Source organism: Pongo abelii, chromosome 14, assembly GCF_028885655.2.
Source record: "Pongo abelii isolate AG06213 chromosome 14, NHGRI_mPonAbe1-v2.0_pri, whole genome shotgun sequence".
In the NCBI taxonomy this organism is placed as follows: domain Eukaryota; kingdom Metazoa; phylum Chordata; class Mammalia; order Primates; family Hominidae; genus Pongo; species Pongo abelii.
The window spans coordinates 94221794-94293882 of record NC_071999.2 but is presented as its reverse complement, the minus strand read 5'-3'; positions in this window follow the sequence as shown (position 1 = coordinate 94293882).

Genomic DNA, 72089 nt, shown 5'->3' with positions numbered 1-72089 from the left:
ATGTTCCATGTGTGAGGAGAAAAATATGAATTCGGCAGCTTTTGGAAAAAATGTTTTATAAATGTCCATTAGGTTCATTTGGTTTATAGTACAGATGAAGTCTGATGTCTATTTGTTGATTTGCTATCTAGGTAATATGTCAAATGCAAGCGGATTTAAAAGTCTCAAACTCTGTTGTATTGGAGTCTATCTCTCTCTTTATCTCCAATATTTGTTTTATATATTTATATGACTTAGCACTGACTGCACATATATTTAAAAGTTTTATATCCTCTTGCCAAATTCAGCCCTTTAGGATTATATAAGGATGTTCTTTGCCCCTTTTCACAGTTTTTGTCCTAAAATCTATTTTTTTCTGATAAAAATATATCTACTCTTGCTTTTTTTTTGTTTGCATTTGCATGTAACATATTTTTCTATCCCTTCATTTTCAGTTTACGCATGTCTCTATGGGTTAAAGGATTTTCCCGTATGGAGAATATAGTTGGGTCTTTTTTTTATTAATTCACACATTCTATGTATTTTGATTGGAGTATATTTTTCATTTCCATGCAATGTTATTTTTGATAGGTAAGGACTTACTGCTGTGATTTTGTTGTTTTCTTATTGCTTTATTGGTACTCTCTTCTTCCCCCTCCCCCCTTTTTTTTGGTCTTTTTTGTGTAAATGTGATTTTACCTGGCTATATGTTTTAACTTCTGGCTTTATTTTTTGGTATTTATTATGGGATTTTGCTTTGTGTTTACCATGATGCTTAAAACAACATCTTGTAACCAATTATTTTAAACTGCTAACAACTTAAATCTAATCATAAAGAAAAAAAAAACAAAAAAAGCAAGCAAAAAGAACATTTAAAAAAACCTCTTCACTTTAACTCCATCCCTCTCCTTTTTTGCTTTTTCTGCTCACTATTTATCTTTTTCAAATTGTTGTAGTTACTCCTCTGCATAGGCTTATCTTTTAGTCTTTATACTAAAGATATGAGTGGTTTACCCACCGCAATTATGATGCTAGGGTATTCTGTCTTTGTCCATATACTTACTTTTACCAGTGAGTTTTATTTATTCATATAATTTCTTATTACTCTTTAACATCCTTGTCTTTCATACTGAAGAACTCCTTTTAGCATTTCTTTGTAAGACAGTTCTGATGGTGATAAATTCTCTCACTTTTTGTTTGTCTGGTATAGTCTTTATTTCTCATTCATGTTTGAAGGATAATTTTGCTGGACATAATATTTTAGGTTGAAACGGTGTGTGTGTGTGTGTGTGTGTGTGTGTGTACCTTAAATATGTCATCCCACTCCCTCCTTGCAAGTAAAGTTCCTGCTAAGTCTGCTGCCAGACGTATTAAAGCTTCTGTATATGCTGTTTGCCTCTTTTCTTTTGCTGCTTTTGAGGATCTTCTTTTATCTTTGACCTTTGAGAATTTATTATATACGCCGAGATAGTCTTATTTGGGTTGAATCATTCTGATGTTCTCTAACCTTCTTGTACCTGTCTATTCACATCTTTATTTTTGTAAAGTTCTATGTTATTATTTATTTGAATACATTTTCTACCCCAATCTTTCTCTCTCTCTCTCGCCATCCTTCTTAATCCCAGTAACTCTTAGATTTGTTGTATATATACATATACAATGGACTGCCTTCTGGTTCAGAGTGAGTCTAGGAACATAGTCCAGGAGCAAAATCCTGGAATCACAGGGTTTAGGAATCTTCTTGATGCTTTATTTTACTGTGCCTGAGCTGGTACCCAAGTTGCAAAACAAAGTCTTCTGTACTCTTCTCTCCCCTAAGTGGGAAATGTCATTCCCTGAGCTATTCTGCCAGAAGTTGGGGGGAAGGTGGTGCAAACATTCCCATGGCCACTGCAGTTGGTGTCACACTGGGTTACATCCAAAGTCCACTGCCTCTGAGACCAGGGCAACTGCATGGTTTGCCCAAGAATTGCAGTCCTGTGGCTCAACTGCCACACAAATTAATTCAGGCTCGCATCATTTAAGTCAGCCAATAGTGAAGCTGGCCAGGGTTTAGTTTCCTTCCACTGGAGCAGAGGATTCTCCTCTAGTCCAGGGCTGGTCTATATGCCCCCTCCAGAGGCACCAGCTGTATTATTATTCCACTGTGACAGGGAGGCACTGAGTTCCAGTGCAAAGTTCCACACTCACTTTGCTCTCCTTCCCCTAGGCACACAGCTTCTCACTCCATGCTTATACTAGCTGGAAGAGAGGTAGTGTAGGCAATGTAAGACTGTCTTTTCCACCCTCTTCAATGACTCTCTACTGGATATTATGTGAAAAGTAGGTTCTATGATCACTGACCTGAATTTTTTGTCCTTATGAAGGTGCTTTCTTGTGTAGATAGTTTTTAGTTCAATTTGATGCTCCTACAGGGAGAGGAATGCTAGAAGGTTCTACTAGGCCATCTGGTTCTGCCTCTTTCTCCCAAATCTGAATATTTTTAAGGCAAATATTTTTATTTTATGCCTTTTTAAAAAATTTTATTTGTCTTCTTGGGTATTCTTGGCCCTTTGCTCTTTCTTATATGTTAGTATGAGCTTGTCAAGTTTCTTGCAGCCTCTTTTAGAATTTTGATTACATCTTTTTTAAAAATATATTTTATTATAAATTGGCAATTTATAATTGCATAAATTTATAGGGTACAAAGTAATATTATAATTTCAGTACAATGAACAATAATCAAATCAGCTAGTTCACATATCCATTACCTCAAATATGTAACAATGTTGTAGTGAGAAGAGTTAACATTTACTCTCTTAGCAATTTTGAAATATATAGTACTCTATTATTAACTACTTTCACCATACTGTGAAATAGAACTCAAAAAAAGAAAAAAAAACACATCTTCCTCTTAATTGAAACTGTGTACCCTTTGACCATCATCTCCCCATTTCCTCGACCTTTCAGTGTATGTAATCACCATTCTATTTCCTTAGAAGTATGTAAGCTATTTTATTCTAAACACTCTTTGCCCTCTGATGATAGCACACTTTTATTTTATCCACAAGAAGAAGCTAAAAGAGTGAGACCAAAAAAAACACATGGAGTTCCATAATCCTTTGTGTCATCAAAATATACAGGAATTTCACAGGCTAATTAATTTGCTCTCAAAGTCTTCTCTATCCTACTGACATTTATGTTTTGTTTTACTTTTCCCTTTATGCACTCCTTCTATCATAAAAAATAATAAATCTATTCTCTCTACTTGCTAAAAGAAACTAATTTTTAACAGTAAAACTATGTCAATTTTAAAAATTATTTTAATTATAATATTGCCTGAACATTCGTTTACAAAAGGGATTTTTTTCTGAACTGAGTGTAAGTATGATTGAGTAGACATAATGTAATCAATCTTGGTACACTTATATTATCGTGGCTGGATGGAAAACTTCTAAGAGTGGAGGTGATAGGTCAAGAATATGCCAATTTTAAATTCTGGTACATATTATCAAATAGTCCTGTCTAATGACTGTATAAGTACAAACCTCTATCAAAAATTTACAAGGGTGACTAATTTGTTATGCCCTTATAATCATTGTGTATTTCAGTTATTTAAATTACTATATAGTTCATATAATGACTGTTTTCTGCTTTTTATTATTTAGTATTTTAATAATTATTTAATTATCCATTGTTTCAGAGCCATATAATTAACTATATTTCAATGTCAAAACATAATATATTTATATATTAATACTTAGGAAGAGTCACAGTGAGTCTGTGAATGAAAAAGGAAGTTGAAAGCAGTGTGTATAATAAAATGCCAATTTGTAAAATATGTTAAAGTTTGTGTGTAAGTATATCTGGATGTTTATAAGTGCACTAATATGCACACATATAAAGATCTATATATATACTGAAAACTTTGAGAGGTACCACTGGTATTAATAACAATGGTAATTTTAAGAAGAATACTTAGACTTTTTAAAATTTATTGTAATAATATTCTCTAATAGTCACTGGCTTCTCAAGATGAAGCTAAGACAGAATCTATGACTCTTTCCTTCTTATGATGTTACAAGTAGTTACTATGATTGCTAACCTTTATATGAAGGTGATGTCTTGTGTAGATGGTTGTTCAATTTGGTGTTCTTAAAGGGGAATGATTGCTAAAAGGTTCAACTCAGCCATCTGGCTGAGTCTGTCTCCAAAATCTCAATATTTTAAAGGCAAATATTCATACCTGTGAAATCTGAGCTTGCTCACTGAAAATACAATATGACTTAGTACCTACTGATAGGAAAGCATTGATGCGTTTTCATTAGACCTTAATTCATCACCGGGATAAATCTAGACAATGTAAACAAAATCTGTTTTAATAGCTGTTGAGCTCTGTTAATCTATAATGTAAAAATATATGAATATAATATTATCTATGTAACCTATTACATTTATTCATTAACTTGGATGCCAAAATTTTTTAATTTAAAATTTCAAAGATTATATTTCTAATTAATATATATTAATTTATGCTACATAGTTCAGTTATTTATCTTGGAGATAAAATAAAATTACATTCCACACTTGTAAAATTCACATTCCATATATCAACATTAATATGCTGGGCATGAAGAAATATGAGAGACTTTGTTCACTGCAATAACTACTTACTCCTGACACTGCACTCATGTACATGTATACATTCATATATATCTCAAGAAATGTGTTAAATCCAGTGTTTACATAACTGATGGCAATATAAGTATTTACTTAATGATACTGATGAAAACAGTAAATTGAGGACAGGCTTTCTGAAAAACAAGTCAATGTTCTTGTTCTGAAAAACAAGAAAATGTTTTATGCAAATATGTTAACTCATGAATAAGTTGATTACAGCAGCATTACTCTTTTTACATTTGCATGTATTATTAACTTATTTTAAAGCTAACAGGCCAGTCCTATAATTTAATATACTATAAATTGGATGTTTATTTAAATTGTTTAAGTTTGTTTAAGTGGCACTTTTATTTCTTTTTTAAGATGGATTTACAGAAGAGTTGGATTTATGATGAATATTCTTAACCTCTGGATATTAATATTCAGGTTTATCCTGAACAATTGAACGGAACAACTGAACTTTTCACTAAGTGGTTAAAAATAACTGAGTTAATAGAAGTATTTTTAGTTGCCATTTTCGTGCTTATTTGATTTTTCTCTTAAAATAAATAAGCTCAAATTCACCTTTATTTAATCTTTGCACCTAATAGTTATTCTCTTCTATCAGACTTTTTTGACAAATACTGGATATCTTTTTAGTCATAATAAGATCTGATGAAAAGAGATCAGAACAATGACACTTTTAACAAGTGCACTTCTGATTTCTTTTCTCACTTAATGAAAGATATCAGTTTCGTGATTTACTGTCACTCGAATTTTGCCACATATGAATACAACTATTATATTTTTAAATTATTTTTAAGTTTGTAAAAAGGCATTTATGGCTTTAGCATCAGACACATCCTGATATTTGATGATATAACTAGAAAGTGACTTACATAGAATTATAAAGATATTTTGGTATCTTTGCTGGAAATTTTAATGGCCCTTCCATTATCACGAATGTAAGATAGGTAACATCAAGTAAATATTAGTAAGTCTTATTAGCATTGATGGTATTTATGCATGAGAATTAAAGAAAAAGACTAGACTTCCTTAATTTTGAACATTAAAATAATGTGAGTATTTAAAATGAGAATAAATATTTCCAAGAAATGTCTAAAATTAAAGCATGGAATATTAGGGCTTCAGGTAATTTTCCCTTAATTTACGTTGTAGCATGATGCATTTTTCTTATTCTAAATTTCTGACCACTACCATATAAATCATTTATTCTGCTAACAATGGAATGTGCCAAATGCTTCCTATTTAAGACACCAATGCTATAGAACACAAGTTGGCTTAATGCCTACTTGTTTTTCAAGATCTAGTGCTAACATTATTGCTTTCCTGAAGCTTTTCCAAAATCCATCATTTCCAGACAAAATTAGTTATTAGCAAAACCTGAGGTGTTAAACATGATATTCACAACTTTAAATTAATATAAAATAAAATACTATGGATATAGTTCAGAAGCTAAGAAATTATTATATGAAAACATTTCTGTATGTGTAAAGTTGAAGTGTGTATCACATGAGGTGCCTTGATTAATATGTTGGTAAGACTTTTAAGAAATTTGTATTGCTTTTTATTTAAAATAAAATTATCACTGTATTTAAAATAAAATAAAATTCTTCAGCATTAGTAGCCATTAGACATCTTTTAGCTCAAGAGTCAGACTCTCATTCAGTACAGGGTAGAATTGGTAAATGATACTCTCAGAAAAATACTAGATTTAGATGTTAGACATTAGAATTAGAGAAAGGACTGTTACAGTACTATGGTGAAAAAATGTAACAGGAGAAAAAAAGAAAATCATTTCTCCCTTTAGAATATAAAATTTTAGGATGTAATCCCTTTTTTGGGTAAGAAAAACACAACTTAGTCATATGTTTTCCTATGGGAAGAGACAAGCTCTCACAAAGACATAGAAAATTTTCTCCGCCAAAATAAAAAAAAAAGGAATATCTTGCCAATTTTTTCTTTTTCTTTTTTCTTCTTAAGCCTTTTTATAACAGAAAAATTGATTAGAAGTATTTAAATATTTTATTTGGATGACATTATTTTTTAGTTTCCTACTTGATACAAGATTTATTCAAAGATTGATTTGTAATAATATACTAATTATCTCAATTTTAAAATAAATATTCTTATGTAATCTACACAACAGTTTTCTTGTCAAAATTTCTCTTTGTCAAAAATTCTCATATAGTGTTCAGGCGTTTTGTTACTATGCAACATATTAATTTAAATTAGCTTTTTTATTTGCCTTTGCTTTTCCAACATTTGCTGGTTGCCCTTCCAAAACAATGTCTTTTTGGCAGCTCTCTCAGGAAAGGTTTGATTAACTTATGAATGGGCATCATGCCACGTAAACAGATGAGGTAGAGTATAAACAGAATATATCTGTCAATGTAGCCATTGTGCTGGTATAATCCATGATTTCATTCTAAGTAACTGTATTAATATTCATATTAAGCCATAGTCACCTAGAGCATAAACTCTTTAATGATGAACAGAGACTTTTAGAAGCTGCTAAAAAATTTTTATGCCAGTAGGATAATGTGCTATGTATTAAGGCAGCTTAATAAATTATACAAGCTAAAAAAATTTGCGCTCTACCAGTCCATTGGTAGAGTGGTGATGACAGCCTAAAGGCAGTCTAAATTCCCATGCATTGTTTTATCTCTTCTTTAATCAAGTATTAAGGTCTGCTAATGTTCAAGCAGTGTGATTCACACTTATAAAAATATGTTATCTCATTTGTGAGGCACAAAATTCAATTGAGAAAATATTCCTATTTTTAGCAGATGAGGAACACAGGCAGAGAGATTCTTCTGCCTCTTTCTCTCTTGGTCATTGCAACGATTTTTCTATCTTTTTCATTGTAAGTAAGAGTTTATCTTAGCTCTGTGTAAATCTGAAAATCAGCTGCTAATGTAGAGTTTGGATTTCTTTTTTACCTTTTTTTGTTTGTTTGAGACGGAGTGTTGCTCTGTCGCCCGGGCTGGAGCGCAGCGGCGCGGTCTCCGCTCACTGCAACCTCCGCCTCCCGCCTTCATGCCATTCTCCTGCCTCAGCCTCCGGAGTGGCTGGGACTACAGGCGCCCGCCACCATGCCCGGCTAATTTTTTTTGTATTTTTAGTAGAGACGGGGTTTCACTGAGTTAGACAGGATGGTCTCAATCTCCTGATATTGTGATCCACCCGCCTCGGCCTCCCAAGGATTTATTTAAGAATCTAAATATGTGAATGAGTGTAGATAAACCATCTTTGGGTGCTGCTGAAATTGCAAGATAAAATTCCCCACAACTAAGACTGTGGTTTCATTGAAAGTTGAGCAAAATGTCCTAAGTAAAAACAAATACTTTCGGTAGGAACATGTTCATCTCTGAGACAGATGATAAGCTATAAGTACTCAGGATGGTCAATAAGTAGATGTTTAGGTTTCTATTTCTCATTCAGGGCAGAATCCTTGGGCAATTTTTATTTGACACCCAGATTATGTAAATCAAGACCAGAGTAAGACAACTCTCCCCTTTCCCTTCCCAGTTACTGAAAGTGAATAAAATTATTGGAAACAAATTTCAATGTGCAAACCTTTACTCTCACAATATTCTGCAGACGTTTCTCTTCATGCTCATTATTGAATCCCATACATTAAAAAAAAAAAAAAAAAAAAAATAGGCCGAGCGCGGTGGCTCAAGTTTGTAATCCCAGCACTTTGGGAGGCTGAGGCGGGAGGCGGATCACCTGAGGTCAGGAGTTCAAGACCAGCCTGACCATCATGGAGAAACCCCATGTCTACTAAAAATACAAAACAAATTAGCCAGGCGTGGTAGCGCATGCCTGTAATCCCAGCTACTCGGGATGTTGAGGCAGGCGAATCGTTTGAACCTGGGAGGCTGAAGTTGCGGTGAGCTGAGATCATGCCATTGCACTCCAGCCTGGGCAACTCCGTCTCAAAAAAAATAAAATAAAATAAAATAGTACTAAACCAATGTCTGACTTCCTCTTTTTTAAATGCCATGTTTAATGGACACAAAAATAGAGAAAAAAAGTCAATGAAATAAAAGGAGATGGAATTTAAACCTACCCCATTCTACGTAAAGAATAGTTCCTGAGATGGAAAAAACTCAGAAAGGTGAGATACTAGAGTTATAAAGTGAGAAATTAAAAGTACTCCAAAACATTAAAGCATCAATCTATTTTTAGACTAAATACAAGGAAGTCTATAGTGCCCTATCCCCACCAAGTGCTTAATAAGAGGTGCAAGTCTGGACAGAATAAGGAGTAGTATTTACATGAGAAGTAAAGCCACAAAGCAATGTGCAGGTGGGACAGAAAATATGGTGAGTGCACCCTGAATGCTAGCTGTATGAAGTGGCAAACAAAAATTTGTTTCCAGGTAGTGGTACTTGTACTACTCTGTTTGTTCTCTCTCCAGCTTCCTTCCTTCCTTCCTTCCCTCATTCATTCCTTCCTTCCTTCCTGCCTCCTTCCCTTTTTTCCCTTCCTTCCCTCATTCCTTCCTTCCTCCTTCCTTTTTCCCCTTCCTTCCTTTCCTTCCTTCTTTCATTCTTTCCTTCCTTTTTCCCCTTCCTTCCTGCTTTCCTTCCTTCTTTCATTCTTTCCTTCCTTTTCCCCTTCCTTTCTTCCCTCCTTCCCTGCCTCCCTCCTTCCCTTTTTCCCTTCCTTCCTTCATTCCTTCCTCCCTTCCTTTTTCCCTCATTCCTTCCTTCCTCCCTTTTTCCCCTTCCTTCCTTCTTTCCTTCCTTCCTCCCTTCCTTCCTCCCTGCCTCCCTCCCTCCCCGCCTCCCTCCCTCCTCTTCCTTCCTTCCTCCATCCCTCCCTCCCTTTTCCCTCATTCCTTCCTTCCTCCCTTTTTCCCCTTCCTTCCTTCCTCCCTTCCTCCCTTCCTCCCTCCCTGCCTCCCTCCCTCCCCTTCCTTCCTCCCTCCATCCCTCCCTCCCTTTTCCCTCATTTCCTTGTTTCCTTCCTTCCTTCCCTCATTCCTTCCTTCTTTCCTTCCTTCCTCCCTCCCTTTTTTCCCTTCCTTCCTTTCCTTCCTTCCTCCCTCCCTCCCTTTTTGCCTCATTCCTTCCTTCTTTCCTTCCTCCCTCCCTTTTTCCCCTTCCTTTTCTTTCTTTCCTTCCTCCCTCCCTCTCTCCCTCCTTCCTTCATTTCTTCCTTCCTTCCTTTTCTTCCTTTCAATAATAATAGCTAATTAATCTTCAATTTTCTCCCCCATTCGGTGTCTTCCAGTTACTATAAAATCTAGATCCTCTCAAAAGGTGAGGATTCCTAAATCTTAGTTGAGGAAAAACAAAATAATTTCTTCATTGAGATTAAAAGGGATTAGTTGTTGATGCTAGAATAGGTATTAATGACTTAAATCCTAATTTTGCCTTACTCGTCTCTATAAAAAGCCAAAAACGTATTTAACATAAACTGATTTGAGTTACATATAAATTGTGTGTAAATGACATTTGAATAAGGATGTATTAGGTGGCAGCAACTTGAGTTCTCTAAAGAAAAATATTGAGAAGTCTTCATTATCTTGTAATTAAAATCATTTTAATATAAAATATAAAAATAAAACCTAATTTGGTACTTGACATATTATCATTGGCCAGTATTTGCTGAACGCCATTACAGTACAGCTGTGAGCATCCCACTATAGAAGCTATTATTTCACCTTAAGTCATATTTCATCCAGACCTTAAGTTTATACTCTAACTGCTAAACAGATGTTTATTGCTTCACAAATATCAGAAAATAGTTTGTTCTCAAATAAGCTGATTAGTAATTAACAAAATAAATTTGTGAGTATTCCACTCTTGCTTGGGTAATATATTTTAGATAATTTGGCTAACCAACATTTTGGTACTTCAGCAAATGTAACATCAGTTAATGAACTTGGCTATAAGGACTTTATACGTAACAAATGAACAACTTATTAATAGAAGAATGATTTTCTGGGGAAGAAAGGAGGAGTTTATCTTCATGGTAATATAAATTAATTACATATTTTAAACAACAAATCAATATAGTGCACAGTATCAGAAAATATGTTGTTACACTATGTGTTCTTATCCTGCCATATGCCAGAAAACCTAAATATAAGGAAGATGTCATATATTTAAATTATGTTCTAACATTATAATGATCTAATACACAATTTTTCAGTTGTGCTTTCTTTCAATGCTGCTTTTATATTTTCATCGAGTGATAGTAAAATAGATATCTTCTGTGTTTCTTACAGCACTTTAGGCTACTTCAGAGAAATCAATGTAGAACAAAGAAAAATGACGTTTTCTTTTCAGAGAACATTTAATTATAGTTAAGCTCTATTTTATTTTATAATATGCTAATGGATAATAAGTATGTTTTTGCACTTAAACTTGAGTTGAAAAACTCTGGCCTTATGTAAATCTGAAATGAAATATGTGGCTAGCATCTTCATAGAAAAGCTTGTCTAAGCATCTATGCTTATATCTATATATATTCATCTATCTCTCTGTCATTCTATCTATACATATTTTTGTGTAAACATATATATACAAAATAGATACGTGCATACTTATATAATTTAGGTATTGATCTGTGTCTATGTTGATACAGCTATAAGAATACCTATATATATGTGTAGCTATGTTTTCTATATATAGATAGCTAACATTACGTATGAGACAGTGGTAGAGTGTTGATATTCAACTTTTCATCTATCATTATTTAAATGTTGAATCTGGACTTACCTTTGGCTTTTCACATCGACAACCTGGAGTAATTATGTGTTCCAGTTACTGAGAGGTGACAACGTGCTAGCAGCCCTCACTCACTCTCAGCGCCTCCTCGGCCTCGGAGCCCCTCAGCCCGCCACTGCACTGTCCGAGCCCCTCTCTGGGCTGGTAGAGGCGGAGCCGGCTCCCTCTGCTTGTAGGGAGGTGTGGAGGGAGAGGCGCAGGCGGGAACCGGGACTGGGTTGTGCGGGGCGGCACGGCTCGCGGGCCAGCGCGAGTTCCAGGTGGGCGCAGGCTCAGCGGGCCCGCACTCAGAGCGGCCGGCCCGCAGTGAGGGGCTTGGCACCCCGGCCAGCAGCAGTGGAGGATGCGCTGGGTCCCCGAGCGCTGCCAGACCGCCCGCGCCAGGCTTGAATTCTCACCGGGCCTCAGCCGCCTCCCGACGAGGCAGGGCTCGGGACCTGCAGCCCGCTATGCCGGAACCGCCCGCGCCCCAGCGTCCCCCCGACCCCTCCGCCACCCCCTCCACCGCGCCCCCCGACCCCGCCCCGCGCCCCCCGACCCCGCCCCGCGCCCCCCGACCCCGCCCCGCGCCCCCCGCCCCCGCCCCGCGCCCCCCGCCCCCGCCCCGCGCCCCCCCCCCCCGCCCCGCGCCCCCCGCCCCCCGCCCCCCGCCCCCCACCCCCCGCCCCCGCCCCGCGCCCCCCGCGCCCCCTAACCATGGGCTCCAGCGGAGCCGGAGCCTTCCCCACACACGCACTGCCGCCTGCTCCACAGCGCCAGATCCCATGGACTGCCCAACGGCTGAGGAGTGCCGGCCTGCGGGATCTACTAGGCAAAGCCAGCTGGGCTCCTGAGTCTGGTGGAGACTTGGAGAACTTTTATATCTAGCTTGAGGATTGTATATGCACCAATCAGCACTCTATGTCTAGCTCGGGGTTTGTGGATGCACCCATCAGCACTGTGTATCTAGCTAATCTGGTGGGGACTTGGAGAACTTTTATGTCTAGCTAAAGGATTGTAAATGCACCAATCAGCACTCAGTGTCTAGCTCGGGGCTTGTAAAGGCACCATTCAGCACCCTGTCAAAATGGGCCAATCAGCTCTCTGTAAAATGGACCAATCAGCAGAATGTGGGTGGGTTCAGATAAGGGAATTACAGTGGGCTGCTGGAGCCAGCAGCGGCAACCTGCTCCTGTCCCTTTCCACGCTGTGGAAGCTTTGTTCTTTCACTCTTTGCAATAAATCTTGCTGCTTGCTGCTCACTCTTTGGGTCTGTGCTGCCTTTAAGAGCTGTTAACACTCACCATGAAGGTCTGCAGCTTCACTCCTGAAGCCCGCGAACCCACCAGCGGAAAGAAACTCCAGACACATCCGAACTTCAGAAGGAACAAACTCCGGACATATCATCTTTAAGAACTGTAACACTCCCTGGGAGGGTCCGCGTCTTCATTCTTGAAGTCAGTGAGACCAAGAACCCACCAATTCCAGACACATTACCATAAATATATGCAACTTGTTTGCATTAGGTTTCCTGTCACTTGGTCCCAACAATGCACTAAAGAACTTTCCATCAACTCCCATGTGACTAATTTAACACTACTTATACCTCAACAGTAAATCCAACCATTACCATTCTTCAATTGTATTGTAAAATCCTATTTTTGACTCCACTAATTATACTTAGTACCTCATTATTTCACTTTGTTCATTTCCTTCCTTGTTTAGATTCATTCCTATGCAGTTATTGCAAAAGTACATTTTGAAATACATTAAATTTCCCTGTGTTGATGTACTTCTAGAATACTTCTAAAATATATTTGAACAGGTTCGTTTGAGTAATAAACATACTCCAAATTGTCAGCGTAGTACTAGATGTCAGCAAACTATGGTGTGTAGATCTGGTTCATGGTCTGTTTTAGTAAATAAGTGTTTATTGAACACAGTCATGTTTATTTGTTTGTGTTGTCTCTTTTCGTTACAATGGCACAGATAAGTACTTGTGATGGAGACCTTATAGCCCACAAAGCTTAAATTATTTACTGTCTTGCCTTTTTTTAGTATAAAGAAGTGCCTATCATTTATCTATCACAATTAAAATTTATTTTCTGTTGGCAGAAATATCTGGAATAGATATGTTTTGCTGGGAATTTGTCTGTCACGTGGTTATTCAGGGAACTTGTTTGATGGTCTCTCTGCCTTCTGCAACATGTGACCTCCAAGATTGTCCTGACATATTTATCCCAGTCAGATGAAAGAAGACCACAGAGGAATGGATGGGAATATTTCATGCGTCAGAACTGAACTTACCTAAGATAAATTTCACTCACAGTTTTTGGCTGGAAATCAACTATCGGTCTTGTTCAGATACAAGGGAGAATGAAATAAGTAGCCCAGTTTTGTACTCCAGGAAAGAATACAGATTTTACTGAACAACCTGCAGTATTTGCCACAAGCTGTCTGTTAGAATGTTAATCTTGAAACACCTCAACAATGTGATTCTTCTAGGCCTCTCACCGAACAGTCTAACAATGCTGTAGAAATTCACAAAACAAGGTTAATTTTTGTCACAATACAGAGAGGCATCAGATTCAAGTGGGATTTTCAACTTGTTCTAAAAATCATGTTAGAATTCTCTAGTGAACTCTCATACTTCCAAGCAACAATTTCAAACTTTCTTTACTTTATCCAACTTTCACTTCTCTTTCAGCACTACTATCCGCTCTGTCTTAAAACATAACCTTATCACTGGCTTCAAGAGGAAGTATAATCCATCAGATGGTCAGTCTTGAAAACTTTCGTACCAGTGATATCAACTTACTTGCATCTGCAGCCAACCTTCACTTTTTCTCCCCTCTTATAAAACAGGAGTTCTTTCACCTAAGGACAAAACTTTTACTTCTACTGGAGATCCTTTATTTCTTACTAATTAAGAATATTACATAGCTTAGCCAGGCACGGTGGCTCACGGCTGTGATCCCAGCACTTTGGGATGCCGAGGCGGGCCAATCACGAGGTCAGGAGATTGAGACCATCTTGGCCAACATGGTGAAACCCCGTCTCTACTAAAAAAAAGTACAAAAAATTAGCTGGGCATGGTGGTGGGCACCTGTAGTCCCAGCTACTCGGGAGGCTGAGGCAGGAGAATGGCGTGAACCAGGGAGGTGGAGCTTGCAGTGAGTCGAGATTGCACCACTGCACTCCAGCCTGGGCGACAGAGTGAGACTCTGTCTCAAAAAAAAAAAAAAAAAAAAAGAATATTACATAGCTTATTGTCCACGTGACAATAATTCCTCTGATAATAAGCTATGTAACTGATATTTATTTAAAATATAATTCTCAAGTTATAATCCTTTGGATAGTCTATTTCATCTTAAATGAAACAAAATAAATGAAATTATCCAGTCATTACCTTATATAATCATCTTTACATGGCCTTTAATTTATGGCATTCTTTAAAACTAAAACTTAACTCACTGATCTGTGCTTACATGATCTTAGACAAAATAATATAGAGATGGTCTTTGTATCATCTCCTCTCCCTATTCTCTGCTCCAGATTCATGTATCCTACTGTACAAAAGTACATTAATTGCCATCCTGCTTATTCTCCCCATAGTTTTTCCTCTAATGTTACATAGCTCAAGAAATGTTACGAACATCCATTTGATTGAATGGGAATCAGCAAACCCAGGGCCCATCTTCTCATCTTTCTCTATGCACTATCTTCATAATACATCCTTTAAACACATATTAATTTCAAAATATACAGTCTCAAAACACCTCAAATTTCTTACAAGTGTTTTTCTTTTATCTACTTCAAACTATTGTCATTTACTAGAAATGATAGCAGGTAACATCCATCAGATCCATCAGTAAGCCACCCTTTCCATTTCTATTCTCCACAATGTAGGCAGTACAACATTATTCGCTGGCAAGACAATTAATTCCCCACATGCAAATATTACTATTCCCCCCTTTCACATTCCACAAAATGTTTAAGATAAAGTTGTTACCAATTCTATTATTGTTGGAAAATGTTTATACCCTGAATAATCAAGCTATTTCCTACCTGAAACTCACCCCTTGTAAGCCCCCTACATTTTAGCCTCTTGAATCTGCTTTTCTCCATGGCCACCTTTGTCCATTCTGTTTTTTCCTTCTGTTATTACCTACCATACCACTCTGAAGAGTTAAAATCTGCTTAGCTACCAGAACTCAGCTCTAATATTACTTCCTCAAGGAAAGTTACAATTATACTAGATTTTTGTTTTGTTTTTGGTATTTCCCCCTCCATGTGTGCCTGAGCAGCTGCTCTGCTGAGTGTCCACACAGCTCTGTATGTCAAACCCAAGGTGGTGTGGGCTCACAAGGGACTCTCTGAGGTTGCAAAGATCCATGAGAGAAGCGTGGTTCCCAGGAGTTGTATCTTCACTAACCACTTCTCTTGGCTTTACATACTCCAGCTCTGGGATTTCCTTCAAGGTGAGAGGTCTGTGAATATCCCTAGGAAGGGGGATGAATCCAGGCGTCTGAGCAGCATCGATCTTGGGGCCTCACTTTGATGGCACCTTACAAATGGTACCATTTACTTTTCTTGTATAGCACTTAATAGAGGTGTCATTTGGTTTACTGTGACCATTATTTATGTGCTCATTCAATTAATGTGTATATAAATTAGTACATTGTGAACTCCAGAGGGGCAGGACCTTGATCTGATTTTGCTCTCCCCTTTATTTTTTGTGCTTAGGAGAATTCTTGAAACTGAGTGGCAAATAAAAAAGTGTTTACTTAAAAAGCATTTCACAAATAATCTGATGAATAAAATCAAAGCAACTAGACTGTTTAATAAACTCATGACATTATCTAGTCCAGGTTAACAAGTTTTCAACTCTCAACTGTAACTTCTCATCAAATATCAAGGTGTTTTTCACTTGTGCACTTTTAATAATATAGTATCTAAGAAGGCAGTGCATTCTATGATTGAGCTTCTGTAATTTATTGGATCAAGCTTTGCTGTGCTGAATTAATCTTCTAAACTGTCACTCCAACCATATTGGGCCTTGTGTGAGCAGTAGTGTCTGCTTTATTGACCACACCGTATGTTTTTATATGCAAACACAATATATTATTTTCTGTGTGTGTTTATTTTTACTATGATAAAAAATTAATTTTTTTTATTTCTCATAATGCTTATCTTTATCTTTCTCATAATACTGTAGGGCAGAATTTTTAACAATAAAATATGGATATTTATTTCATTAAAACTGATACTGAGATAATTGTAGATTCACATGCACATATAAGGAATAATAGAGACAGAGCCCATGTGAAATTTTCGTGGCTCCTGCTCGACAATGTTTTACAAAACTATAGTATAGTTTCACAATGAAAATAGTGATTTTAATCAAACCTACTGATTGTACTCCTATATCCTCAGATTTACCTTCATTCAATTGTGTTTGTGTATATGTTTTATTAACATAATATAACATAACTGTATTTCTACACAATTTTATCAGATATGCAGATTCTCGTATCCCTCACCACATTCAAGTTACCGAAGGGTTCCAACACGACTATAACTTCTATTGTTCTATGATAGAACAACTATGCCCATCACATCTGAAACTTCAAAACTTACCGCTAGCAACCACAAATCTGCTCTCCATTTCTACAATTTTGTCATTTCAAAAATGTTATATAAATTAAACAGTATATATAAACTTTTTGGAATGGCTTTTTACACTCAAATTACATGGAGCTATGTTGTAATTATGAATCATTCGTTCTGTTTTATAGCTGAGTATTCCATGTTATATAAATATATACCTGAATTTAACCAGACATTCATTAAAATATATTTAGGCTATTTCCAGTTTGGGGATATTATGAATGTTGCTGTTATGGGCATTCATATGCAAGGTATCGTGTGAAGGTATGTTTTTAGTGTTATGGGGTAAATGGCAAAAAGTCAATTGCTGGGTTGTATGGTAATTGCACAGATTTACCATTAAAAAAAAATGTATCCCTAAACTTTCATCACTTGTCATAATAAGGTGATTTCTGAATAGCAGAATTACTTGAACATACGATTATTAATATATTTGAGTAGTTCATATGCAAATTTATTTTAGACACCCATCCCCAGCTAAGAGACGTGGTTAGTGAAGGTGCAACTCCTGGGAACCACGCTTCTCTCATGGATCTTTACAACTCTCAGAGAGTCCCTTGTGAGCCCACACCACCTTGGGTTTGACATACAGAGCTGTGTGGAGACTCAGCAGAGCGGCTGCTCAGGCACACATAGAGAGACCCAGGAGCTTCACATAATCCAGCTCTGGGATTCCCTTCAAAGCGAGAGGTCTGTGTATATCCCTAGGAAGGGGGATGAATCCAGGCAGCTGAGCAGCATCGGTCTGGGGGCCTCACTTTGATGGCACCTTACAAGATAAGATACCCTGGCTGGGAATTCCAGCCAGCCACCAGCAGCAGGGTGAAGCCTGCTTGAGACTGGATGGAGACCCCTGTCCCCCACCCCGCAATCTGTGCAGCTGTGTGTGGGAGCTGCCAGCCGGCTCTCTCTTGCTTTGAGGGTCAGCAGCTTAACTATTTCTCTCTCTGGTAACGAGTGCACCTGTACAGTGTTGGCAGGGCAATTACACTTTTTACAGACAATAGTGGTGTAGAGCCACGTGATGACTTTCCCATTTTATGGCTAGATAGCTGTTTATATATTATATATGGAATTGTGCGCCTGTGCTCCAAACTCACTGAGTCATGCAGGATGTTTACCTCAGCCTCTCCTTCCTGGCTGCAGTGCAGCCACATTCCTCACAAGATGCGAGCGAGGTTACAGAGAAAAAAGGAATGTTTTTATACTCTTGGTGGAAGTGGAAATTAGTTAAACCATTGAGGAAGACCGTGTGGTGATTCCTTAAAGATCTAGAGACAGAAATACCATTTGACCCAGCAATCCCATTACTGGGTATATACCCAAAGGAATATAAATCATTCTTTTACAAAGACACGTGCATGCATATGTTCATTGTGGCACTATTCACAATAGCAAAGACATGGAATCAACCCAAATGCCCAGCAATGATAGGCTGGATAAAGAAAATGTGGCGTATACACACCATGGAATACTATGCAGCCATAAAAAGGAATGAGATTCTGTCATTTTCAGTGATATGGATGGAGCTGGAAGTCATCATCCTTTGCAAACTAATGCAGGAACAGAAAACAAAATATCACATGTTCTCACTTATAAGTGGGAGCTAAGTGATGAGAACATATGGACACATGGGTGGGCACAGCACACACTGAGGCCTGTTCAGAACAGGAGGTGGGAGGATAGAGAGGATCAGGAAGAAGAGCTAATGGATACCTGGGTGATGGGATGATCTAAGCAGCAAACCACCATGGCACATGTTTACCTATGTAACAAACCTGCATATCCTGCACATGTACCCCTGAACTTAAAAGTTGGAAATTTTAAAAAAAATTACTTTACATACTCTTTCCACGCTTACTGAGATAACAGAAAAGTCAACTGAAAAGAAAAAAAAAAAAACATTTCTTGCTGTCAACAGTTTTACTAATAGTTCAAATGATGTGAGCAATCTCAGGCTACTGGTTAACAAACTCTGTGATGTCTGAGACCAGCTTTTTATGTCTTTTTTTCCCACATTAGGACAGGCTCTTATTCAGATTAGTATGCAAGTTTCTAAGATATACTTCAGGGTACCACCTGTGCAACGCAGTGATTTTAGCTGTGCGATATATATTTTTTTTTTTTGAGATGGAGTCTTCGCTCTTTCGCCCAGGCTGGAGTGCAGTGGCACAATATTTTATTTTATACTCTGACCACTACAAACTGCCACTGACATTTTCTGGCTTCCTATATTGCATAAATTTGAGGTTTGTTTATAAGCCATTTAGATGGACAAGATATAGTCTGTTAAAAATATTTCATAGATAAAGCTCAGTTAGATTTCCACTAGTATATATGACCAGGAGGTCAGATTAGCACCTTTAAAAGCGAATTTGACCACATCATTATTTTAATTTAATTCATGAACATTTCTAGGGTAAATGGGGAGGGAACTTGATTTTATTCAAGCTATTTATCCTTTCTTTTCCATCCATATTCTTAGTTTGGAAGGTCCTAAATGTATTTTTATGACATATTTGGAATATATGTGTCTGTATCTATCTCTATATGTGCCTTATGTACTTTTCATGGTTTACTGAAAAAAAAATAAAAATGACCTCCTATCCATAACATCATTGTCCAGTGGTATTTTTTCCTAGTAGATTCTACCGCAGCTTCTTCTGAGAGGAAAATACTGATAACTCTCATCATAAAGGTGTTGTCAACCTTTACTCCCATCTCTAAAACTCATTTGCAATCTTGTGCTAAACCTGATTTCAACAACACTCTTATATTGATGTTTTTGTGTGTGTGTGTGTGTGTGGTCATGTTTTGCAATATCCGTGGTAGGAATCTTACATCATGAGCTATTAGAACATTTCTGAGGAACCTCATTCTATAGGACATTTTTTATTTAGTATTCAATATGAACTTTATCAAACCTGAATATTTCAGTGAGTGTCATAAAACTGGCAAACATAAATTAATTTTAAAATAAATGAGCATACATTTGAAAAAAAATGCTGTAGTCAATGCCTCTAATATTGAACAAAATGAAACAAACAAGAAGCAAAATTTTTAAAAGGACACAAAAGAAAAAATATAAATAGGCTTTGTGCCTTTAAATACTCAGATTCATGTGTCAACTTGAATCCCATATTAAGTCAAATGCATTTCTTTATATGAGAGTTATATAACAAATATTGTCATGATGGTGACACAGTATATTAGTTTAGAAGAAAAAGAGAAGTTTTGGAAGATAGGCTTGCTCAACTTTAAGAACTGTATAAATATTTTTCAATTGCATTGCCTAAGAAAGCTTTCTACATTCTAAAATCATTCATTTAAATAAATGTATTATTAAGAGAAATATTCACTTCATTTAAATGATATTTAAATGCTAACTTTGACAGCATCAGCAAAGTAAAAGAGAAAGGAAACATTAAAAGACCAAAGAGAGGGAAAGAGCAGCCAGCCATGTTAAATTCATAACATACACCAAACATTAAAAATATGACTGTCAAATAAACATGGAGATATTTTGTACATTTTTTATATATTATTTATACTTAGTTTTGCTTTAGGAATCATAAAGACAAAATTGAAAGTCACATTTCACTTTTGAGTGTATTTTGTATTTATATAGTAAAATGTACTTTTCTTTGTTTTGATTTAAAAATAAAAAGAGATCCACACTTCTCGTAACTTTACTATATATTTTTTTCATAAGCCAGAAGGTCATTATCCCTAGCTGGGAAAGAACAAATCACATTTAAGCCCTCGAACTTGACTTTTTGTGAAAATAAGGAACAAATAAGAAGAAAATTCTCTTATTCTCAGACCCCCTAAAGAGGCAATTTCCCCAGAATCCCTGTTGTGAAAGGTTGGGTGGGGGCAGCTATAGAAACTAGACACTTCAAGATATAAGCAAAAAAATGTATATGTGAGTAGATTATCTTTAATATCAGTACCACACCTGATTCTGTATGTTTCTATGGTAGTCTTTTACAATAATGTAGCTAATAATGGAAAATGCAAATATCCAAATATTACATAACTATATCCCATCGTGAACTTAGATTACGCTACCCAGTCCCTCCATCATCCTGTAACACATGGATTAATTTACTAATCCTACAATTTCTCTTTATTCTCCCTTCTCCAGAACTCATTGAAAACTTGAGAAAACTTGCTTTTAAATGACTTATGGACATTTGATACGATTCTAACTCATGCTTTCAAATATGCCTTTTAGTTTTTTTGTCTGTTTGTTTTTGTTTTGTTTAGCTTAAATCAATCTCCCTTTTCCACCTCTTTTTAAAGACAATAAGCCTTGGATAATTTATGTAGTTATTACCATATTCATTCAAGCTCAAATTTGACAACTCAGCTTTCAGCTTCTGGAAAACACAAACACATTTTGTTCATCTTGGTATGCTCACAGTATAGTACAGTACATTTCCCACATAAACGCAGAGGTGTTTTAACCATCCACATGCTGAACACGTGATTGCATAACTGAACTGCAAATTATCCAGGTAGAAAGATTTGTCCAAGTAGGTTTATAGTGCCAATTTTTTATCTCTGCAACTTCAAGTTTTCTCACTTAAGAGGAAGGCTCTTCTGAAAAATATTGAATAGAGGGTTTCTAAAGTATTATCATAAAATGTTAAATATTCCCAGTATTAAATATTTTTTTCATTGAGTACTGCAACCATCTCCAGAAAGATGGAAACAAAAAAAAACCAAATTGATATGGTTTGGCTGTGTCCCCACCCAAATCTCATCTTAAATTGTAGCTCCCATAATTCCCATGTGTCATGGGAGGGACCTGGTGGGAGATAATTGAATCATGAAGGCGGTTTCCCTCATACTGTTCTCATGGTAGTGAATAAATCTCATAAGATCTGATGGTTTTATAAGAGGTTTCTGCTTTCACTTCTTGCTCATTCTCTCTTGCTGCCACCATGTAAGAAGTGCCTTTCGCCTCCTGCCATTTATTCCATAGGGAATAAAATATTTAGCCAGGCACGGTGGCTCACAACCATAATTCCAGCACTTTGGGAGGCCAAGGCGGGTGGATCACCTAAGGTCAGGAGTTCGAGACCAGCCTGACCAATATGGTGAAGTCCCCTCTTCACCGCAGATATATTTAGCAATATCAAACTGCTAGGATCAGAGATTTTCCTCTGACTAGGGCTGGTTTAAATGCTCCCTCTGTGGGCAGTCATCAATCGAGTTTGATCTCGTTTTCCTTTTTGCTCTAACAGGACAGCATTGAGTTCAATGCCTCACAATTGTTGTGTTCTCCCTCCCTCATTGTCCATAGATGGTCTCTGGACTGCACCACACTGGAAGTCCCAAGGGCAGGAGAGGATGGGGATGTCAGAAATTCAGGACTGTTTTTTCTGTTTTTTTAGTACTTCTTTCAGCAATATGAAGTTAAAACCAGGTACCATGAGTTCTCACCTGATTTTTGGTTCTTATGAAGATTGAATGTGTGTGTGTGTGTGTGTGTTTAGATAGTTCTTAAATTGGTGTCCTTGTAGAAGGGAGGATCAGTGGAACTTTCTACTCTGCCATCTTGCTGTTCCTCCTCTCTCCTTATTATGTCTAAATTTGGGGGTAATTTTTGTATGTTTGTTTTATATTTAGCTGTACACCAAGCTCTTTTAAATGAAACATGTATCATATTAACTTTTTACTGTTAACAAGATTAAAATCTGTGCCTATGGTCTCATTATGAACATGCATAGCAGCTCTGTTTACCTGAATTGTTTGAATTCGCAAAACAGAGAGCTGATGATTTCATATATTCTAGGTCATTTGAAAATTTCAGCTGTGCTTGCTATAGAGCTTTCCAATAAACCCTGCCATCACCTAGGGCTTTTCCAAAAGCTGAGTGGTCATGGATTTGGAGACCCAGTTGCTATATCTCTTATCCATAGAATTAATTTGTCTTTCCCACAGCAATGATTCTGTCTCCCTCATCTTATTTACAACTGAAAAGCCATCAAATACAAGCCTTTAAGTAATACAGAGATTCTATGCCTTCAATGGCATTTTGGAATTTTCCTACCCAGTTAATACTTGTTCTCATAGCAGACATCCGCTATTCAAATTGTTCACTTTCTTATAACATAGCTTTTAATGCTAAAATTAATTTTTTATCTGCAAAAATTTTCCTTCTTTTGTTTTTTGTTTTTCTTGATAAACTCCCTCCCTTACATTGTTGTTTGTTTGTTTTCCTAAAAAGATAATATGGTTCTCTGTAAGCCTCAATTTATTTTTTTCAATTCTAACCTCTCAAATTGTCAGAGGTTATACAGTCTGCTTAAGCCATTTTTTTAAAAGACACATGCATTATGTGCTAATAAATTAATTCATCTATTGTAGTAAATGAAATACAGATGCTATCTTCCATAAACTCAGAGGATAAAAGATCATACTAAGAAAATATTTATTTCCTACAGATGTGTGAACATCATGACTTTTAACTTCTACTACAGTTACCCTTCAAGATAATATGGTAAAATTGAGACCAGCCCAACTGCCCCGTAGAAATGATGTTTATGTTTCCTTTCAAATACACATAAATTGATCATCCCAGTCTTAAAACTTGTGAGTTAGAATTGTCTTATCTGAGTTCCTTTCTCAGGAAACCAAACATCATGCCTTCCAGATACTATAAATGAAATAAAACTTAACTAGATCACCCTGTCTGGACAATGAGACTCCAGACCCCTCATCTGTCATAATTGCCTAAATGACCACCTGGTTCCTGTTGACCAACTCTTCTTTCTTACCTCTCCCTAATTCCTATTTTCTCACACATGGTTATATTTCTTCCCTCCTATGTAAGCCCTTCATTTTAGTCCATCAGGGAGATGGATTTAAGGCTAATTTCCCACACCTCAGCTGCAACATTTGATTAAAGCCTTCTTCTCTGGCAATACACATTGCCTCAGTGATTGGCTTTCTGTGCAGCAAACAACAGTACCTAACCCCTGGTATTTCAGTAACAAAATCTAAAGTTTATCTTTTAATGAGTTTAAAATATTGTTAGAGAAACATGGGAAAGCAGTTTGTCTTTCTAATCCCTACTTTGAATATATTTCAAGGGATTTAAGAAAAACATCAACCACAGACATTTTTCAAAACTTTATGGGTGACTTTTCTACAATTAAACACATTTATTGACTTATGAAATACTACTATTGCCTGTCCTTTCTCCTATACATTTTAAAGCATTTATATGATCTAGTTTTCAGAGACAAATAGCAAGCATATTAATAATGTTGCCAGTGTTTGAAAATCTAGGTAATGAACATGACTAAACAGAGCCAAGATTTTTTTTTAATTCAGAGCTTTTTGTTGGAATATATAATGTTTAAACATTTTTTTTTTTTTGCTCTACCAGTCTTTGTGCTGTGGATGGGACAAGTTTCTTATCTGTTTTTACTTATGAGTAATCTTATTTTATGTAAAAATAACTTCATTTTATAAACTTAAACTTTTTTTCTGTTAAAATAAAACAAAACATTTGATGTAGAATTGAGTAATTTACTAATCAATGTATTTATTAATACATGTTTGTGTGCATTCTTATACACGGTTTATCCTATGTATAATTTACCTTGCAGGTACATGTTTTTGTTTTTGTTGGTATTCACATGGTTTACTACAAGCACAACCCCCAAAACGCTCATCTCAAAGTATGTATGGCTAGCCATATAGGGTTGCTATATCATATACAAAGCAGCTCTTCATTTTCACAAAATGTTTAGTGTACTTTTGTAACTTGGGGAGAATATGAATAAAGTTATACAAATATCATTTCAAATATACTATTATTATTATTGAATTGTTTCTAATCTAAATTTTAACCTCAAATGCATTGGCTTTGAGAAATCTAATTAGCAATAAAATATTATTAGCATCATTACCCTGGAGTGATATTGGATTTCTGAAGCCTGTGTAACATCACCAGGGTCTCGGCTTTTAGTAATATATTTTTAAGCAAATTCTTCAAAGCAATGACATTTGGAAGACGTGCTACAAAATTACAAATGATTGCACAAGTAGTTGGAATCTTTTCTCATTTTTATAGGTGATTTTGTGTTTATCATCAAATAAAAACAGGAAGTCAACACATTCAAAGCATCAGAGTAAGTCTCAAACCATTACTATAGGAACTTACCCAGCTACTGGGTTTACTTCTTATGGCTTGAATACAGATTGCCCTGTCCTGTTCATTCAAACAAAACAGTCATATTGTAATGTTAAAATTTAAGCATGCTGAACATCATCATCAGTGTTTCTCCCCAGTCTTTGTCAATATTCATTCTTTCTATTTTCCTTGGGGACACAATATTTATTGCTGTCCTCTGGATAACATAAGGTCCCCTCTACAGATGCTCCTGGCATCCAGCCAGGAGCTCTCTCTTTGGTTTAGCACTCGAAGTTCAAATAGGAACATCATTTCAATTTTAAAATACAGAAAGTTAACCTGATTAACAATATATGTGTATGTGTGAGTGTAAACATACATAAATACATATATATATATATAAATGACTCATTGCATTCTTGAGATAATGGCCTTCTGATCATTGTTTACATTGTTTTTTCCAGCTTTATTGAAGTATAAATGAAAAATAAAAATTGTATGTATTCTGTTATGATATATGCATACATTATGAAATGTTTACTGCGATCAACTTAATTGGCATATCCATCATCTCATGTAGCTACTGTTTTGTGTATGTAGATGTATGCTGAGGACAATGAGGATCTCTCTCTCTCGCGCACTCTTTTGCTCGCTCTCTCTTTCTTCTGTGTGTGTGTGTGCATTTTATTACATTAGGAAAATTTAAGCATTTTTCCAAATTAAAATGAATAAAGTGAAAAAAAGAACAAACTCCAAAGTAGCATTAGCTATTATGTTTATCTCAACGTGTAATTAAAAATGATATCTGACAGACCGGGAGTGGTGGCTCATGCCTGTAATCCCAGCAGTTTCGGAGGCCTAGGAGAGTAGATCACCTGAGGTCAGGAGTTTGAGACCAGCCTGTCCAATATGGTGAAACCTCGTCTTTACTAAAAATACAAAATTTACCTGGGTGTGGTGGCGTGTGCCTGTAGTCCCAGCTACTTGGGAGGTTGAGACAGGAGAATTGCTTGAACCCAGGAGGTGGAGATTGCAGTGAGCCGAGATTGAGCCATTGCACTCCAGCCTGGGTGACAGAGTGAGACTCCATCTAAAAAAAAAATAAGAAGTAAATAATAATAATGCTGGGAAAAACACTCAAAATCCTAAGGAGATTAAATAGTCAAACAAAGGATTCTTAGCAAACAATTTTACTTCTGTGCAGAGGGGTGCTTCTCCTTGGACAGTTGACATGAGAGCACACCTGAACAAAGGGGCACGAGAGCCTTTATTCCTGATGCAAGTCCTGCCCCTGTACCCTTTCCCCATTGGCTGGTGTCGGGTAACACAATCTGAACTAATCTCAGTTGGCTAGACATTTAAACTTTCTTTAGATAAGGTGGGCACGTAAGGGAGAGAGGGAAAGAAGAAGGGGGAAGGGGAGTCTGCAATGTTCTAGAGAGCTAGTCTCCTTTCCAAATAAGGAAAGGAATGTGAGCTGGTACTGATAAGCCTGGTACTGTGGCGTGTCCGGGCATGTAACAAAGCCAGAAAAGAGAAAAAGAAAAAAGGGTTGGTGGGGGTGTACTATGAATTAAAGAATAAAAGATTGATCAGGCTATTTGAAGAGAAATCTCATCATATCCCACAATAATAATGATAATAATAATAATAATAATATCTGACTACATTAGGTGTCCCAACTTTCTGTGTGGTATACTTCTCCTAATTATAACTTAGACAAATGTTTTTAAAAAATCAATTAACTAATATTTAAAAATTGGAAGATAATTTATATTACTTTAAATGATATTCTTTTCAGAAAAAAAAATAACTCATTACATCCCTTTAACTTATTCAATTACTGAAAAAAAAAAGCTCATTACATCCCTTTAATTTATTCAATTACTCTTTGGGCTTAGTCTTTTTTAATCCCTCGGAATGAGTACACTAATCTCCATGTTTTGAAGATTTAAACTCAACATCAGTAGATTAAAAAAACATGGCTTTTAAATGTGGCATGGACGTTAGAATACTTGTCATCACCTAGATGGAATCTTTTTTTTTTCCTCTAAAATGTATAATTATCATACAAATAATTTATTTTGTATAATTATCTAATTAATTTTTCTAGCTTTGAATGTTGCTCACAGTCTGTATTCATGGCAGCATAAATCATTGGTATCTTGCCATACTCCAGTCTGTGTTCATTCAGTGAAAGTACATACTTTTAAAACCATTTGTAACTGATCTTTCACATTGACTGTTGTCATTCTAGAAGATGGGCTATGATAGCTGCCAAAAAAATTAAGCATTTTAGGACCAAGAAAATTCAAAATTTGAGAACCATGCTTACAATGCATAATTGTAGCTTACAATGCTTAAGCTACAAACCAAAATGTTTGATGTACAAAGAACCAAGTAAATATGGGCCATTTCCAAGTAATACTATAATCACCAGAGGGGGTCCCTGATATGACCCATATTTCAGAACTATCTGAAGATTTTAAAAGGGTTATGATAAATATATTCAAAGAGGTGAAAAAACACACATCTTAAAAGAAAATAACAGAAAATCTTAACAGAGAAGTGAAAATTATATAAAAATACTAAAAAAAATTATGGGCTTAATAGCCTTATAAAATGACAGAGAAAATAATCAATAAACATGAAAATAAATTAATGATTTTTACCATTTGAAGAAAATAAAACCATTGAGAAACTGAACAGAATCTCAGGGACTTGTGAAATAGGAAGCACATCCCAATCTAAATATTAAAATCTGAAGAGAAAGAACAAATCTTAAAAGTAGCAAGAGAAAAATTACACTTTAAATAAAGGGCAAAAATTAAATTGATTAACAGTTTATTTCTTACCAGAAATTATGGAGGCAGAAGATAATGAAATAATATTTTAAATTTATGAAAGAAGAATAACTGTCAATGCAGAATTCTACATTTAACAGTATTATTTCTCAAGAAGTAAGGCAAAATAAAGACTATTGCATATTTAAGAAAACTGAGAATTCACTGCCATCACTTCTGTATGACAGTAAGTGCTAACTACAGTTCCTTCAGGTTGAAAGGAAATAATAACAATAAAATTTTGATATATATCAATAAATAAATGGCATCAGAAATGTTAAATACCTGTATAAACATGAAATTTTTTTTCTTTATTTTTGTCCTTTGACTCTATTTGTTAATACATATCATACTTCAGCTTAAGTCATCAACTAAAACCTTATCATGTGGAGTTTACAATAATACCACATTTAAAAAGTATCTAATATAAACAATGAGAGGAGTATAAGCAGAATCCCATATTGGACGTTTTCTATACTTCATAAGGATAGATACAACATGAAGTCCAAGTAGAGTGTGAAAAGGTAAGAACATAATTTAGTACTGGCACTTTGGAAAATACATGACAGCCTCTCAGAAAGTTACATATACACCATACTTCTATTATATAACCCGGCCATTCAACTCCTGAATATTTACCCAAGAAAAATGAAAATGCTCAAAGATTTGTACCAAATTTTTATAGCAGTTTTACCCAGAAAAAATAGAAACAAATTAATATCTATCAGTAAATAAGTGAATAAAGAAAATGTGACATATAAATATTGATACACCCAACAACATGGATGAACCTCAAAATATTCAAGCTGAACGAAAGACATCAGAAATAAAAGAGTAGATACTGTATAATATAGCTTATATAAAAAGAAAATGAATATGTGCACACTAATCTAGAGTGACAGAAAGTGGGAGATCTCGAGATAAGAGCTGGTTGGAGAGAGGAGGGGTTGCAAAAGGAACACTTGACAATCTTTATGGGAGAAAATGATTTGAATATTGAATTTCACAGCCCTCAAAAATGAGTATAGAAGATGGATGGCAATCTTGAGGAACATCTTAGATTATGCCTATTGTGTGTGTATGTGTGTTAATACATACATATGTACGCACATTCATGCATGTTTTGGGGTGTGGAAGTTAGAGTTGATAGTAGTATCATGTGAGTAATATTGGCTGTATAATGCTGAAAAAAAGGCAACTGCAAAATCGCAGTGAATTAACACAACATTAATACAAAGCCACACGTTCATTGTAAGCAAGCTGTATATTTACTGAATTTCTGTGTCATTTGCCTTCTAAGACTCAGAGCTGGGTATGGTAGTGAAAGTACTGAAAGAAGCACATTGCAGAAGAACAGAAACTTGTGTTTAGAAGAATCACACTACTAACTAATTTATTTAAGTAATGTCTTATTTTCCATTTTGTTATTCTTTAAATTAAGATGTATTTTAATATTACTACTTCTTACAGATATATATCTGTATCAAGTGAAGGATTTTCTAAAAATTATTTATTTATTTTTTCTGCCTTCCCCTGCAACCCATTTGGGTTAGAGTTGCAGAAATAGAACAATTTAACCCCGGTGTTAGATTTGTGTAGTAATGCTTTTCAAATTGAGAGAAATTAAGGTAGAAAATGAAGTTTAGGTAGAAAATTTGGTAGACTGCTGGGACCAATTGCATTTTTTTTAATCTAAGAAATTCCCTTTCGGTTCTCAATTATTAAAGATACAGAGCTGTGTTTCAATGTATTTACTTATTTTCCTTCAGACTCAAAAAATTGTCTGTAACACAGTTTCTTAAATTGAGTGTTTCACACAATAAAAATATTCTGAAATAAATGAAGATAGAACGGAGAAAAGAAAAAAGTAAACAGGAATAAAAAATTTGTAAAATGTAAAAACTGATTCATTGTGTCCTTTGTTCTTCCAGTAAATCATGTATACATTCTTCACGCTGATGTCATTAGTGCTATAATTCACAACACTTTCAAATGATGCATATTTTTAAATGTATGAAAATTTGTGCCACAATTTTCTTATTCAATTTGATCTCTTTATAATAATGTAAACATTTTGAATGCATATGATAGAAATAGCAGAACATTACTTAAAATTCTTTTAAAGCACATGTGAATATAGTCTAAAACTGTTCTTTATTATCTGGAAATCTGCATTGCTTTAGAGAAACTTAGAGACATATCTATTTCTTTAAAGTAAACTTGAATATCTTTTCTCTAGCTGATGTTTCTTCTTTTTCCTCTTATTATTGTTGCTAAAGTTTGAAGTCTTTCTTTAAAGATAGGATTCTGAAACACCTAGCTGAGGTTATGACAACTATTTCTGTTCCTTTGGTTGTGTTACTCTCATTGCCAATCATCTTGTTATTTTTGTAACACATATCCTGGAAGAGAAAAGGTGTTCTTAACCCACCTAAATCACAGAAAAATTTAGGGTCTGGTGATGGTGAGAATACATCAGGCTTCACCAAGATGCTATAAAAATGGACTGGAAGAATGTACGTTGATTGTTTTAAATTAACTGTAAACAATACAACTATTGTTTACTGAAAACACTTTTCTCCTTGCAAAACACAATTTACTTTTGCCTAACCCAATCAAGAAATTCCAGAAAGAAATATTTCTCATTGTCTCCCATTATCAAGGTTCCCAGAACTCATATTTCCTCCAGGCTATACAAGCTCCACATACATGGCCTCTGGCAATCCACTGGAGTAATCAATGTCACCTTTCAAAATGTTCCAATTTCAGGAGCTTTCATTCTACATCATTTTCAGATAATCATAATCTTCAGAACCTTTTCCTTTTTCCCAAAAACTTTCAAGAAAAACAGAATTTCATGTACACCATAATATATTCAGAGCTCTCTAAACATTGGCATACTTTATATACCAAAAGTATTCTCCCTAGGGAAGAATTCCTAATGCTACGCATATGAAACCATGTTGGAAGACACGAAATTGGAAAAGGAGTTTGAACTTGCAGAAGGGATTTCAGCTGGTTATTTGTTAGAAACACCACAGGAGCATTTTGTGTGTTTGCAGTTTTGTGCTTTCTGGGTAGATAAAGATAAGTGGGGCTTTGTGTAGTTAATTCTTCACTGGGTTTTAAAATGTATTTTATTGATGTATTCAAATAATATTGTCAGCTATTTATGTTCTAACTGTGTAGTTGGAAAAAATGGAGCTACTATGTTTTAAAAATCTGCAAAAGCTAAAATAGCTTCTCTACAATTGCACATCTCATTGTAAAGGTATGTTTCTCTGATGTATTTAGTCTTTGCTGTGGAATTCAGTAAATTAAGATGTTAAACATTATCCATTCAACTATGTTTAGCTTTGTTTATTTTAAAATGCTAATGTCTTTAATTAAAACTGCACCTGTTACCATCAGTGAATGTAAGGGTCTCATGTTTCTATTACAATTCTATTTTTAGAACTTTTTCTGGTATATCAGCTCTGTCAAATATTTTCAGTTCTATATTGATTTAAACTAGATTTCAGTAAATAGCCATGAATATTTCTTCAAGCATCTCTTTGGTTGTTACTATTGTTGCCCTCTTTGCTTTGTTTTAGAAAGCTTCCAGTGAATTATTGGGACATTATTAGGTTTCTTTACAAAATAATGCATGCTGTAGAAGCTAAAATAGTCAATAAGCAACACCATTTTTCTCACAAGATTTTTAATGAAAATATTATCTTCCACATACGTTATCTTTTTTACTTTATTAAAAGGTATTCTCAGCTGGGTGCGGTGGCTCACGCCTGTAATCCCAACACGTTGGGAGGCCAGGGCGGGTGGATCACTTGAGGTCAGAAGTTCGAGACCAGCCTGGCCAATGTGACAAAACCCCATCTCTACTAAAAATACAAAAATTAGCCAGGCATGGTGACCCATGCCTATAATCCCAGCTACTAGTGGGGCTGAGGCAAGAGGATCACTTGAATCTGGGAGGCGGAGGTTGCAGTGAGCCAAGATCATGCCACTGCACTCCAGCCTGGGCAACAGAGTGAGACATCATCTCAAAAAAAAAAAAAAGGTATTCTCCAAGCAAAGGATACTGCATAGGATAAGCTCACAGTTAATATTTATTGAATTCGAGAAAAGCTAATGAAAATAATCATAAACACAATTTCAAATTCACACCTGAGTATTTATAAGGATTTGGGGTTCCAGATTTTCATCTAAGATGGCCTTTTTCTACTTTTGTATCTGAAGCAAATCTTCAGGTATTCAGTCTGCTTCTTTCTTTTGATAACTAAGGCTACACATTTTTCCCCTTGATATTTTGTTCCTTCCTAGCATGGCTATGTACATACTGCCTTTCAAAATACTCAATTTTTGAAATTTCTAAAAAAAATTACAAGTGTAACTTACCATTTGATGGCATATTCAATGGATTGAATGTTTGTGTTTTCCCAAGTTTTTGTGTTGAAATCCTAATAACCAATGTAAGGAGACTTGGCGGTCGGGCCACTGGGAAGTAATCAGATCACGAGGAGGAAGCCCTTATGAATGGGAGTAGTGCCTTTATAAAAGAGATCCCAGAGAGCTCTCTCCTGCTCTTTATGCCCTGTGAGAATTTAAAAGTCAGTAGTCTGCAATCTGGAAGAGAGCCCTTCACCAAAGTCAAATATGCTGTGCCCTAATCTGGGACTTCTAGCCTCCAGAATTGAAAAAAAAAAATTGTTGTCTTTAAACAGCCAAGTATTATAATAGCCTTAAGTAACACAGCTTATAACTTAACACTAAAGGGAAATGTGACAGAAAAATGTAATTTTACAAAATTGCTGAAGGCACAAAATCCTCACTTTAGAATCTTGTTTCCTACTGGATGGATGCTGATTTTATTCATGAAATCTAAAGTAAACTCAATATATCATGGTCTTCCCTCATTCGTTTATTTCATAAATATTTATTGGGCAATTTTTCTGAGCTGGGCACTGTACTAAACATCAGGGCTTCAACAACATATAGAAACATCCACTATTAGAGAATAATTCTAGTAGTTTAAGAAGTGATATAGTCACCGATGCTCTTTATTTTTCTCCAGAACTTCCTTGCAAAAAATAAAAACTTTATATATTTGATTTGGGTAGAATTGTATACACACAATTGGATCCAAGTTCTACACACAAACATATATATCTCATCAGGTCTTCAAATAGTTTATTGATTGATTTATTCATTCAGTGCATATGTACTTTACATCTTTTCTGTGGAAAATTCTAAGACTGAAAGAGTGCTGAATAAAGCACTCTCTTTTTCAATCCTCAAGGAGTTTGCCTTTTTTAAAGTCTATAAAATTGAAAAAATGTTAAAAAAATAACCATTTCATGGCAACTAAAAACATATAGATAATATTTCAGATAAATGTAATACTCATACAGTTTTCAGCTCTTAGAGATTGTAAAGATAAAGATCCCATAATCTCTTCTTTTAATAAAGATAAAATAGGGCCAGAAATATGTCATGACAACAATGGCAAGGAAATAGAATAGCTAACAAAATATCTGCATTTAGTAAACTGAGTATATGTTTTTTAGAGAAAATAAAGACAAGGACTTAAGCTCACTATAGGTATTCTGCTTTATTCTTCATTTCAGCCAGTATGTTAATTAAATCTGATTTGGACAACCTCTGGAGCATATTTCCACCTCTTAGCACACTTACTGCCTCCTTTCTTCTTTTTATATAAGCATCTTTACAAAAAATGTATAGAATTGTTCTCCTGTTGTTCTTTTGACACTCATGATTTTGTTAGATACTCAAACAAAAATGCACCAAGGAAGCTACATAGACTATTATTAACTGATTGTTTTTTGATGAGAAAATTCCAAGTTATAATCATGAGCTCCTGGGTCAAACAGTAATTAAGTCATATATAATGTGCCATTACAAATTATTTTTAAGAAATTAATTTGAATATAATAATAAAGAGATATGGATAGTCTTTGCATGGAAAAGAGTCCCAGGTTGCAGTTAGTAGTAATTACAGAACAGAATATAAACAAAACCATTCACATGACACCATTTAAAGTAGAGTTTAGGAAGGGCTGGGGGGATTTAGAATATTTTAAGCAACTGTAATGTACAATTAATGAAACAATTTTAAGGCAATATCAAAAATAAATACAATTAAGTACAGGTATTGAAAAATTAATTGATATAACAATGATGCAGGAGGACACAGTAAATATAACAGTAACTGTATAAGAAATTCTTACACAATAACTATATAAGAAAACTCTTTTATCACTATCTGGAGCACCATGAATCCCTTCATTTATTCCATAACTATTGTTGACTATTTAATGTATGAAAGACACTATGTATTATATCTACGAGTGACTATAGCCCTGCTCTGCCATCTTGGAGTTATAGTCTTTCAGGGAGAAAACCAGGAAATGGGTCATTTTCATAAAATATACTTGTTATTAAATAAGCAAAAGTCCATCATTCTGTGGGAAAACTTTGAGGAGCTCCATTGAAGAGACTTTTCTCTCCTGGTTGCAAGTGCCTCTGTTTCCACAGATTACAATGAAGCAGAGTTTTCAAAATTGATAGCCCTTTACCTCATAACTTACAACAGTTCAGAACCCAGACTTTAGATTTGTGACAAGGGCTAAGGTTAATAAACTTTGGGGAGGTAAAATTTGTGTACAACTTGCATGCGTTCCTTGAGAGGTGAATAAGCATTTAAAATGCAGAAATGTAATAGTTAAAAAAAAAGTATACATAACTTCAAGACTCAGATATTTTTCTGAGTTAAAAGTCAAGTAAAAGCAATTTCAGTGAGCGTACAATATAAATTTCAGAATCCATAAAATATTAACTATTTTCCAAGGTCAGTGCATCTAAACCTTTTTCAAGCTTATTTTTCACTGGGATATATAAAAAGAAACTTGTTATTATTTACCATTTGAAATTGTATTTTTATATGAACTAAATATAAAAAGGAAAATAAGCCAAAGATGCTATTTCTTTTCTTGGAACAGCCAGTGTTTTCCAAATTCTCTTTCCTTTCCCTCACCTCTGCCCTGCATATGCCTAAAATGAAATGCTCATGGCAGGAGAAAGGCACTGAAAAACATAAGAAACTCTATTTCATTTTCTTCACATTGTTAGATTCATGGTGGTAAACTCTAAATGTGATGAAAAATGTCTCTACGTACCTGGGAGTGTGGGGAGCACTGGCAAGATAACCTAAGGTCATGGTACAGTCTAGTTTATTTTTTAAATGCATAGGTCAAAAGACACTTAAAAAATAAGTACACTGTGGTATCTGAAGTATTTCACTGAAATAATAACTGTTCAATAACAAAATGCAAGCTGGTAAGATTGTAATAGCTTGTGGCTTGACTTCAGGGGAATATAGAAGCGTAACTAAATAAATTCTGCTTTAGAGAGGAAAGGAAAGTCCAAGAGTGGGCATTCTCGTTGGTAATTGGAATCCTTTGTGACTTGTGAATGAGGGAATGAATAAGATCTAATAATTCGAACAAACTAAAAGGAGTCCAATCCATTCTAACGGTGGCTGACTTGAGAAACACTGTTTTGTTCTTTCTGGAAATGTTAAAGCAAAGGCTGAAGAATAACTTCCCAAAATCATTGTAAACAAAATTTCAGTTCTGCCCCCGAAGTGTAGTTAGATGAAAAGAACTATGGGTCAATGGTGTCATGCTTTTAGAAAGGGTCTTTTTTTCCCCCTTCAGGGTTATCATTTTTGTTTTTTCTATAAATTGTCCCCCTTCTACCCAACACACACAGTAGATAATGACTGCACTCCATGCCGGTGTTTCGGGTCACTGTTTTTCCCGTTGTTTTTAGCATCCTGGTTTCAGTATACTTGAACTACACAGTAGCCGTTTCTCTTTTGAGTAAAAAAATGGTCCTCAGAAAAGGGAAGCCCATTTCCTCTTTATATATGCAAAGCAAGACATCTCTTGGAATTCTTGTCACCTCCTCTTCCTTTCTGATACACGAACATCTTTATGCTTTACCTAAAGACTGATGGGTGAGAGACCCTGAAAGACCCTCTTCCCTTCCCTCAGCTCAGGCCAACCTGGGTTATAACTTACTTGTTAGCATTCTTCTGTATGATGAGGCTGAGAGTATACACTGCGATTTTTAAACAAGATGGAAGTCTTTTCTTTGTCCCTTCTGTCCTTTTTCTCTTGACACTTCTATAAAAATAATTTTTAAAAATCTTTAAAAATAAATCACTAAAAAAATCAGCTAATGGTCGTTTCAAAAAAACTTACATAAAACATTATTTATCATACTCAGCCCATTCCTCAAGATTTCTTGTAATTCCTATTTTTCCCTTGGAACATTCACTAACCACTCATCCTCAGATCATATATACAGACTGATGATCTCGCAAATATTTTAGAAGTGGTATGGAAACTTTTAAATCAATCCCCCCGCCATCTCCCACCTATTTCTCTCTCTCTCTCTCTGTCTCTCTGTCTCTCTCTCTCTCTCTGCTTCTCACTTCTGTGTTGGCATATTTGGTCTCCTCAATAATATTATAAACTGCTAAAAATTAGAAATGTATCTTCTATGTTTTCTTTGTGTGTGTGTGTGATGATACATGGGTAAGCAGTGAGAAAGAAGTTAATGAATAGTTAGTAAATGAAAAAATTAAGTCCTTATGAGAGGAAATGGAAATAAAAATGTGCCTATTTTGTCTAGGCAAAATGCAAAATGAGGGAGGTTGATTCTCTAAAATACACATTAATTTTACGGCCATGTAAATCATGAGTGCAATTCTGTACAGTTATCAAGTGAGTGAACTGGGATGCTAACACAAGCCTATATGACTCAAAGCTTAATGTACTTAGTCAATGCTTTCAACACAAGAATCCAGCGGCTCTTCTGAGATTGTAATGCTGCTTACTTCCAATAAAGCTTATGCTTAAAAGACAAAAATTAGTTTATCCATCCAATTGTTAAATACTTGTCAAATAATGACTTGATGCTGAGCTATTAAATTGGCTTTAAGAAGTGGGAGACTGTCTCAAGGAGATCCAAGTCTAGTGAAAAAAATCGATGATAAAATATTAAATATAGAAAATGTGATAGGACCTTAGACTGGAAGTGTATACTGTAGGTTATAGGAACACAGAAGGTATATTTTTAATTTCATCTGGGAGTGAGGATGTATTTTAGGAGGCTTTATCTGTTATCACTATAGCCATGACCCCTAAGGCTAAAATTATTTTTTGTTTTAATGAAAATCAGAATAATGAACATTTCTTATCTTGTTCCATTACAAATTGCTTACTCATAGTTTTATTTATTTATGATTATTCAATATAACTGAAGTATTAATGGAAATTCTTAATTTTTTATGATTAATTTTGTTATTAGATAAATTTGCTGTAGAAATTTTGGTATTAGGTTGGTGCGAAAGTAATTGCGGGTTTTGCCATTGAAAGTTATTTCAAAACCCGCAGTTACTTGTGCACCAACCTAATATATTGATAGTATTCTCTGGTTATTTAGAATTCACAACAATTCAAAATTATTGAAAGAGTTAACAAAAATAAATATGAGATATAAAAGTTTCTCTCTTTTTTGTTGTTGTCATATACAATAGCCTCCCCTTATCTATGGGAGATACGTTCCAAGACACCTACTGGATGCCTGCAACCACAGACAGTACCAAACTGTATGTGCTGTGGATTTTCCTATACATACATACCTAGGATAAAGTTTAATGTATACATTAGGCACAATAAGAGATTAACAACAATAACTAACAATAAAATAGAATGATTATAACACTATGCAGCATCACTACTGCTGTGCTTTGGCACCATCACTAAGTCAGATGAGAATTACTTGATCACAAGAACTGCACTACCATGATAGTCGATCTGATAAAGCCAACCACTAAGTGACTGACTGGAAGGTAGTGTCTCTAGCACAGAGACACTAAGCATAGTGATGATGCACGTGGGAAGTGGGACCTCACAGGACAATCCAAGATTTTGTCACACTACTCAGAACAATGTGCAATTTAAAACTTAAGATTTGTTTGTTTCTGGAATTTTTCATGTAATATTTTCAGACCACAATTGACCACTGGTAACTGAAATCACAAAATGCTAGTCCAGAGATACAGAGTGGATTACTGTATTTGACAGTAGTTTGAACATCTATGAATCTATATTCATTTTTGAAGCAATGACTAAGAAATTTTAAAATTCAAAAAAACACACTCAGCTTATTCTAAGAAAAAAATCATTACGATAGTACACGGACACATTTTTAAAATTTTCTTTATGCTTTACTGTTAGTGTTTTCTCTAAAATGTTATTTTTTTCCAATATATGTATATGTATATGTGTTAGTAAAATTTTATTTAGTGATGTTATTCTTATCTTTTAGTAAGTTTAAAATATAAACTTTTAAATACAGAAGTAATAGCACAGCATAGATAATAATTATTTTGCATTCTCAAAGATATCTGAGAAGTTGTGTTGGATGGACTGCAAAGTAGAAATCAGGAAACAAATAAAAAAGAGAAAAGATTGCATTGCTGATGAAAATTTTGCTTTTAAAGTTGATTCATTTCCTTGTTCATGAAACAGAATTTGTGGCTGAAGCTCTGATGAAAGACAACACTAGCACTTTTATGGAGAATATAATGAAAAGAATTCAGTAAATCAACACAAAAATGAAATCCACCGAAAATACGTGTATGTATTAACTTCGAAGCTATTTTAGCATCAGCAATTTTACTTGATGAGCACATAAATAAAAAGAATACTAAAAAAGATATAGGAGAATAGTATAATCTTCCATTGGCATTTCACATTTTTCATCCACGTGAAATATACATTAACCTTATATTATGCAATCACCAGCCAGTCATTTGCCAATTTGCCAATAACAACAAAGAAGCTTTCATTCTCATATATATATACACACACACACACACACACACACACACACACATAGAATTTATCTTGTTCCCAGTTCTATGTGCCAAGTATTTTTTCCAACTATTCAAACATATGCATAAGCACAAACATAATGACTCCTGAAGTCAGCTTTGACTTTTTCTTTTAATCTGATATATTCCTTATTTGGGGAGGCATGTTTCTAAAGTAATTAAACAAATATTTATTTGAATGACTATTAAAAGAAAGGAACTACAATAATTATTTTTCTTTACTTTTGCCCAAAATAGAGTGCAGGAGTGTTTGTGCTTATTTATTAGAATAGCTGGTACAGTATTGATGTGTTCAAGGTAAATTACACTGAAGTGACACCTGCGCAGTATCATACATACACTGGATGTATATTAGAGAATTTGTAATTTAAATATGGTGTGTTTTATTTCATGAAACAAATTACTATTTGATTAAACATAATAGAATAACTGTAGCAATCATGTATAGATTTGAAGCCTGATACATCAATACTTAATGTTTTTCAAGCCATAACAAAAACCTTAATGCTTTTTTTTTTAGCAGTTTTTTTAATCCTACTTTATATTTAATTTTGTTTGAAACAGTTTTGGTGTATATGCCAACTGGGTATTTATTTCTAGGTGCTTGTATATTTTGTTGTTCTTAAAATTTCAACCTCAAAAGCATTTATTAGTGTAGCAAGATTATTTTGCTGGAAATCATGAAATTGTATAAAATAGAATTGTATAAAATAGGTCCCGATCTCAATCACAAACTCCAGGACCTTCTTTTTTTTTTTTTTTTTTTTGGTCTTTCTCATTCTTTTTTAACAGCTTTATTGGGATATAACTCATATACCATGCCATTTACTTAAAGTGTACAGTAGCACAATTCATTCCTATTCACAGAGTTATGCAACCACAATCAATTTTAGAAAATTTTCATCACCCCAAAAAGAAACCCAGTCCCATTAGTAATCTATTCCTTATCCCTACCCTCCTCCAGCTCTAGGCAACCACTAATCTACTTCTTGTCTGTATGGATGTGCCTTCTCCAAATGACAGCACACCTGGAATCTGCCCATTGTGTTAACTCTTCTGTAAGACTGTTTCCCCAAATGCAGTTACCATAAAACTACTCGCTTGAGTAAAACAATTGGGTGTGAGTGAAGCATTTTATTAGGCATGCAGAAGTTTCAAAGCTGAGCTTTCTACCTAGTTATGAGAATTATTCCAGGACCTTCTAATGAACAACTTTGTAATTTAGAATAGTGTAAATATTTTTGAAATTTGGAATTCTCAACAACATAATTTTCCTAAATTTTTCTAAAAATTCAAGGTTGATAAATACCAAATGGAGTTAAAGAGATGCAGTAGAGAGGGCAGAAGAGATGCAGCAGTAGAGGAAGTAGGGAAGATTCCAAAAGCTAGAGAACTTTAACACAATATTGCCGATATAAGGGGGCCACAGAGGGGCCTGTAGGAGGCAAGGTTGGCAATCCTTGGCTGACATCCAGTTGGGAAACAAGAACCTCCACCTTAAAAACACAACTCTACCAATAGCCTGGTTGAGTTTGAAAGCGGGTTCTTCCTCAGAGCCTATCGAAAAGAAAGGAACTCAACCCTACTGACACCGTAATTTCATTCCTGTGAAACCTGTAGCAGATGAAGCAGCTGTGCCACATTGTGGCCAGACTTCTAACCTATAGAAACTGAGAGATGATAAAGAAGTTTTTTGTTTGTTTGTTTGTTTTAACTGCTAATTTTGAGGTAATTAGATACATGGGATATTATCACTTATCTAGAGAAGCCATCTTGTTTTAATTACAAACTATACCTTTGAACACCACTTTTAAAATATATCTTATCAGTTTTCAAATATTAAATGTAAAGAAGAATGTATTTATAGTGAATACATTAAACATTACTATTTATAGAGAGTAACTAAATACATTTAGTGTTATTGTTGGAAATAGAATTATTCATTCACATAATAAAGTAAGTTTGGTAACATTAGTTGTTATTATGTGAGCTAAAATTCTTAAATCACATAGGTTTGTCAAAAAATAATATTTAAATCTAAAAGTTTTGTAAAAGTGTAAACCACAAAATGCCACATATATGGGAAATTTTAAAGAGCTGATGAATATTACATATTAATACTTGATTAAATGAGACGTGGCCATAAGGTAATATATATTGTATATAATAATTTTGTCAGTACTATGCAATAATATATAAAATACTATAACAAACCATTTTTAATTCACAAGATAAAATAATTTAGTAAAGAGATTCAGTTCAGAGAATAATTTATTCTCTATATTAAAGGTAACATAATAGTTTACTTTTTATTTTACTGTGCCCTGTTTTTTTTTCCAGTTTTATTGAAGGATACTTGACAACTAAAAATAATTATTTATAATCTCATGTATATGTGAAATCTGAAAACACTGAACTCGTAAAAGTAGAGTAGAAAAGTGGTTGCCAGGGGCCAGGGAAAAGGGAAATGGGGAGATCTTGATCAAAGGGTATAAAGGTTCGGCGATACAGGGTAAGTTGTGGAGATCTAATATAGAGCATGGAAACTCTAGTTAATAATAAGATACTTTATATTTACTATGTAATATTTTCTAAAAAGTATAGCTTTGATCCCTAAAATAAAAATCATTATAAGCTATCAGTAACATATAGATATTAAAATATACATAACAACGTATGGTTTAATTTCAAGTAATCAGTGTAACAACTTTTTTTTGTAAGTTGGCTTCTTTTTCCAAATTAAACATGTTTGTCTTAACAAATCTTTTATTTGGTAACAATCACAGTGTAGTTGTCAAAACAAAATGCTCATAGTTTTGCCAAACATTTTCCAGCAGAAATATTGGTATTAGTTATTTAATGAGATAAACATCTGCTTTAGGACATGCTCCTTTCTGTGAACTTTGCCCTAGGAATATTGTCAATTAAGAAATCATTGTTTAACAATAGTGGATAGCGTTTTAAGTGGAAATGTAATACTTATAGAAAATATAAACAAAAGTTTTCTTAAGAATACTTGAGTAAACAGATATTAAAGAAGACATAATATGGATGGCAAATAAGTGTATGAAAGGATGCTAAATGTCTTGTCACTAACGCAAAGCAGATTAAAAGACTTATTTAAATGGCTACCATTTAAATAATTGGCAATACCAAATGCTGTTACTAAGCTACAGGAATATTCTTTCATTGCTGTACTTTGCAAGAAATTCTAAATATACAAATGTTTATAGTAGCTTTATTTATAGTTGCCCCCAAACTGGAAGAAACCAAGATATCCTTCAAAATGTGGATGGCTAAAGAATTGTGGTACATCTACACAATGAAAAATTAGTCAGTGATGAAAAAGGAAAGACATACAGATAAATCCAAAAGACATTATGCTATGTAAAAACAGACAAATTGAAAAGGGTAAAAAATATATAATATGCAATTCCATTCACATGTCATTTTGGAAAAAAGTAAAATTGTAGGTAAAGAAAGCAGATTGGTTTGCCAAAGGTATGGGAAGTGTGGAGTGTTTGACTATGGAGATAATAGAGAATATTGTATGGTCATAGGACAAATATGTGCATTACTGTGGGTAGTGAATATGTGACATTATGTATTTTTCATAGACCATAGAACTATACAGCAAAAAGAGTGCAATTCAACCAGGAGGCTGAAGGGTCTCAGGAGATAGGACAAAATTTGTTTTAAGATTCAAACTTTATTACAAACACATGACCTAATTGATTTAAAATAAAATATACTTAACTAGCCACATTTTATTTTAGAAGTTCAGTAATAAAAATAATGTATTTATCTATCAAGAATATTATGCAAGTGAATATTGTCTTAACTTTGCCTACTTTGTTCATTGGTAACTTTAAGCCAAAATTAAAATGACCACATAGTATTTTATAGCTCGCACACAGAAATAGTTTTCTATGCTTTATAGAGCCATAACACTGATGACTTCATGCATTTGAAGGTTTAAAACAAAAGGTCAAAATGTCCTTTATTGAGTTTCATTAGTTGCTACTTGCAACAGCTTTGAAGTTAGTGCCTCTGCTGACTGTCTTCAAGTCAGTTTTTTGTTTGTTTGTTTGTTTGTTTTTTGAGACAGAGTCTCACTCTGTCGCCAGGCTGGAGTACAGTGGCACCATCTTGGCTCACTGCAATCTCTGCCTCCTGGATTCAAGCAATTCTCCTGGCTCAGCCTCCTGATTAGCAGGGACTACAGGCACACGCTGCCACGCCCGGCTAATTTTTTGTGTTTTTTGGTTTTTTTTTTTTGTATTTTAGTAGAGACGGGGTTTCACCATGTTGCCCACGCTGGTCTCGAACTCTTGAGTTCAGGCAATCTGCCCGCCTCAGCCTCCCAAAGTGCTAGGATTACAGGCGTAAGCCACCGCGCCCGGCCTTCAAGTCAGTTTTAATGACTGTACAAATGACCATCCTAGTTTGAACCATTTTTATGCATTATTGACATGTGTACCTCTCTAAATGGAATAAGAAGAAATATGTTCTCATATATCAAAGAAAAAAATAAATTAGAATTTCACAGTGGTTCCAGGTGGTAATTATATTTTATCATGGTGTGACAATTTTAGTCTGTAAATTAATAAGTAGTAAAGTATATTACTTTAACAGAGTATCTCTGCCAAAGAAGCAGATAAAGCCACCCTGTTACCCATTCCCTTAATTTACCCCAATCTCAATGAGCTGCTCAGATCTTGGACACAGGACAGTTCAAGAGATTAAAGCATTCACCTTCAATCGGAGATCTACAAGTAATGTAGATTTATCTATATTGCTCATGTATTCTATAGTCTAAAAGGTAAGCATTTCCTATAACCTTTGCAACGATCGCTGTTACATTTAGTATTTTGAAATTTTCATTTCACTGCATAAGGAAGTATTAAAGTATGTTCTAGACAAGAGTAGCAATACATCCCCAAATCTGTGATACATAAAATCATGTAATAATTTTGGGTATCTTCCTATATATTGGAATAGTGAAAGAATTACCTGTATAGTCCTCAGTTTTGTTTGCTTAATAAAATGTGCTTTAAGTACAAAATAGAAGACTTAATGGTCTTATAAAGCCACTTTGTACACACATTTTAAAGACAAACTCATTATTTCAAATACTATTTCCCAATCAGTAAAGAAAAAAGACACATATTTTAGGAATCATTGTCCCTTAAATTTTCCTAAGATTTTCATTCTATATATTTGAATTTTTTAATGATTGGATAGATCTTGAAAATTAGAAACATTTCAAAAAGGAACATTACCAGTCATTCCTCAGGATTAACATTTTATATTAGTATGTATAATATTCAGACAAACAAAATCACCCGATTGCTTTCTGCAATATAAAATACAACAATTCTATCAAGATTTTATACAGTCATCTAGGCTTATCGACTGCTGCATCTAACTAAATCAGTTTGCCTGGAAGTACTGGATTGGATACATTGTATCAGATAAACACAGTTCTGATGACTGATATGTTAAAGTACATTAAGAAATAGGAAATCTTATTTACTGTCACTAAAGTGACACATCTTAATTGTAGAAAGATATGAAAGGGTATTGGTTTTGCTACTTCCAAAAAAAGATTGACATTTTTCATATGAATTCTGATTTAGCCACTAACTCTGAGGTAAACTGTTATTGAAAGAAAATAACATTTTAGGTTACAAACTTTACATAAACTAAGAGTGAAGGATATTTATAAATTCAACACATATATATTGTAAAACAATGAAAGATTAAAATATTTGAGTTTCTAAAATAGATGAAATTTTTAACAAGCCATTGAAAATAGTATAATCTTGAAGACTATTTTTCAGAAACTTAAGATTTTCTTTGAATGAAATTTTTGTTTTGTTTTTCCTATCACAAATATATAAACAAAATCTCCATAAGCGTATAGCCAGAAAACTAGATCTATTGAGGATAAATTTGGAATCATCTGAGGATACATGAATGCTTTTAGCCAACTCTATTCATGTTATAAACAAATGAAAATCAGGGCAATAAAAATTGCTTAAAGATTTCTTGGAAAACATTGCTCCTGTTTCTCTGTAAGTACATAGAAAGGCAGGTGGATGGATGAATGGATGGGTGGATGGATGGGTGAATGGATGCATGGATGGTTAGATGAATTTATGATAGATAAATTTAGATAAATATACATAGATATATTTTAATACTTAGATTGATAAATATAGACAGATGCCACAATGTTGTGTCTCAGATATGATAATTGAAAGATATGATTTCTACACCTTAACTTGATTGATTCATTTTTTCAACTTCTGTTTTTAGGTTTGGGGGTACATGTGCAGGTTTGTTACATGCATAACTTGTGTGTCACTCAGGTTTGGTGTTCAGATGGTTTCATCACCCAGGTAGTGAGCATACTATCCGATAGGTAGTTTTATGACCCTCATCTTCATCCCACACTCCCCCCTCAAGTAGGCCCTGATATAAACTATTTCTATCTTTGTGTCCGTGTGCATTCAATATTTAACTCCCACTTACAAACAAGAATATGCGATGTTTGGTTTTCTGTTCCTGGGAGAATTTGCTTAGGATAATGGCCTCCAGCTGCATCCATGTTCTTGCAAATGACATGGTTTTATTCTTTTTATGGCTACGTAGTATTCCATGGTGTATATGTCCCATATTTTCCTTATCCAGTCCACCATTCATGGGAACCTAGGTTGATTTCATGTTTTCGCTTTTGTGAATAATAGTACTGTGAACATAAGGGTGCATGTGCTTTTTGGTAGAATGATTTGTATTGCTTTGGGTATATACCTAGTATTGAGATTGCTGAGTCAAATGATATTTCTGCCTTCAGGTCTCTGAGGAATCGCCACACTGTCTTGCACAGTGGTTGAACTAACTTACACTCCCACTTACCACTTATACAAAACAGTGTGTAAGTGTCCCTTTTTCTTCACAACCTTGACAATATCTACTATTTTTTTGACTTTAAAATAGCCATTCTGACTGGTATGAGATGATATCCCATGGTGGCTTTGATTTGCATTTCTGTAATGATTGGTGATTTTGAGCTTTTTCTCATATGCTTGTTGGTCATGTGTATTTGTTTGTTTGAAAAGTGTCTGTTTATGTCCTTTGCCCATTGTTTAGTGGGGTTATTTTATTTTATTTTTATTTATTTTATTTTTTGCTTGTAGATTCGTTTAACTTCATTATAAACTATGGATTTTAGACCTCTGTCAGATGCATAGTTTGCAAATATTTTCTCCCATTCTGTGGGTTGTCTGTTTACTCTGTTGATAGTTTCCTTTGCTGGAAAGAAGCTCTTTAGTTTCATTAGGTCTCACTTGTCTATTTTAGTCTTTATTGCAATTGCTTTTAGAGACTTCATCATAAAATTTTTGCTAAGGCCTATGTCCAGAATGGTATTTTCTGTTTTCATCTAGAGTTCTTATAGTTTTAGATCTTACGTTTAAGTCTTTAATCAATTTTGGATTGACTTTTGTATAGGGCGAAAGGAAGAGGTCTACTTTCAATCTTCTGCATATGGCTATCCAGTCATCACAGCACCATTTATTGAATAGGGTATCCTTTCACCGTTGCTTGTTATTGTGGACTTCGATGAAAATCAGATGGTTGTAGATGAGTGGTCCTGTTACTGTGTTCTCTATTCTGATCCATTTGTCTATGTAACTGTTTTTATAACAGGATCATACTGCTTTAGTTAGTGTAGCCTTGTTGTATAGTTGTATAGTGGTTAGTGTAACCTTATTGCGTAGCATAGGTTTGAAGAGAAGCTCTTTCTGGTTGCATTTATTCAGACATCTTGGCTCTTCCTCTATATTAGGTTTTAATCAAGGTGGAGTCACTAGCAGTCTAAACATATTATGGCACAACCTCTAAGGGAAGCATCTATATCTGTCACTTTTTTTTCAAAGAAATAATTTGACTTTCCATGAGGAATAAATAGTTAAACATGCCAAATAGGGGTACAGACTTCCTCTTCTTTCTCTGGTTTCATGTAGTGAGAACACATGGAATCTCTCCTTGTGAGTATAATGTAGCACAATGACAACATATTTAGGTGTACATTATGGGACATTACAGACTGATTTTCTAAATTTGTACATGTTTACATACTATATCTTCTGTGGTATAAACCAGTATATAATGACCTTAAGAATATACTTAGAGGGTAAAGTAGTTAATCAAGATCTATATCTTTTGAGTTAATCTCAACAGGTCTAAAGAAAACTGGAAAAAAAAGTGAACATAGTACAGTATTAGAAAACCTAGTAAGACTTAATCTTCCTCCTTGCCCTTTTTCTACTCAAGCTCCCAAGGAAAGAGACTAATTCATTATATTAACAGTTAATTACGCCATTAGACAGAGCATATCTTGACTTGCAAGTAGAAGTAATTCATGTACCACCACTCAACATCAGCAGCATAAATGACATTCATATTAACTATTTAAATGAACTCTACTGAAAACATTATGAGCAGTATGCATTAAAAAAAGTTTCAAATGAATGATACTCATTCATGTTAATATTAATAATATTAAATATAAAAAATACTTAATATTATAGATTTCCAAAGCACATAGTACTATAGAATGTAGTACTTCTACCTAGTTTTTGCTACATGCCAGAAAGTATTTCCACTTGTTTTACAAATGTTAACTCATTTAATCACCTCTAAAAACTTATTAGTTAGTTATCTTTCCTGTTTATATAGTTAGAAAATGAAAAGATATCAAGAAAATTGAAAAATTCACATGAAAATTACGTGCCAGATTTAGATTTGAACTCTGGCTCTGGAATCTATTTGCCTAACTAGCGCACCAAACACTGCCTGTAGATTAAAAAGGTAGATACAATCATTAATATTAATTTATAATCATGTACTGTAATAATGTAATACATAATGTAAATTATAAAGTAATATATTCTATCCACATAAGAAGACTATTCATGCTTAAAATAAGAAAAATTCCTTTGTTAAGAGAATAGTAAGCTATTTAAAACCTAAAAGATTGGTACAAAAGTTAAGCTTAATTGTGAAATTGGACATGTACAATTTTCTGTTTGTCTGGGGGAAAGTGTTACATAATAGGCAGAGGTAAAGCAGTGAGAAAAAGTATTACATAGTGAGCGGAGCTAAATTCATGAGGAAAAGTGCTTAAACTATTTATATCAAAGATCAATATTACTGAAATTATCAGAAGCTTAATAAAAAAACTCTTAAGGAAAACATTAATAAAACATGTACATTTTTATTTAGGCTAATGTTATTTTAGATATTTGAATTTAGATTTGTTTAAAAACAAGTTCTTAGGCATTTAGTGAGAGTATCTGGAATCCTTGTATTTTAAAAATCAATTCAGGAACAAAGCATACATCAGTATTTTAAATTTTATTCGTTTAGTCATAAATATTACATAAATTTTGAAATATCAAAATGAAAATGGCATTTATAACATTAATACTTTATGTATAAGATATATTTTAATATTCATTAAAAGTAAATGTCAAATGCATTATTAGTCATATTAAAAGTAGCTACTAGTCCTGATCAAACAGTTAAGCAGTTCTAAGCAGCAGTGCAGTGACAGCTGCTAGGCTGGCATGTCATACTTCCATAGATTTTGCTAGTAAGGAGACAGTGAGCCCAAATGGATTTAGACAAGTAATTTTTCAGGGCATCACAGACATCTTGAGCTTCATGCTAGCATCGGTTCCCAACGCTGCATAGTATTACGGGGATAATGGGAAAACGTGCCCAGGTGAATATGACAAATAAAACCCAAATGTAAATTTATTAGTATTATGATTTTCTTAAAATACAATATTTAAAAATTAGCATTAGCAGACTATAAAACTAAATAAATACAAATGAACTACATTAATAGATATGTGATAGTCTTTTTTTGCTTGATTAGTCTTGCTTTATTTGGAGTAATTTATTTTAGTCATTTTCATATTCATTCACATTATTTATTTCCTAATTTTATAATGATATAATTTCAAACAACAAGTCTATTACTTTTCTTGGTCATTTAGTGTAATAATTTGCTCCAAAATGTTACACTGAAACATAATAAAAATGCATTTAATATGAACCTCATTGCATCTTTATTACAATGTGAGAGAATTGCTGTCAAAAAACATTGGTATACAAAAAAAGTACTACATGGCATTTTAGTGAGAAATATCATATCACCTACCATGATTTAGCTTCTATTATATTTTTTGGCATGTTTACATTACTGTTCCATTTCATAATTATATTCTTCTGTTATTTTTCTCTTTGACTTATAACACATTTCTCTTTCCTGTATAGAAAATTATTACCCCACTTAGCCTTCATTTGATGTAATTATCTTATTTGTAAATTAACATCATACTTGTTCTTCTCTTATTAGCCCTCAGAAACTAAAATATTTTAGTATTTCACAAAAGAGTGCCATTTTATGAACAAAATAATCACATCAGTATATTATGCAAATCAAACAATAAGATCATGTACTAGGAAAAAAAATGCTATTTTGAATTTTTACTCCAAAAGATATTTGGACTTCATAATTTATAAACTATATGTGTCCATATTATTTTGAAAATGGAAATTCAACAATTATGTGGGATACGTGAGAGTCCAAGAATAGATCCTCTTGAAAATAAGAATTGGCAATATCCATGGCTATTTGGAATGAGGCTTGCCCATTCCTTCCTGCCCTTTCCTTACTTGTTGAGGCAACCAAGAGAGTTGTATGGTTCAATTAAAAAGCTCTAATGTGGTAGAACCTCTGTCCACTGGAGTATCAATGTAGAGTAAATCTCCTACAGTGCTTTCTTATATGTATGAAATCAATGAAAATGAAATATAGTTATGTTGTTTATATTACGGTTGTGTATACTGATGAATTGAACACGTTGCTTTCAAAGTTGGATATCTTGGAAATTGAAGATATGAATTTGATATAATGTGTGTCACATGCAAAGAAATACATGCAATTAATAAATTAATAACTTAAAGTTACAAACATAATTAATACTTATTTACCAACCAAGCCAAATAAGTATTAGAAATTACCAAATTTGTTACAACTGTTTGCTATCCCATCTATATTAGCTATGACAAGATTAGACTGCCATAAAAAAGACAAAACAATAACTATTTTAGTGGTTGAAAGAAGATAATTTTTTAAATCTCTGGTAATAGTTCAAGGTGAACCTCATAAATCAGTGAACTAGTGGTCTTTGTAGACTCTGATTCTTCTATAATGTCCTTCTCCTATTCACAGCTTTGACTCTTATTTCCATGGTTGAAGTTGTTATAATTCAAGATTGCAATGTGGAATGAAGAAAAAATGTGAAATCTTTCATACTATCTTCAGTATAGATTTTAAATTTCACATATCACTTTCATTTACATTCTCCTTAATAGCAGTTGGTCTCATATCCACTCATAAGTTATCTCTGCCAGGTTGTCTAGTCTTATGACCTTGAAAAAGAGAACAGATTCTGGTGCACAGCTCTCTAGGTTTGACACAGCATCCATTTGCTTACCTTGAAGTTACACATTCCCCTAAATGTTATGTTATTGATTCATTTTTTATTCCTTAAAACAATTGTCCCTGATTTATCTACATATATCCTTAAACAACAAGTTGATTCATTTTGCTTGGTTTTGAGATTTACAGTAATTTCCATGTTGATATGTTTTTAAAATAAACATTATATTACTGCAATTTTATCTACTTTCTCTGCAAGTTTAACTTCATTGATTTTGACTACTATATAAAATTCTATTGTGTGATTTTAATGTACTTTATTTTGCATTCTCCCACTAATGTAAATTGGTGTTATTTTCAGATTTTATTACTGTAAAGAACACTGCTATATATGTTTCCATGGTTACCTTCATTTTCAAATGCAAGTGTATTAGTACATTCTCACACTCCTATAAAGAAATACCTGAGACTTAATAATTTATAAAAAGGTTTAGTTGACTTATGATTCTCCAGGCTGTTCGGGAAGCACAGTGGCTTCTGTCTCTGGGGAGGTCTCAGGTAGCTACCAAGAATGGCTGAAGGCAAAGAGGGAACAAGGCACTTTACATGGCAAGAGCAGGACGAAGAGAAAGAGGGCAAGGAGGTGACACGCACTTTTAAATGAGGAGATCTTACAAGAACTCACTATCATGAGACTGTCACTAAGGGAGATGGTGTTAAACTATGAGCCACCAACCTCATGATCCAATCAGCTCCCACCAGGCCCCACCTCCAACACTAGGTGTGATAATTGAAGATGATATTTAGGCAGGGACACAGATTCAAACCATATTGTTTTGCCTCAACCCCTCCAACATCTCATGTTGGTCTCATGTTTCAAAATAAAATCATGCCTTCCCAACAGTCCACAGAGTCTTAAATCATTCCAGCATTAACAGAAAAGTCCAAAATCCAAAGTCTCATCTGATACAAGGCAAGTTCCTTCTACCTATGATCCTGTAAAAAACAAAACAAAAACAAACAAACAGACAAACAAAAACAAGTTAGTTACTTCCAAGATACAATGGGGATACAGGCATTGGGTAAATACTCCCATTGCAAACAGGAGAGATCAGCCAAAAGAAAAGGACTAAAAGCCCCATGCAAGTCCAAAACCCAGCAGGTAAGTCATTAAAATTTAAAGTTTCAAAAGCATCTCCTTTGACTCCATGTCTGATATGCAGGACACAATGATGCAAGGGGTGGACTTGCAAGCTCTTGGGCAGCTACACCCCTATGGCTTTGCAGGGTTCAGGCCCCACAGCTGTTCTCAATAGCTAGTGTTGAGTGTTTATGGCTTTTCCAGGTGTGTGGTGCAAGCTGCTTGTAGATCTACCATTCCAGGGTCTAAAGGATGGTGGCCCTCTTCTCAAAGCTCCACTAGGCAGTGCCCCAAGAGGAATCTGTGTGTGGGCTCCAACCCCACATTTCCCCTCCACACTGTCCTAATAGGAGTTCTGCCCCTGAAGCAGGCTTCTGCCTGGACATCAAGGCTTTTCCATATAGCCTCTGAAATCTAGTTAGAGGCTCCCAAGCCTCAACTCTTGCACTCTGTGTACCGGAAGCCTTAACACCACATGGAAGCCACCAAGGCTTATAGCTTGCAACCTCTGAAGCAGTGGCCTCAGCTATACCTGGGCCCCTTTGAACCACAGCTGGAGCAGCCAGGATGCAAAAAGCCATGCATGTCCTGAGGATGCACAGGGCAGCAGGGCCCTGGCCCTGGCCCAAGAAACCATTCTTTCCTCCTAGGCCTCCAGTTCTGTGATGGGAGGGGCCACCATGAAGATCTCTGAAATGCTTTCAAGGCCTTTTCCCCATTATCTTGGCTATCAGAACTTACCTTCCTTTTAGTAATGCAAATTTCTGTAGCCTGCTTGATTTGCTGCCCTGATAATAGATTTTTATTTTCTACCACATGACCTGGCTGCAAATTTTCCAAACTTTCATGCTGTGCTTTTCTTTTAAATGTAAGTTCCAATTTCAGGTCATTTCTTTGTTCATGCCTATGAACATAAGTTGTTAGAGCAGACAGGTTAATTCTTTAACACTTTGCCACTTATAAATTACTTGCACCAGATACCGTAAGTTATCACTCTATCACTCTCAAGTTCAAATTTCCACAGATCCCTAGAGCAGTACAATGCAGCCAGGTTCTTTGCTAAAGAATAACAAAAGTGAACTGTATTTCAGTTCCCAATAAGTTCCTCATTTTCATCAGAGACCTCCTCAGCCTTCACTTTATTGTACATATCACTATCTGCATTTCGTTCACAACAATTTAACAAATATCTAAAAAGTCCCAAATTTTTCCTCATTTTTCTGTCTTCTGCTGAGCCCTCCCAACTATTCTAACCTCTGCCTGTTTCCCAGTTCCAAACCTGCTTCCACATTTTCTGGCATCTTTATATCAATGCCACACTCCTCAGTACCAATTTTCTGTATTAGTACATCCTCATATTGCTATAAAGAAATACCTGAGAGTCAGTAATTTATAAAGAAAGAAGCTTAATTGGCTCATGGTTCTGCAGGGTATAAAGAAAGCATAGCAGCTTCTGCTTCTGGGGAGGCCTCAGGAAGGTTCCAATCACGGCAGAAGTCAAAGAGGGAGTGAGGCACTTCACATGCTCAGAGCAGCAGGCAGTGGGAAGGTGTGTCACACACTTTAAAATGACCAGATTTAATAATAACTCACTATCACAAGAACAGCACCAAGGGGGATGGTGTTAAATCACAAGAAACCACCCCGACAATTCAATCACCTTTCATCAGGCCCCACCTCCAACACTGGGAGTTACAATTTGACATGAGATTTGGGCAAAGACAGAGATCCAAACCCTATCAGCAAAATTTCTTCCAGTATAAAATCTAAGAGTAGAATTGTCAAACTGCAGTATATATATAACTGAAAAGACAATGACAAAATTATTTTCCAAATTATTTGTTTCAGTCATTTTTTTCAAATTGGTGATAATAATTTTATATAAATTCTAAACACTAATTACACTTTTCTTCAAATACTTTAAACCCCAACAGAGGTGTTTAAGTTGTTTATCTTCATCTCTTTCTTGTTGACTTTTGCTTTGTGTGTATCTTAAGAAATTCAACTTATTCACTTCTTAAATATGTGCCTTCAAATTACTAATAACACTACAAGGGATAAAACAGACTTTAAAATCATGAGTCAATTTAAGCCAAAAAAGTGAGAAGGAAATTGATCTCAGGATAAGAAATGGAAGATAATTACAGGTAGATTTTTTTAATTTTTAAAATAAATGTTAGCATATGTATTTAAGGTATACACACAATGTTATGGGATACGTATAGTGAAATGGTTACTATAGTCAAGCAAATTAACATATTCATCATCTCATGAGCACCTCTTTTTATTTGTTTGCTTTTGTGGCAAGAACAGCTAAAGTGAGGCCTGGTACAGTGGCTCAGGCCTGTAATCCCAGCACTTTGGGAGGCTGAGGCGGGTGGATCTTGAGGTCAGGAGATAGAGACCATCCTGGCTAACACGGTGAAACCCCGTCTCTACTAAAAATACAAAAAAAAAAAAAAAAAAAAGTTATCCGGGTGTGGTGGCAGGAGCCTGTAGTCCCAGCTACTCGGGAGGCTGAGGCGGGAGAATGGCGTGAACCCGGGAGGTGGAGCTTGCAGTGAGCGGAGATCGTGCCACTGCACTCCAGCCTGGGTGACAGAGCAAGACTCTGTCTCAAAAAAAAAAACAAAGAAAGAAAATATTCACATCTAATATATACTTTTTCAGGAATGTTTTACCTGGTAAAAGTCAATTATTTAAAAAAATTCATAATAATTTAATTGTTACTATTATCATTCCATTTTACAGATAGTAAAATTATGGCCCATAAATATCAAGTAAATTGCCCAATGGCATACAGTAGATGATAGTAAATGAACATAGAATGCAAAGCCAGGCTCCAAGAGCAAGCACATGTAACTACAACGTTATACGAAGAACAACATTTAAAAGAATAGAAAATTATCATCTTTTAAGGCAAGCAAAATCAAAGGTACAACACAACAAGATAAAGAACCAATACATATGTTTCTTAAATGCTTATTTGCCTCTGAGTCAAATCTCCTAGAAGTTAGATCTTTTAAAAAATGAAGACAACAAAAAGTGAGACATTTCAACTGATCTGCATGTATGTGTGATTATACTAGATTGTGTCTCTTGTGAGCATTCCATTGTTAGAAGATTTCTTGTATAATTATAAGATGAAAAACAGATTGTGGATATTACCCTCTGTGATGGGACTCCTTGCTGTTGCAAGTGGAAGATTTTTTTGAGTTAATTGAAAGCACAGCTTGATGTCCCATGCAGTTTAAATACAGATATTCAAAGCAGAGAAAAATAGTAAATAAATAAACTCTGGTAAAGTAATATTTGAATTGAAATAAGTTGGTGGAATAAAGATAATTCTGGATTATAGTTATTTTAAAGTCTTTCACTATCTCTAAACATATAACGTGTGTAAGACACTACTGATAACTTGAAGATTTATCCTTAAGTAAATGTTCATCATCTTGAAGCAAACATGCAAATTAGCACTGGCATACAATGACTAAAGTGACTAGGAATAAAAAGCTTTTGTCAGAATCTGTAGGTAAATATTAAGCATTCATATAAGCTCTTTTTAAATACAGTAAGTTGCTATGCATAAATTATTTTTCTCTGGAGTTACTTTTCTTATCACCATTTTTCAGGAGATGAAACATTGGTAAAATGATAAAGCATGCCAAAGAGCTCAAGCCTAATTGGTGGCAGAGCCAGAACAACATTAATGACTATTCATTGTGTTCTTTTTACTATTGTTTTAAATAGACAGATAAAATTGTATATATTTATTGTGCACAATATGATGTCATGAATTATATATACATTGTTGAATGATTAAATATAGCTACTTGCCATATGCATTACCTTATCTAGTTATTTTTGTGGTGAGAGCACTTTATATCCACTCTCTTAGCATTTTTAAAGAATATAATAAAAAAACCCATAATCAACATCTCCTTTAAATTTATCTAAGAAATAATTTTTGAGCCAAGTACTCTTGTAGGTGCTAAGAAGAAAGGCAAAAACTGAAGCCATAAAACTGATGCATGAATAAACAACGAGAGCATAGATATGTACCATAATCATTTATATTAATAAATAGTACAGATGGAGGAGAAATAGAGTGGGGCTTGATATTTCTCATGAAGTTATCAAGGAAGAAATGCTGTAAAGTCTCATAAAAGATCTCTTCATGAAAGTCAAACTTGAATGAAATGAAGAAGTAAATAACAAAGATATCATTCCAGTGTTTGTATATTTTACCTTTTCTTACATACATATTTTAATTATATATATATTTATATTCACCATATCTAGATATTATGTATATCTATATACACATGGTTACCATTTAGTATCCATGAGGAACTGAGGGGATTGATTCAAATACCATATGTAGACACCAAAATCTGTGGATGCTCAAGCCACTTATACAAAGTCCCAGAGAGGATATGAAAAAAAGGGATTGCTTGTACATTGTTGGTGGGAATATAAATTAGTACAGCCCTTATGGATAACAGTATGGAAGTTCCTCAAAAAAACTGAAAATAGAACTATTACACAACCCCATTGTGGAAAATAGAACTATTCCACAATCCCATTGCTTGTTATATATCTGATAGAAAGAAAATCAGTAGATAGAAGAGATAGCTACACTTTTATGTTTATTGCAGCACTATCCACAATTGCCAATATATACAATCAACCCTAGTGTCCCTCAGTGAATGAATGGATAAGGAAAATGTGGTTTATATACAAAATGAAATATTATTCTGCCTAAAAAGAATGAAATCCTATCATTTGCCGCAAAATGGATGGAATTAGAGGACATAAGGTTAGGTGAAATAAGCCAGACACAGAAGGACAAATATTGCATGTTCTCATTTATATGCAGGAGCTAAAATATTTGAGCTAATGAAGGTGGTTACCAGAGGCTAGGAAGGGTAGTGAGAAGGGGATACATAAAAGCGTTGGTAGATGGGTACAAAAATACAGTTAGATAGAATAAATAAATTCTAGAGTTCAACATAACAATAAGTTGACTATAGTTAACAATAATTTATTGTATATTTTAAAATAGCTAGAAGATTTGGAATGTTCCCAACACAAAGAAATGACAATTGTTTGAGATGACGGATATCCTAATTACTCTGATTTGATTATCACACACCATATGCTCATATCAAAAATCGCATGGACTCCATAAATACGTGCAACTATTATTTATCAATATAAATTTTAAAAAGCATAGTATTTTTGTATTAGCACATTTTAAGAATTCAATGTATCATCAGCTATAATAATTATCCTCTCCTTTAATTTATTTAAGAAATAATTTTTGAACCAGATACCCTTGTAGGTGCAAAGAACAGAGGCACAAATTGTAGCCATAAAACTCATATTTAGTAAATGACATGTAGGCCTACCTCTCATATACTTTGACCATCTCTAGATTACTTTTAATACCTAATACAAAGTAGACGCTATGTAAATAGTTGTTATACTGTATTTTTTATTTGTGCTATTTTTATTGTTGTATTTTTTTTAAAAACCTAAATGTTTTTAATCCACCGTTGGTTAAATCTGTAGATATGAATTCCATGGATATCGAAGGCTCACTATATATGTGTATGTGTGTGTGTGTGTGCATGAATATGTATTCATTCATATATATATAAATGAATGTAATTTTAGATGAGAAAGTAGAAAATATAAACATACATTAACATATATTGTATATGTTTGTGATCAAAGTATTTCCATATATATTTTTGCCCATATATACATGTATGTGTGTGATATGTATGCATAGTGTTAACATATGTGTATTCCACTCCATTTCCAAAATGTCAATCTAAAACTCCCGATATAATTTTCAGAGATATTACCAACCTGTAATTCCCCAATTCCTGACTATGCAATCAAAAACTTGCTTCTCAATCATAAGTACAATAGTTTACATTTGGCCAACTCTCTATTCAGACAATGAAGACTAACAAATGTATTCTTAACTTTGCTGATGTCTTTTAGGAATGCTTCTGATGCTGTCTCAGCCCATTCCCAGTTAGAATTAAAATACTGTGCAGAACTAAGACTTTTGAAAAAGTTCCAACAAACATTCCAAGAACCCCCCATGAGAAGGTAGATGTGGTTTGAGGTAGAGGGTGGGCATCTAGGAGGTGATACCATGAGAATATGAGAAGCATATTTATAAAATCTACTTGCCCCTGGGGTACTGCTTTTGCTCAGCCTAGAGCACATACAGACTTTTCAATTAAAAGCTGCATTTTCATTAATCCAAAGCTTATAATGTGATATATTAGTTACAATTTATAAAGGGCACCTCAAGTTATGTGAGCACCTCAGGTTATGTGGGCATCTTATGGCCAAAAGACAGGTATTTTTTAAGGCCTAATAGCAAGCTATGAAAAACATCCCATACATCATAAGATGATCCAAAATCCCCAGGAATCTTCTCTGTGAATTTCTATTGAGACTTTTCAGAGGTTTAATATGACATACTTACTTAAAACTATTAAAGTACAATTAGATCTGCTGGGTTATAGGACCAGTCCAAAAGAAAAGCTTGCATTCAACCTTGGAATTTTTGCAGAGCCTTTTCTTGCTCAGGGTTCTACTCAGAACCTATGAATTACCTGAATCCAGTATATGCTGCTCTAAAATGTAAGGGGCCCAACCAAGGGTTTTTTTTTTTTTTTTTATGGTTTTGTTTTGTTTTGTGATGGGTTGTGTAGGTAGCAGCAACTTGTCTCCCAATTTGCAAAGGATATCATAACAGCTTTTTAGACTATTACATACTGAGAAGTTTCACTTAAGTGGAATGATCTTGAATTTCTATGACATTTATGTCTCACCCTTTAGCATGCATGTGTCACAACTTATTTGCTAACTTATTCTCTACTCCTTCTCAGGTCTAGTCAGCATGCTGTTATCAATGTAAGAGATAATCTGTATTACATTTTGTGTTATGTCAATTAAACTAAGATCTTTATAACTAATGCAGAGAGAAGGAGAGTTAATATAGACCTGTGACAGTCCATAACAAAGTGTTATTTTCTTTTCTAGGTAAAAGAAACTGCTTCTGGGAGTTTTTATTAATTAATATAGTGAAAAGAGCAATTAATGGATCAATAGTTTTATATTAACTGATAGAGGCCTTGCGTGTAAAATATTACACCTGAAACTGCAGCCACAATTGAAATCAGTCCCAAGTAAAATTTTACTACAACCAATAGCCATTCATAGAAGCTAATAAGCCTCTGCACAGACCAAACCTGTAATTTAGTTGATAATGTGATAGACACTAATACTCTCCTTCCTTAAAGTGTGGTGTGTGTGTTCTAATGATATTAATTTCTTGAATTCTCCCAGCTGTGTGGTCCTTTTTTTAAACAAAAATTATCCTAGTTAAGAAAAAAAAAAGACTAATGGGGCTTCCAATTAGCACTTTTTTTATAATAGCCCAAGTCCATGGTTTAGATAGCCATTATGAGTTATCTGCTTGTTTCCAGTAAGTTAATTCCAATTCAGGAACAAGAGAATTAATGACAGGTTCTGTAGACCCAGTGACCTACCCATGCAGGAGACCTATGCCCAGGTTTAATTTATTACCTGATGCCCATAGAAGTCCACTTTGATTGGTGGACCATAGTCAGAGTGGGTGTCTCAGAAAATATCAACTCAAAACTTGTGTCTACTAGAACATGGTATTTCTATTTTGCCATGATAAAATTACCTTAGTAAGTGGCCATAGCTCCTAATACAACCTAGAAAATTATTTACATATATTTTTCATCAATTTTGAATGATCTTATCACAAGGGAACCCTGACTTAACTTCACTTGAAGAGTTCCAGGTAAGTAAACTAGCCTAGATGTTGGACTTTGATTGAAGGCTAAAATATTCCATTATATCAATTGAGTCAGATTTACGCCTTCAGATCTAGAAATTATGTATTTATTTATTTAATAAAGTATCACTTCAATATATTTTCTAAATATTTTATTTATTGATAATTGTGTTTATTCCGTCACCACCAAAGTCTCTGTGGTTTAAGATATTCTGTTACTCTTTTATTCATCCCTGCTTCCAAATATGGTAATGCCACCCGCTTTATTGATGGAGGTTGAAGATAACAATGAAGCCTCTGTTACTTTCAAATGAACATTGAAATTAGAGAGATATTCTTAATAGCAGCATTTCCTAACACCATCCCAAACTAAAGATCCCAGTAAATACAGAACTTTATAAGGAAGCTGGCCCTTATTTCTCCATGAATGCATTTCTCAATTCCTTAGTAAAGCAATTTTCTTCTGAGTCCTATCTACGTGTGAAACAGGGTGTATTTATCCAGGTTTTTCATAAAGAGTTAGTTCCAACTTTTTCATCATCCTAAGCATTTGATTTTTTTCGCTCCACTATATCAGAGAAGTTTTGGTACTTAACTGCATAGAATAATATTTGGTCTTGTGTTCAGATTTCAATCACTTCACTGCACAAATTGTTTGAGCCACTCTCCATTGTTTAAACTAACATATAACATCTAGAATCTGGTAAGTTACCTAGAAAGATAATTTACTCCCAATTTTATATTTTATCTTTCTTATTCCAACATCTCTATAATCCAATTCTACACATTTTTCCATAAGCCTTCATAAACAAAAGTTAGTACAGATTTTCAACTGTTATTGAGAATAAGCTATCTTTTCCTGTGTCACATTTGATACTTAAACCCTTACAGCATATTAATATATGATTCTAGTTATAGAGGCAATAAGGAGTAGAAGTACTGTATCTTCAGAAAAAATGAACATTCTCCTTTGAAGAATTTCCTAATGACAGGTTATTACAATGTTATTATGTAAAGATGAAAAATAAGTTGTTTCCTGTAGTCATCTGTTTTGCATGAAGGAATACCTAAGACTGGGTAATTTATAAACAGAAGAGGTTTATTTGACTCACAGTTCTATAGGCTGTACCCAAAACATAGTTCCAGCATCTGTTTCTGGCAAGGCCTGAGGAAGCTTACAATCATCGCAGAAGGCAAAAGAGGAGCCAGCATGTCACGTGGAGAGACTGGGAGCCACAGACAGAAGAGGAAGGTTTCAGACTCTTTTAAACATCCAGTTCTCTTGTGAACTCATTACCACAGGGAGGGCACCAAACCATTCCTGAGAGATGCACCCCCATGACCCAAACACCTCCTATTAGGCCCCATCTCCAACACTGGTAGTCACATTTCAAGATGAGATTTAGGGGAGTAAAATATTTCAACTATATCATTTCCATTGACATTGGAGGCTCAGGGTGTTTTGGGGACTCAAAAGTCTCAATTATATTTGAACGTCCAAGTCATGAATCCGCATCTTCCCCAAAGAGGTTTTGGTTGTTACAAATAGATGCTTGACAAATCTTTGGTTTACACTGTAATTCTTCAACATGCTCAATCACATGAACATGGGGTATTTTTAGTCACATTTACTTTGCAACTTCAAGAGGTCTAACAAAAAATAACTCTGGTTCTATTACTGTGACTTGAGCTGAAACTTTTCTTTCTGAACCTGCAATTTTCTTTCTATAAAGTCTGCAGTTAAATCATAACATAACCATCCTTGCCCACTAATAGCTGTCATCACTCTAATGGTTATGTACGGCAATCACTTGTTTAGACAAAGCATGCTCTTCCTCAGGCACTTCATGCTATGCAAGCAGTGATGGTTCAATTCATCAACATACCAACGCATGTCGTATTCCCTGTGGACCTTTTTCTCTTGTAAAGACACTCAATATGATGCAAAGGCCACTTACTAAAACATAGCAATCTCAGATTTCCATCACTGAGAGTCTATTTTCTGACCTTATTGTATCCATCATTGTTTCATTAATGGTCCTGTCAGAACACAGAAAACAAAGTATGTGCTGAAGCGGGCTTATAATGATGAGTGGATTGTGTACTTATCTTCCTAATCTGTATTTTGACATCACAGCTGTAGTTTCAATCAGACATGATGAGAGTATTTACATCTTTACAATAGCAAGTTCTACAAATCAAGGTTGCTCCTTTACCCTACCCTATCCATACCAGACAGTCAGTTGCTAAACATTCACCATCACCTCACAGCACTTATATATTTTAACTAGATGATTTTTAATAGACTTGATTTAACATATATTGGATAACTAAGAGAAAAAAGTGTACCTGTAAATATTCAGAAACCAATAATTGCAAGAATAATTTCCAAACATAGGTGTCAGAAAATAAAGGGAAGAGGTGTCCTTATGAGAACTTAATGGTGCAAAAGAGTAGTGCAATGAGCTGTGTGTTCAGAGGGAACATTGCACTCCTAGTGCTTGTATGTCTAAGGTGGTTGTTTAAACCACAGAAAAAAGCAACCTGCTCCAACAGGCTGCTGTGAGGGGAGCAGCCTACTACAGTCTCAGACAACCCAGAGTTTGTTTCCTGGTGGATATGTGAGAGTAATGTGGCTGGTGCTCTGCTTGACAATAGGCATGGCATTTTTGCTTTTGGTACCTCTGAGTGAGCCCAGAGATGCTGGTGCTGGAAATGCCACCAGACATTGATGGTAACTGATCACTATCATTCAAAGAATATTGAATGACAAGAACTTGAATTCAGAGAAAAAAAATGTTTTTTACTTTCTTCACATTTTCTGATCTTACTCTAGGGTCTCCTGTTAGTAGAACCTACTAGAAAGCCAGCTGGTCAAAGAAACTTGGAAACATAATTTATAAGATAAAAGCCTAGGAACACAAATCTGAGTATAAAAGCAAGCTATAGAATTAGGATATAATAGGCAAGTAACCATGACTTGGAGCATTTGCATCTTGTAAACAGAGTTTGGAATTTTATACGGAGACAACTGAAAGGGTGTGAAATTCTTAATAGGCAGGGAATAAACTAACCAAATAATGTTTTAGAAATAATTCTCTTCTTCAAGTCTAGGTTTGTCTACTTTTCACTCTGGGTTCTACTATTTGCAGATTGGTCTCCAGAACACCCACCTGGAATCTTAGAACAAGGACGTAAAAAGCACAGAGTGAGAAATGTTGAAAGTGTGGCTCCACAGGTGTATCCAAAGTCCAGGAGGAGGTTTGCCTATTATGGAGAACTTTCCAAGTCTATATGCTTCATAGTCCTCTCTGACAGCTCAGTCCTGTTGTGTCCGGAATTGTTGGGTTCTTGGTCTCACTGACTTCAAGAATGAAGCTGCGGACCCTCGGGGTTCTTAAAGGCGGTGCGTCCAGAGTTTGTTCCTTCTGATGTTCAGATGTGTTCGCAGTTTCTTCCTTCTGGTGGGTTCGTGGTCTCGCTGGCTCAGGAGTGAAGCTGCAGACCTTCGCGCTGAGTGTTACAGCTCTTAAGGCGGCGCATCTGGAGTTGTTCCTTCCTCCCCGTGGGCTCGTGGTCTCGCTGGCTTTAGGAGTGAAGCTGCAGACCTTCGCCGTGAGTGTTACAGCTCATAAAGGCAGTGTGGACCCAAAGAGTGAGCAGTAGCAAGATTTATTGCAAAGAGCAAAAGAACAAAGCTTGGACAGTGTGGAAGGGGACCCGAACGGGTTGCCACTGCTGTCTCGGGCAGCCTGCTTTTATTCTCTTATCTGGCCCAACCCACATCCTGCTGGTTGGTAGAGCCAAGTGGTCTGTTTTGACAGGGCGCTCATTGGGGCGTTTACAATCCCTGAGTTAGACACAAAGGTTCTCCACTTCTGCGCCAGATTAGCTAGATACAGAGTGTAGACACAAAGGTTCTCCAAGGCCCCACCAGAGTAGCTAGATACAGAGTGTCAATTGGCGCAGTCACAAACCCTGAGCTAGACACAGGGTGCTGATTGGTGTGTTTATAAACCTTGAGCTAGATACAGAGCGCCAATTGGTGTATTTACAATCCCTGAGCTAGACATAAAGGTTCTCCAAGGTCCCACCAAAGTAGCTAGATACAGAGTGTCAATTGCTGCATTCACAAACCCTGAGCTAGACACAGGGTGCTGATTGGTGTATTTACAATCCCTGAGCTGGACATAAAGGTTTTCCACCTCCCCACCAGACTCAGGAGCCCAGCTGGCTTCACCCAGTGGATCCCGCACTGGGACTGCAGGTGGAGCTGCCTGCCTGCCAGTCCCGCGAGGTGTGCCCGCACTCCTCAGCCCTTGGGTGGTCCATGGGACTGGGCGCCCTGGAGCAGGGGGCAGCGCTCATAGGGGAGACTCCGGCCCCACAGGAGCCCACGGAGGGGGTGGGAGGCTCAGGCATGGCGGGCTGCAGGTCCCGACCCCTGCCCCGTGGGAAGACAGCTAAGGTCTGGTGAGAAATCAAGCACAGCGCCGGTGGGCTGGCACTGCTGGGGGACCCAGTACACCCTCCGCAGCCGCTGGCCTGGGTGCTAAACCCCTCATTGCCCAGGGCCGGCAGGGCCCGCCGGCTGCCCCGAGTGCGGGGCCCGCCAAGCCCATGCCCACATGGAACTCCAGCTGGCCCGTAAGTGCTGCGCAGAGCCCCGGTTCCCACTCGTGCCTCTCGCTCCACACCTCCCTGCAAGCTGAGGGCGCCGGCTCTGGCCTTGGCCAGCCCAGAAAGGGGCTCCCACAGTGCAGTGGTGGGCTGAAGGGCTCCTCAAGTGCCGCCAAAGTGGGAGCCTAGGCAGGGGAGGCACCAAGAGCGAGCTAGGGCTGTGAGGACTGCCAGCACACTGTCATCTCTCACTGTTAATAGTCTGTCTGACCTCAGAGAGAGTGGGAGATGGTGGAATAGAACTCTCTAGCAATCGTCCCCACATAGAAAAATCACTGGACAGCTATCCACATGCAAAAATACCTTCACAAAAGCTAGTAAAACCAGGTAAGCTATCATAGTACCTTCCTGTAGCACAATAGTAAGAAGAATGTATTAAAGAGGGTAGGAAGAAGAGTTTTACATTATCTGCATTACCCCCACCCTAGGTAGCACAGTACAGACACATAAAAAATTCACTTTGGGGAATGAGAAAAAGGTGAGCATAGGGCTTTGCATGTACCCCAATACTGGGCCTCCAAAGTGAAAACAAGCACTAGGGAAACCTCCATAGACTCATATTGCATGTTGGTACCCAAAGACTGAGCCTCTAGACTCACCTCAGTCCCTGGAAGGACCACACAGCTGCAGACTTCAGGCTTGCATGGCAAATTTCATCTCTGGGTTGCACCACTGCTGGGCCAACTTCTGAGGCTCCAGGCTTCAGATAACACTCAGCAACAGGTAGGCCTCAACAACACCCGGCTTAAGGCATACTCCAGCCCTGTACCTGCCATAGCAAGCCCTAGGCTGCTGTCAGTGCTGTACTGACTGCAACTGCCCAAAGCATCTGCCATGCCCTAGCACCATGCCTTTCCCACAATCCAGTCTGTGAAGAATGGAATAAGTACCTACTTTTTCAAATGAGCAAACATAGACACATGATCTCAAGGATGCAGAACAATCAGGAAAAGATGTTATCAACAAACGCACAAAAATAAGGTAATAGTGACTGACCCTGAAGAAATAAGGATTCATTTTCTGTCTGAGAAAGAATTTAAAATAACTGTCTAAAGAAAGTTTAACAAACTTCAAGAAAATATAGAGAAAAATTCAAGAAAATAAGAAAAACAGTAAATGACTAAAATTAGAAATTTAATGGACAGACTGAAATTTTTAAAATATCAAACAGAAGTCCTGGAGCTAGAAAAAACAATGAACGAAATGAAAAATGAAATATTATCAGCAGCAGATTTGATCAATAAGAAGAAAAATCTGTGAACTTGAAGATAAGTTATTTGAAAATATACAGTCAGAGAAGTGAAAAAAATAAAAAAGGTCTTTTGAAATTTATGCTTTAAGGAGGTTCTGTTTTGATGTATTTTGAGGATTTGTTTCAAGCTTTAGAGCTTCTTTTAGCAGTTCTTGTAGTGCTGGCTTAGTAGTGGCACATTAGCTCAGTATTTGTTTGTCTGAAAAAGACTATCTTTGCTTCCTTTATGAAGCTAAGTTTCACTGGATACAAAATTCTTGGCTGATAATTGTTTTATTAAGTAGGCTGAAAATAGGGCCCCAATCCCTTCTAGCTTGTAGGGTTTCTGGTGAGAAATCTGCTGTTAATCTGATAGGTTTTCTTTTACAGGTTACCTCATGCTTTTGCCTTACAACTCTTAATATTATTTCCTTTGTCTTGACTTTAGATAACCTGATGACTTTGTGCCTAGGTGATGATCTCTTTGTGATGAATTCCCAGTGCTCCTTGAGCTTCTTGTATTTGGATGTCTAGACTTCCAGCAAGGCCAAAAAAGTTTTTCTCAATTATTCTCCCAAATATGTTTTCCAAACTTTTAGATTTCTCTTTCAGGAATGCCAATTATTTTTAGGTTTGGTCATTCAACATAATCCCAAAATTTTCAAAGTCTTTGTTCATTTTTTAAAAATTCTTTTTTTCTGTATCTTTGTTGGATTGGGTTATTTTGAAAACCTTGTCTTCGAGCTCTGAAGATTTTTCTTCAGCTTGTTCGGTTCTATTGCTGAGAATTTCCAGTGCACTTTGCACTTCTATAAATACAAAAAAGGCAATGAAAAGAAAGGGAGAAAACCTGCAGAATTTATGAGACAGGAAAAAAGGTGATATGATTAAGTCACACAAGTTTGAGAAAGAAAAAAAAGAAAGATGAAGAAGTAGAAAGCTTCTTTAAAAAAAATAAAAATTTGAATAGAAAACTTTCCAAACCTGGAAAAAGATGCAAACATTCAAGTACAGGAATGTCAAAATTTACAATTAGATTCCATCCAAATGAGACCACTCCATGATATATTTGAATCAAACATATTTGATATGGTTTGGCTGTGTCCCCACTGAAATCTCAACTTGAATTTTATCTCCAGGAATCCCCACGTGTTGTGGGAAGGACACAAGGGGAGGTAATTGAATTATGGGGGCCGGTCTTTCCCATGCTATTCTTTTGATAGTGAATGAGCTTCTGAGATCTGATAGGTTTATCAGGGGTTTCCACTTTTGCTTCTTTCTCATTTTCTCTTGCTGCCACCATGTAAGAAGAGCCTTTCGCGTCCCGCCATGATTCTGAGGCCTCTCCAGCCATGGGAAACTGTAAGTCCAATTAAACCCCTTTTTCTTTCCAGTCTCAGGTAGGTCTTTATCAGCAGCGTGAAGACAGAACTAATACAGTAAATTGGTACCAGTGGAGTGGGGTACTGAAAAGATACCTGAAAATGTTGAAGTGACTTTGAAACTGTGTAACAGGCAGAGGTTGGAACAGTTTGGAGGGGTCGGAAGAAGACAGAAATGCGGGAAGGTTTGGAACTTCCTAGAGACTTGAATGGCTTTAGCCAAAAGCCTGATAGCAACATGGACAATAAAATCCAGGCTGAGGTGGTCTCAGATGGAGATGAGGAACTTGTTGGGAACTGGAGCAAAGTTGACCCTTGTTATATTTTAGCAAAGAGACTGGTGGCATTTTGCCCCTGCTCTGGAGATTTGTGGAACTTTGAACTTGAGAGAGATAATTTAACGTATCTTGTGGAAGAAATTTCTAAGCACCAAAGCATTCTAGAGATGACTTGGGTGCTGTTAAAGAAAGTCAATTTTATAAGGGAAGCAGAGCATAAAAGTTTGGAAAATAGTTTATTTGACTATTCAATAGAAAAGAAAAACCCATTTTCTGAGGAGAAATTAAAGCTGGCTGTAGAAATTTGCATAAGAAGCAAAGAGCCTAATGTTAATTCCCAAGGCAATGGGGAAAATGTCTCCAGGCCATGTCAGAGAGCTTCATGGCAGCCCCTCCAGTGTTTAGCAGGCCCAGAAGCCCAGGAGGAAAAAGTGGTTTCATGGGCTGGGCCCAGGGTCCTTGTGTTGTGTGCAGCCTAAGGGCTTGATGCTCTGTGTCCCAGCCACTCCAACCATGGCTGAAAGAGGCCAACAACAGTTCGGGCTGTGGATTCAGAGGGTGGAAGCCCCAAGCCTTGGCAGCTTCCATGTGGCATTAAGCCTGTGGGTGCATAGAAGTCAAAAATTGAGGTTTGTGAACCTTTGCCTAGATATCAGAAGATGTGTGGAAAAGCCTGGATGCCCAGGCAAAAGTTTGCTGCAGGTGTGGGACCCTCATGGAGAACCTCTGCTAGGGCAGTATGGAACAGAGTCCCTAGACAACGGGGCATTGCCTAGTGGAGCCGTGAGAAGACGGCCACCATCCTTCAGACTCCAGAATGATGGATCCACTAACAGCTTGCACTGTGTGCCTGGAAAAGCCACAGACACTCAACACCAGCCCATGAAAGCAGCTAGGAGGGAGGCTATACCCTGCAAAGCCAAAGGGACAGAGATGCCCAAGACCATGGGAACCCACCTCTTGCATCAGTGTGACCTGGATGTGAGACCTGGATTCAAAGGAGGTCATTCTGGAGCTTGAAAATTTGACTTGCCCACTGGATTTTGGACTTGCACGGGCCCTGTAACCCCTTTGTTTTGGCCAATTTCTCCCATTTGAAATGGCTATATTTACCCAATACCTGTACCTCCATTGTATCTAGGAAGTAATTAGCTGGCTTTTGATTTTACAGCCTCATAGGCAGAAGGGACTTGCCTTGTCTCAGATAAGACTTTGGGCTGTGGACTTTTGAGTTAATGTTGAAATGATTTAAGACTTTGGGAGACTGTCGGGAAGATATGATTAGTTTTGGAATGTGAGGACATTAGATTTGGAGGGGTCGGGGCAGAATGATATGGTCTGTCTGTGTCCCCACTGAAATTTCAACTTGAATCGTGTCTCCCAGAATTCCCATGTGTTGTGGGAGGGACTCAGGAGAAGGTAATTGAATCATGGGGGCCGGTCTTTCCAGTGCTATTCTCGTGATAGTGAATATGTCTCATGAGACCTGAAGGGTTTATCAGGGGTTTCTGCTTTTGCTTCTTCCTCTTTTTCTCTTGCTTCCACCATGTAAGAAGTGCCTTTCACCTCCTGCCATGATATTGAGGCCTCCCTAGCCATGTGGAACTCTAAGTCCAATTAAACCTCTTTTTCCTCCTAGTCTTGAGTATGTCTTTATCAGCAGCATGAAAATGGACTAATACAGTGTTATAATCAAAAGAGATAAACAGAGGAGCTTGAAAGCAGTAAGAGAAAAGAAGTAAATAACATAAGGAATTTTAATAGAGCTAGCTGTAGATTTCTGAGCAGATACCTTACAGGACAAGAGAGATTAGGATGACATGTTCAAAGAGCTGAAGGACAAGAAACTGCCAATGAAGAATACTGTGTCCAGCAAAGGTATCCTTCTCAACTAACCAGGAACAGAAATACAAATACTGCACAATCTCACTCATATGTGGAATCTATAGAAATTTATATCATAGAAGTAAACCATAGGCTGATGGTTAGGAGCAGATGGGATGGTTGGAGAGTAGGGAGTTGGAAAAATATTGGTCAAAGCATAGACTATTTCAGTTACATAGGAAAAATAAGAGCAAAAGTTCTATTGAACAACATGGCAACTATAGTTAATAACTTATTCTTAAAACAATACTAAGAGAATGGATGTAAAGTGTTCTCACTACAAAAATATAACTATGTGAGTTAATGTTAATTAAATATATTTAGTCATTTTATAATGAATACATACAGTTAACTTTTGAACAACATGGGTTTGGACTGTGTGGGTCCACTTACATTCAGATTTTCTTCCACTTCTCTGATCCCTGAGAAAGCAAGACCAATGCCTCCCCATCTGCTCAGCCTATTCAATGTGAACATAATGAGAATGAAGACCCTTATAATAATCTATTTGTAATTAATAAGCAGTAAATAAAATTTCTCTTCCTTATGATTTTCTTAATAACATTTTCTTTTCTCTAGCTTATTTCATGATAAGTGTACTTTAAATAACAAATGTACAAAATATGTGTTAATCAACTGTTTATGTTGTGAGTAAGGCTTCCAGTTAACAGTTGACTATTACTTGTTAAGTTTTGGGGCAGACCAAAGTTACACATGAGTTTTTGTTTGTGTAGGGTTTAGTACTTCTAACCCACATGTTGTTCAACAGTCTGTTGTACTTCAAGACATCATTTTGTACCTGGTGAATACATACACATTTATCTATCAATTAAATGTTTAAACATATTTTTAAAGAAGTAAAATCATTTAACATGAATGTTCAGAATAAGTAAGAAATAAGATAGAATTAATGAAAAATGAAGTAATTGTAAGTTTGTTGCAATAACTTAGGAGAGAAATTTTGAGGGCAATAACAGTGCCAGTGGGATGGACAGACAAGGTAGCTTGAAAAGCTTCTCGGGACATCAAAGTTCATGCGTCTTCATCCTATTTAGGTAACAATCTTAATAAATGCTAGATTTAACTTTGAAACTGTTGTATTTCTAATGCAAAAGAAGTATGTGTTCTTAATATTCAATAGCATACTTTGTACACAGTATTTTTAAGTGTGCTTTAAACAGAACTTCAATTTGCAATAAAAAACTATAGCATTTCAAGTTAGAAATGCCACTATTTCACTTCTACATAGTAAAGTTGAATATGACATTTTAAGTCAATTATATATTAATAAACATCTAGGTTTAGCATTTTTATAGTTTCATAGTAATTTATGACCTAACAGATATATTTAGATCCAATGCAAAGTTTTCTTTCATTTAGTTTTCATTTTAAGAATAAATACAATCGCCTGTAACACTTAAAGTCTTGATTACTCAGAGATCAGTATTCTCGAATTTTCATATAATCTAATCAGTATCAAATATATAATTAAAGATGTTGATACAATCTCAGAGAATAAACGTGCATTATGTGAAGAAACATTTATTGATAAGTTAATATACAAAAGAGACTCTTCAGCCTATGCACTGGTATGGCTTCAGAAAGCCAGAGAGTTAACAGCAATCTAACAGAAATATAGGAATAGCAATTGCAAAGGCTGGTCTCATTGTAGATAGCCAACTAGTCAAATGAATATGGTCTTACTTATTAGTAGTTTGGATACTATTCAGGTAATTATTGGCCTCCAGAGTTCCAAACTAATAAGTAGAAGATAAAATCCACTCATCCTAGGCAGCAGTTCAATTTTGAAAATTAGAAGAACATGCCAAGGCAGAAATCCAATGCTATAAATGGATTCAGTCTTGGGAGGGGAAGATTATGAAGTACTACAGCTGGGCATGACATGAGTTTTTGTTCATCCATCTGATTAATCAAATCATGGTTCTCATTAAAAGGAAAGGAGATGCCAAGGACTGGCTTCTGTTTTCCTGATCTAATATGAGAACCCTTAGCCGTCTGTACTTCTGGTTGTAAGGCTGAAAGAATCTGTTGATATATGCACAGTTCCTGGTAGGACTGATTTATAAAACAGAAACAAAACTGGACAAACAGATGGTACTCTGCAAAAGATACTGCCCTGAAGATAAAGAAAAGACAAATACAGGTAAAACAAAATAGGGTTACCTGACTATGACCAAAAAAAAATAAAAAATCAAGAAATACTGAAGACATAACAGTTACAGGACTAGATTTAACCAATGATTAGATATTCAGTTATTTAGAGAAAAGGAATACTCAATTTATTGTACATGTTTACATGGCAAAAGCAGTGAATATAGTAGTAAGTTGCAGAAACTCAGCAAGTAAGACGTGGTACTAAAAAGTGTTATGACATTAAAACTGAAATCAATTCAGTTAGAAAGGCAAATCATCATCACAATTTTACCATGATATGTATAAGTAACATTAAAAACAAAAAGGGAAAAATGTGACATTTATACTCTTTAATAAGAGCTACTGTAAGTTTGAAAACAAAATAATTGAGATGTATGCTTTCAAAAATATACCTTCTGAGTTTATTAATATAACAATAAAAGTTGGTCTTTCTATGGCTGTTTCAACATGTTGCTAAATTGAGATAAACATCCAAAAGCAATGACAAAGCAATTTTATCCTTTACAACATTCTTTCAAAAAGTGCTAGAGGTGCTGCGATTCATAACACCTTGGGGAAATTTCTACGAGTACTTGCCACCCAATTATCTCTCCAAAGCCTGAAGCATGGATACTGCGTATATCCACAAATCCCTTGCTCAGATCTTCCCCGTACGCTTCCCCAAATTCAGCCCAAATTTCTGACTTTTAAGTGGCACTTCCAATTCTACTTTCTGTATATAGTCTTTCCTTCTACCAGAAACAATGCTCTAAATTTCCCAATGTAAAATAGACAAAACAGTTTGAGTTCCATTCAGTTATCCCCTTCAAACTTTACCCTGATATAAACAAAAAGGTCCAGTAACAACATAATATGATTTGGCTCTGTGTCCTCACCCAAATCTCACCTTGAATTGTTATAGTTCCCACATGTCAAGGGCAGGACCAGATG